This window comes from Sturnira hondurensis, unplaced genomic scaffold (genome assembly GCF_014824575.4).
Source record: "Sturnira hondurensis isolate 20B ecotype Veracruz unplaced genomic scaffold, ASM1482457v3 Scaffold0022179, whole genome shotgun sequence".
NCBI classification, from domain to species: domain Eukaryota; kingdom Metazoa; phylum Chordata; class Mammalia; order Chiroptera; family Phyllostomidae; genus Sturnira; species Sturnira hondurensis.
Window position 1 is genome coordinate 1,934,251 of NW_028094810.1, and position 64,000 is coordinate 1,998,250.

Sequence of the window (64,000 nt, forward strand, 5' to 3'; positions counted from 1 at the left end):
TCCCATTATAGACCAGTCTCAGTCCCCCACCCCCAAGACTTACACTCCTCCCCCCAGGGAAGCTCCAAACCTCCAGGGCAGGTGAGCCTTCCCTCTCACCTAGACTCACCCACCCTAAAGTGCCAGGGTGGGCAGCCTGGGATGTGCGCTGAGAGGATCCAGCCCCAGAACAGGCTGGCAGTGGGGGCCTGTCCTGCCAGGCTGCCCACCCTGGCTACAATGGGCCCCCACCCTGACAGTGCTGTGCCTCTCACCCCAGACCAAGCACCAGGAAGGCCAGTGGCCTGGACTTGCCACCCATGGGGCTTCGCCCACCCTCCCCACGCCAAAGACCCCTACACTGTAATTACCCCAGGTCACACTTTCATTAAGTGGCTGAAGGTATCCCCTAAATTAGGCCATTAACAACTCACAGTGTCCCAACAAAGGACAGCTGCTCTTTCTCTCACTCCCTCCCCTGAATAGCCTCCCCACCCCCCTACTCCCACCCCACCCCTTTGATTAGTGCCCTCCTAATTCTCACTGACCTGGGCCCAGTTCAAATGCTAAAAGCCTCTGGCACAGCCCAGCACAGCCCAGCACAGCCCAGCATATCCCAGCATATCCCAGCATATCCCAGCATGTTGGGGAACTGTGAGTGTGGTGGCCTGAGGACCCGCCCCAAGATCTCTGCAGCTGGGCCTCTCAGACCTGGCTCACACCACCGGGTGCTAGGCTGTGACTGCAACATTTCTGATGGTTCTTCTCCTTCTGACCAGGGGAGGGGGCACTGACCCCACACCATGGTTCTTGAAGAGTTGTCTAATGACAGCCTCCTGAGTGCCCCAAACTTAGGGATGCCCCTCCTGAACACCCCACTGGGCAGGCCAGGTACCCTGAGCAGTTTCCCGAAGTCGAGCCTCACCTGCCAGCCAGGTGGTGCAGGGAGAGGCGGGGCAGGGCACTGCAGGGCCAGCTGAGCAAACAGCTCTGAAGGAAGACACGAGAGCAGGCTGGAAACTAGGTCAGTGGAGGCAGAGGCTGTGGGACCTGCGCCTTCGGAGGGGGCGGTCTCTCCCCAAGGCCAGCCCTGCCTCCAGGCCCTGCTTGGCTTGGAGGGAGCTTGGGGTGTGAGTTCCAGGTGTACCAGTGGCTCCCCAGAGACCACCCCACAGACTCAGGGGAGATGGGTGAGTGGCATGATCTTCTGGCTGTGGGAGTTTCACCCACCCCCTCAACACAAGGCCCTGGACAGAGCTGATCTACAGAAGTCAAGGGGAAATGGAGGTGACATTGTTTACCCATTATGGTGACAAAGTGAGCTGGAAATCTCTCTCCAGCTCCCTCACTGTCCTGTTTGACGGGCGGGCACACTGAGGCTAAGAGGGGGAGTGAGACGTTTGTGGGTAGAGGTGGACACTGACCCCCAGCACTCCCACCGCTGGGCTGCAGCTGCTGGAAGGCAGGGGGTCCGCTGGGCTCCTGCTTTCAGAGCCCCTGCACGCATGCCCTGCCTTGTGACCTGGGGAGACAGGTGGGAACAGCACCCAGCCCCCCTAGGATAATTTCCAGGAAACCTTAGGTGGTTACAAGGACTGAGGCCAGGACTGCAGCCTGCGGTGGCCAGCTCAGGCAATCCCCCTTTCCACAAGAGGAAGTCAAAAGAAGAGGAGTCTCCCGCGCTGGATCTCACTGCCGAGACCCCCTAAGAAAAGCCTGTGCTGGGCCCTGGCTGGTGTGGCTCAGTGGTTGAGTGCCAGGCATGCGAGAAGCAACCATATATTAATGTTTCCCTCCCTCTCTTTCTCCCTTCCTTCACCTCTCTAAAAAATAAAATTTAAAAAACCTTTAGCCCTGGCTGGTGTAGCTCAGTGGATTGAGCGCGGGCCTGCGAACCACACAATCGCGGTTCCATTCCCAGTCAGGGCACATGCCTGGGTTGCAGGCCAGTTCCTGGCAGGGGGCGCACCAGAGGCAACCATACATTGATATTTCTCTCTCTCTCCTTCCTTTCCCCTCTAAAAAATAAATAAATAAAATCTTTAAAAAAAAACTTTAAAAAGCAAAAAACAAAAAAAGAGCCTATGCTGGGACAGACAGACTGCCAAGTGGCTCGGCAGTCATTGTCCCTCCCTGTGTTGCGCTCCTCAGGAAAGGAACCAGCCCCCATTACTCCAGGACCCGCCCCTCCTATCTTTGACACCCCCTCCCTGTCCCCTTTTTTCCCCAGGCACCAAGTGACCCCAGAAGCACCCCATCTTCTCCCTCCCAGACCGGGCACTTTGGGTTTTGAACATCCCCCCACCCAACACTCTTGGCAGGGTGGAGAGAGCTGCAAGGAAGCCCACCACAGAGGAGCCGAGAGGGGTATGGGGAGGGGCTGCAGACTTTCTAGATCCGCTCTCACTACACACCAGATTTGAGATCTGAGAACTTCGGGATCAGTTACTTGTCCTCATCTGCCCTCAGAAGCCTGTCCTGGCCAGGGCATGGAGGAGGATGGGGACGGGAGTTTGGGGTGTGGGAGAGACTGGGGAGGGGATGAGAGGGACAACACTGACTCCCGCAGCACACATCTCACAGGATGTTCCCCAGACCCCCCCCCTTCTTCATCTGGTCTACATTTCCCTGCAGCTTCCACCCAGCCTCAGGCCACTTCCCCACCTAGGTCTCATCTTCCCTCATGTCTCACACCTCCTCTGTGCCTCATTCAGCCTGGGACCCAGCAGAAACCATTCAGGGTTCCTGTATGGGTCAATAGGAGGCTGGAAGTGGGGCGTTGGTCCCCAGTCACAGGAGCCTCTCCTCAGGTTAACAGCAGGAGAAAAGTCCCACAGAAACCTGGCTTCCTCCCCCAATATACTCGGGCCCCTGCTCCCTGTATTAGTACCAGGAGCCAAAGGGGTTCCCCCACCTGCACCCCTCTTTTCTCCTCTCATTTGTCCCAAACACTAAGGTCAAAGTACAGCCCCAGCTGCCCCCAGACAGGATAACCCTCCTGATGAGACCTGGGGTGCCGCTGGATAGATGCTCAGTGAGTGAATGAACAGATGAGCAAATGCTGACTGAGTTTGGGTCCACCTGGAAGTCACAGTCCCCAAGACAGAGCTTCTGAGAGGTAGGCTAACTGAAGCCCAGGGAGAGGAAAAGATTTGGCCAAGGTCAACCTGGGGCACCTTCAGGACCCACCTGCCAAGGCCCATGGGAAGGGCTAGGGTCACTGCCTGGAATGAGATCAGCCACAGCCCAGTGGGAATGGGTGTCCCAGAAACTCAGCTGGGGACACTGGCTGCTCCTCCTGTACTTACCGCCCTAACCCTCCACCCAAAACAGGGCTCTGCCCTCCCAAAGGCTCAGCCCAGGGTCCTGAGAGCAAACAAGACCACCAGACCGTGGCCAAGGGCACCCCCTCTGCAGCTGGTGGAGCAGTAGGCATTTTCAGAGGCTCACTGCACGCTCAGAGCAGGTTGAAAGAAAAAAAGGGCCAGAGGCACAGGACACCTGTGAGCACAAAAAGTTCACAGCTGTGCCCCGGCTGGTGTAGCTTAGTAGACTAAACGTGGGGCCTGTGAACCAAAGGGTCGCTGGTTCGATTTCCACACAGGGCACATGCCCAGGTTGTGGGCCAGGTCCCCAGTAGGGGGCATGTGAGAGGCAACCACACATTGATGTTTCTCTCCCTCTTTCTCCTTCCCTTCCCCTTTCTCTAAAAATAAACAAATAAAATATTTTAAAAAACAGAAAGTTCACAGTTGTACACATCAGCACACGGCCACATGTGCCAGGCACTCTGCTCCCAGAGCCTCTGCACCCACACCCTACCTCATGCCCTGAGAATTCAGGTGGGAACAGCACCCAGCCATCCTGGGATAAGCTCAGTGAGACAGACCCCTTTGTGGGCATCCCAGAAGCCCGGCAAGCCCAGCTCCTGCTTACTGTGCACCAGCCAATGAGGGGCAGCAAGGGCCACACCAGAAGGACAGCTCTGGATTAATGGGGCAAGGCCACCATGACCTGACCCTCTGCATGCTCTGCACCCTACCCCTTCCCCCAGTGGAGGTGGCTCTAAAAACAAGAAAGGAGAAGGTCCCTTCTCTACCACAGCCCAACTCACTCCTGAATCCCCTGGCTCTGACCGTGGGCACCCCGGTGTCCCAAGAAACCCTCCCCAGAGCTGAGGCTCCGACCTGCAGTCTGGGTGTAGCGCCTGCAGCCTCTGGACCCTCACTCACCCCAGACCTGTCGCTCAGAGCTAGAGCATGCACCCAGGGAAGCCTGCAAAGGGTCTCTGGATCCCTGGCTCTTTTTGAAGGCTAAACCCATACTAGCCTCCCCTGTAGCCCCCCATTACCCAGCTCACGGTCTCCCTTCAGCTCCCTGTAGTCAAAGTTCTTAGGATCAGTGTGGTCTCTGCAGTTTTCACTACCATTAACAACAGTGTGTCCTCCACCCTCATTCACCCTTCTCCCCACTTTACCCACCCCCCACCTCTTGTTCTCTCTCCTCTCCACAGCAGTGAGGGAACAGAGATGCTTTGGGGTGCCAGTGGCACTGTGAGAGTGGGTAGCAGTCTCTCTGAGCTCTGAGGGTACAGCCAGTGGATTCAGGGATGGACTCACCCCCCTCCCATCACCACTCTACTTCCCTAGGATCCCCTGATAGCAGCAACCTTCAGAGCTCAGGAGCCAGAACTCCCTGTTTTCACTGGGGCTCCTCCAAATCTGTGAGTGGTTTTAAAGCAATGGGGGTGGTGTGGGGGCCGGGTGAGGAATCTGGAAACAGAGAAACTGGTGCACCTGGAGGTGAAGGGTCTGGGTCCTGCCACCCCCGACCCCCCACTAGTTCACCAGGTAACCTCAGTCAGGGCTCTCTCTGCCCCACAGGGGCTGGTCCCAAGCCAGGAGCTGAGGTGAGAGCTTTCAGGGAGTGAAGTGACTCACTGTCCACCTGTAAGCCTTCATTTCCCCCACAAGAAGAGAACAATTCAGTGGCAGGCTTGCATGCAACTGACTGAAGCAGCAGGTAGGGTCTCATACTCTGGCCTTCAGTGCCAACCCCAGCAGGGAGGGGCTGGAGATCCCCCCGCCCCTAGGACGGGCTGTTTCGTGTGGGGATAGGCGCTCCCTCCCCCAAATTCCACAGCACTCCCCAAGGCCATCCCAGGTAGGGGCAGGGCAGCTGTAGAGCCCCAGGACAAGACACTAGAGTCCCAATCCTCACCCTTAGGAGGCAGACACTTTCTAGGAGACTGCCGATCCTGGAGGCCCCTTCCTAAGGAAACTTGCCAGCATGGGGAGCATGATTGAGCCTAATGGATTTCTAAAGATCCTCAAACCCTACTAGCTTGAAATTATTGTACTTCTCAGCTGGGATCGCACCCCACCCCCAGTCTTGCTGAGACCCCCCTCAGCAGCCCCGAACCAGGATTTTCCCTGGAATATTCAAAGTTTTTCGAAGTCCCCCGGCCAGTGACCAAGCTTCAGGCCCCCACCCACCCAGGCTAGTCTGAGCCCGAGACGCCCGAGACCTCTCCCCGCCGAGTACCCACTCTGTCGCCGGGAAGGCACCGCCCAGGGAGTGCACAGAAGCCCACGGGACGGGAGGGCCCGGGGCACTCACCGGTACCAGGCGAGGCCCCGCTCGTACCACCTGTCGAAGAAGTGGGGCTCGGAGCCCAGCGCACGGACGTCGGGGTGCAGACGCAGGAACTCCAGAAGGGCGCGCGTGCCGCCCTTCTTCACACCCACGATGAGTGCCTGAGGGAATCGCTGGCGTCCGGGGCCACTGGCCACCGGCAGAACAGGCGCCCCCGGGCTGCATGCGGCGCTGGGCGGCACCGCGGGTGCGGGGGCCGGGACCGGGACGCGGGCGGCTGGCGGGCAGCAGCCCGGAAGGGTGCAGAGGCAGTACGCTCCCAGCACCAGTGCTGCGAGCAGCAGAGGTGCACGGGGCGCACGCACCGCTGCCCCGGGACCTGCCCCGGCGCCCTGGCTACACCCGGCCCCGCTGCCCAGGCCACCGCTACCTGCCATCCGGCCGCACCGCGCCCAGGTCCGGGAGCGTAGACTGCAAGAGGGTGCTCATCCCGGTCCACGATGCGTTCACCCCGCTGAGCCGGGATTGTGCTCTGCGTCCAGCTTCCCCACAGCCCGGAGCCGGCGCGGCGCGGGGCGGAGTCCGGGGCGGTGTGCCCCGCCCCTACCGGCCGCCGCTCCGCCAGGTTACGCCCGCACCCACAGACGCCGCGGAGCAACTCCGAGCCTCAGACAACACCTGGGCGCGCCCCCTGGGAGACCGGGGGCTCCGGACCTCTGGGCTCCGGGTCTTCACCCTTGAGCTCCGGGATGCGGCCACAGAGTCAGGACGCAGAGCAGTGACAGGGCTGCCACGCGGGACCCAGCACTAGCTCTTAGGAGGCCGATCCCGCCCCTCGAGGACCAGGTGCGCTGACCGAGCGAGTGAACCGAGGACGCGCGTAGGCCTGGGCCTTACGTAGTGTACAGAGGGGTTCCCCGGAAAGTATGAAGCAGGAATGGGGCGAGCCTCGCTGGCCTTGGGCTTGTCATACATCAAATTCACAACGCTGGTGGTTGGAGAGGGCTGGCCTAGTGCGATTACCGTTATAGAGTCAGGGAGACAGGCTCAGAGAGGACAGTCGTCTCGCCCAAGGGCCCGGAGAGATTCGGACTTCAGTTTCCCGATCCTTCTACAGCGTCACACTGTCGGTTTGTACAGCCTAGCCCGCCTGGCGTTCCCGTGGCGTGTCAGTGACCCACTTCTGACGCTGGCAGAGTGGCCTTCCATTGGAGATCTGAAAGATTCGGGAGACCTGCACTGGGGGAACTAGAACGAGGAGCCCAGGTGCTGTCCTAGGAGATTGCTTCCTCTAAGGAGCAGTGAGGTTCAGAGGTTACTCACAATTATGGGACCTACTGGGTGCTGGACACTCTGCAGAAGTTTTATACACCCCAAAGTTCACTGCGCCCCCAGGACAGCACAGAGAAAGAAGGCAGAGAGGACAGACAGAGCAAACCCAGGTAGAGATGAACTTGGACCATGTCCTCTCTCCACCTCTGCGCCAGCCCAGCCTTCCTGGCATCATGACTGGCCAGTCTCTCCAGCTAATACCCAGAGGCCTCTGTCCTGGGTTTTTCTCATTAATGGCACCTGAGCCTAATGGCATCCGGGCAAGTCCCAGCAGCCTGCGGTGCCCCTGAGGAGCAGGGATTCTCCTCCATGACCCACAGACATTTCCAGCACTCTCACAGAGGCAGCCCTGTCCGGAGGGGGCTATGCAGAGCCAATGGGGTAAAGATCATCGACTGGGGCCCCAGCACAGGTTCCACCTGCCAGGCTTGCACCTGCTTGTCAGAGCAAGACTCAGCCAGGAGCCCTGTAGGAGGGTTGTTGGCACAGCAGTGTCTGGGATGCATGCTGGCACATGCAGGGTCAAAGGACAGTCTTCTTCAGGTCTAGCTTAAACCGGGGTTTGTTCTAGACAGGCTGGTTCTTCTTAGAGCTATCCCGGCAGCCTCCCGCCCCACCTGCAGCACCACCTGCAGTCCCAACAGCCACCACTGGGGGCTCTGAATTCCAGCCTTAAACCCTGGCGGCTCCTCCATCACCCTGCTCCAACACAAGCATTGTCACTTTCCCCTTCCAACCTTTGCTCATACTGTTCTCCTTGTCGAGAATGTCTTTTCCTTAGGCTCCCACACATGCTTGAAACCATTCCAGAAGGAATTTACCGAAAAAAAAAAAAAACAGACACCAAAAGCACTGGGGACAAAGGAGTGACATACAGGGACAAGGAGTATTGGCTTGGACAGTTTGGCAACTAATCGCCTCCCTTCAGGTGAGGGAGAGGTGGGTGAAAATATGGTGACACCCAGGAGGACGGCCTTGGGGCATTTGTTCACCCATGTTGTCCCAGCAACTGACAGAGCCTGGCACCTGATAGGCACTCCAATCATGGAAGCTGGTGGAAGGATGTGAATGGAGAGATCAAGAAAGGCCTCCTTGAGGAGGTGGTGGTCATGAGGGGAGCAGGAGGACAGCATTCCAGGTGTCGTGGGAAAAGCTCAGCAGTGCGGGGAGATGGGTAGCATGGGGGTAGAGTCAAAGGCCCATCCTGGTGCAAGAGGGAACAGCCCCCAAAGCCCAGGAGGCTGGTCCCAGCCCCACCTTCATCTAGCACTTGGCCTCAGGCTCGTACCACCCCGGAGCCTCCAGTTCCTTCTTTGTAAGGTGGGGAGGCCCTCAGTCCTGACTCAGAAGTAACCAGCTTCATTGAAATGTAATTCCCACACCGTGCAATTCAGCCACTTAATGGGTAGAAAGCAGAGTTTTTTAGTACACTCACAATGTTGTACAATCATCACCACAATCTGTTTGAAAACATACTCATAACCCTAAAAAAAAAATTTCAGCCCTGGCTGGTGTGCCTCAGCAGATTGAGTGATGGCCTGTGAACCAAACTGTCCGATTCCCAGTCAGGCCACATGCCTGGGTCGCAAGTCAGGTCCCACGTAGAGGGTACATGAGAGGCAACCACACACTGATGTTTCTCTCCCTCTCTTTCTCCCTCCCTTGCCCTCTCTCTAAAAGTAAATAAATAAAACCTTATTTATTTATTTTTTAAAGATTTTATTTATTTATCTTTAGAAGGGAAGGGAAGGAGAGAAGGAGAGAAATATCAATGTATGGTTGCCTCTCATGAGTCCCCTGCTGGGAACTGGCCTGCAACCCAGGCATGTGCCCTGACTGGGAATTGAACCTTGATCGTGTGGTTCGCAGGCCCGCGCTCAATCCACTGAGCTACACCAGCCAGGGCATAAAATCTTTCTTCAAATTTTCAGTTTCATACCCATTAGCAGTCACTTTCCTTTCTCCCCTCCTCCATCCCCCAGCAGCCACTAACCTACTTTCCGTGTCTATGGATTTGCCTGTTTTCCACATTTCACATCCGTAGATTCATTGAGCATGAGGCCTTTTGTGCCTGGCTTCTTTCACTTAACATGGTATCTCTGAGGTTTATCCACATCGAGCATGTGTCAGGGCTTCATTCCTTTTTGCGGCGAACGTTCCACTGTATGAATGAACCACATTCTGTTGATGTATCCATCAGCTGATACGCTGTTGAGTTGTTAACACCTGGTAATTGCGAATAATGCTGCTGTGAACATTCATTTACAAGTATTTGTGTGAACACATATTTCATTTTTCTTGGGTATATATCTAGGAGTGGAAATGATGGGGGACTCAAGAAATGGAAAATTTTAGTTCAGGGAACAGCTAATAAGCTTAGCAGTCAATGTACGTAAAATGCTATTGTTTCAGGACCTGAAGGTAGGACCCACGCCGACTCCAGGAGACCACAAGCAGTTCCACCTTTGTGCCCCAGGAGGACTGAAAGCAATTCAAGATGGTGTCTGAGCCACTGTGCTCCAGGGTGAGGTGACCACTGCCCAGGACACGGATGAAAGAACGCTGCAGATTTTTATCTGACTAACTTTTTCCCTCAATTCCAAACCTTTTACCTACACATTTCTTCTTATAAAAAGGTTTCCTAGATGAGACAAGATTTCTTCTTATAAAAAGGGTCAGTTTAAATGGAATTTAAGACGGTCTGTTAGGGTGCAAACCCACCGTCTTCTCAGATTGCCGGCTATCTGAGTAAAGCGCCATAGAGATCCGATCCCTGTCTCTAGGCACTGGCTCTGGTGGTGACAGGCAGCACAAACAGCGGCTCTTCCGGTTTCAGAACTCCTGGGTCAGATGGAAACCTTCTGTTTAGCCTTCTATGAAAAGTCTTTTAGAAGGTCACACTTGAGGATTTCAGAAACTGCCTCCCCATGCTCCGCACACACAGGGTGGCTGCCTCCCCACCCCCGGATGTCTGAGTGGCCCCTTCACTCTGCCTCTGCCCTGCCTGGCCATCAGGGTCCAGCCTTGGCTCCTCACTGGCTCTCTCCTGTGTGACCTAGACACAGTGGACTCTCCTGAGTCACAGGATGAAAAGTGACTTTCAGCACCCTGAAAGAGACCAGGCCATGGGGCATCCTAAGGAAGTCACCCACATCCTGCCCTAACTGGCCAGGACAGGAAACGGGTTAGCAAATCCCTTCTGCCCTACTGGGTCTCCCCAGGGGCCCTCTGCTTTGAGGGTCTAGGATGGCCAGAGCTCAATCCCCCTTCACCTTATTTGGACCCCCTGACCACACAGGATGGCCAGGGAGGGGTCCATCTGTCCATCCTCTTTGGGCTAGGCATCAGACAGGCAAATAGTCAGGTTTGATGCGGTGGCCTACTGGCCAGGAGGAAGGAAAGTTTGGGAGGGGGGATTCGCTGAGCAGCTTAGTCACCAGGCCGAGTAAATAGCATCCCTGGGGGAGAAGACAAGGAGGGCCAGAGCCAAAGGGGACAGAGCGGGCAAGTCTAGGGAGGAAGTCCTGGGGAGCCAGGTCATGGCAGGAGGACAGTTCAGCCTGGCCTATGAGGTTCACAACCCTGCTGCCCCGCCCACCTGTGTCTTCCCTTCACGGACTGTAATTATTTCTCCGTGGGCAATTCGGACCCCCGTGTGTCTCCTCCATCTACCCATGAGCTCTGCAAGGGCAGGGACAGGGTCAGTCTCAGTCCCCTCTCCATGCCTAACCGTGATGAGTGCCCATGGGTGTTTGCTGACTGAGCAACTGTGTGTGTGTGTGTGTGTGTGTGTGTGTGTCTAAAAGAGTGCATGTGTAAGCTCCTCACCCATGCCCCTCTCTACTTTTTTACTAGCCTGTCCCCAAGATGGCCACTCCAGGCTGGGCTGGATGTGCAAGAAGCTGCTCCGGCTCTGGAAAGTAATTAATAGCCCCCTCCATGGGGGACAGCTGGGGGAAATTTTACACTTGAGGGGCTTCCAGGAACTTCCTCCACTAGAACCACACCCTCCCCTCCCAGACCCACTCCCAGAGCCTGTGGAATTCCAAGGGGAGGGGGCCGCAGCTAAGGGTGGGCCCAGCTGTCCTTGATTTATGTGGGTTTTTTCCACTTTGGATGCCTGATTTGCCCGAGCGCATAGAGGATGTGGTTTCCTCCCAGGGAGGGGCCCCTAAGAGACGTCTGACCCACCTATCCCACTCAGCCCCAGCACCCACTGTTCCTAGTTATGTAGGAAACAAAGTAGGGGGTCAGGAGCCCGTCCCTGGGGATACAATGCTCACTGACTCGAGCAGGTGACCTCGGCGGGTATCCAGTCTCTGACCCTCACCTTCCTACTTTACAACACAGAAGTAATGTGGCCTCCCCCTCTCTGGGTGCCCTGCTCCTACACGCTTCATGAGTAAAAGTCATGGACATGTGACAGGGACCCAGGCAGAAGAAGGGGTGCCGTGAAGCTGCTCGCACCCTGAGTGTTTCATCATTTGCCTTCCTTGGAGACAAGACTGGAAAGGCTCCTCTGGTCTCGAGGTGGCCAGCCAGTGCGGCCTGCCAGAACCGGGGTCTTATTCCTCGTGACTAGCTAGAGCTGGGGACACTGTGGCACAGAAGGGTTTGCCACGGAAGACACCATTCCCGGTGTCAGGAGGTACACATGAAAAGCCTCCCTTGGCCAGCAGTTAGGAGAAGGGAGGCCTTCTCCAGCCCGGTAGCCACCTGGGGCAGCCACACACCGGCAGGAAGCCTGCCTGGGGCTGCAGGATTTGCAGAAAAATCCAGACCTCTATTCTGTGCAGGGATGGGCCCTAGCCTGTACCCTTACTCTTTTCCCTTGGATCTTCCTGGAGGGATCAGCACAGACAAGAGGGCCATTTACCACTGGCCCCTGCTTCTCCCAGAGAGGGCAGGGATCCGGTTTCCCAGGGTGCATAGCTGGGCCCTGCAAATTCCTTCTTGCCCACCAGCCTTGCCCACCAGCCTTGCCCACCAGCCTTGCCCACCAGATTGTCCTCAATCTATTGCAGTGTGAAAATCCTTCTAGGCTGGCAGTCCCCACTCTGCAAGAGGGGAGGGCTGGTGAGAGCCTTTAGCCACAAGGCCAGTCTAAAGGGGCAAGAGAAAAGGGTCTCTCAGAAACAGGACTCTATCAAACCTCACCCCAACTCCCCTCCCCTAGCTTCCCAGCCCCAAGCCAGGCCTCTGAAAGTAGAAGCCCCCGAGCATCCTGGGAAAGGCTGGGTATCATCCAATTGACCCCACATCAGGCCACAAGGGCTCTGTGGCCAGGTCTGTTTGTTTGTGCCCTGGTGAGGGGCCCTGTGGACTAGAAGGGGACAGTGGGCACATTCCTTCAGGAGCAAGGGACCTAACACAGGCTCAGGAACCCCATTCTCCACAGAGGACATAGGACCACATGTATGTTGTACATGTGTGTGTGTGCAGGCAGGAAAAGGGAGGTCCAGAAGTCTGCCACTAGGCCTCAACCACTCTCCCCACAGTGTGCAAAGCCCTAAGTTTGAATCTTCCCGTATACAAGTGACCTACTTCCAGGGACAAGTCCAGCCTGGCCAGCAGATGAGACACGTAGGGAAAGCTACACTCCACCCGCTTCACTTCCAGGGAAGCACCCCACCCCTACCGTTGATCAGACAGACATACAAACAAGTATTGCTCAGTGCTCTGGGAGACCTAGAACCCAGAGCCTGGAGCCCAGCATCTTGGGGCAAGTACCTCAAGCTCCTCACCCCTGCCCAGCTGGGCACTCCCTAAGCTGAAGCTTCCTGCTCTGAAGCAATGGACCTTCAACAATGACTGCTTCTCTCCCCTCAAAAAACAGTGACCCCACCTGTGCCCCATGTACAAGTACAAGTCATTGTTGTCCTCCTTCTGACCGTAGCTTCCCTGCCCTCCCCCACCACATCCAGATACACACCAGGGGCTCTGGGCTCAGAGATGGGGGCCCAGAGGGAAAAGCCACACTTGGAGACTAAGGAAGCAAAAAGACACTGTAGTGACCAGTGGAAGAGGAATCCCAGGGCAACGAGCAGCCTGCGCTTCCGCTTCCGGGGGCAGACCCCACAGGGCCCTAGCTCCTCTCCGCTCTATCTCCCTTCCCTCTGGCAATGTGGCCGCCAAGCTCTTTGAAGCCACATGTAGCTTCTGTCCTGGCTGGTGTAGCTCAGTGGATTGAGCACATGCTTTGAACTAAAGGGTCTCCAGTTCAATTCCCAGTCTTGGCACATGCCTGAGTTGCAGGCCAGTTCCCAGCAGGGGACTCACGAGAGGCAACCATACATTGATATGTCTCTCTTTCCTTCCCTTCCTCTCTTAAGATAAATAAATAAAATCTTTTTTTAAAAAGTAGCTTGTAAACGTACTGGTGGAAGGTAAAACGTGATAAAACAGGAAGCCAAGCGCTGAACTGTGAATAGCCTCTGGGGTTCTACAAGGAACAAAGAAATCATGCCTGGAGACAGGCACTGGGGGCAGGGGGGCAGGGGGTGAGGGGTTGGGGAGGAAAGAGCTTATCTGCAGGTAACAAACTGTCTTCCCTGTGCTTCTTGCCTCCAAGCTCCATCAGGCAGAGTCCCAGTACCCGGGGCCAGGGTAGAGTGATAGGTGGTCCTAGGGTCCCTTCATGCCCCAAACCAGGGACACACTCGTGCAGATGGGAGTGGACAGAAGACAGTACAATTGGATATACTTACATTCATCTGATGCTACTCTGTGCAGCCTCCCAAGGGCTCAGCACCTGGGAAAGAAAATGAGATAAATACACCCTAGTCACTGGTACTGAGGAGTTGTTGACCTGGGGTAGGGTGAAACCTGCAAGGGGATGGCAAGAACCCAGTCTGTGCACCTGTAGGGAGGCCTCCCCAGGACCCCTACAGTGTGGGGGAAGGAGAGAGCCGCTGGGGCAGAGCTCGGGGAAAGACATTCAGGAGGATTCTGGCATATGGGGTAGGGGATGAGAACAAAGAAAAACCAAATCTAGAAGGTGAGTACACAGGGGCCTGTTTCTAGACTGGAATCTGTCTTGTCTAGAAACCCGGCTGCTGAAGGTGCAGGGGGTGTGGGTCATAAAATGCACACGGTTATGATAAATAACGCTGCTGTCATTTATGGACTGAGAAATCAAGCTGGAGAGCTGGGGTCTGGGGACCCCAGCAAGCAGTGTCTGTGGTTACCACTGAGGAAAGTTACCTGATCTGATGATTCTTTTGCAAAGACCACCCTGATTGGAGGAGGCCAGCTAGGAGCAGTCACTGTTGTGGGGAAGGCAAATGGGCAAAGATGCATGGGAGGTGGAACCTCAGAATCTGGTGCCCCGCAGTGGGTCAAGATGGCAGCCAGGGCAACGTGAGGGCATGGGAGGGCGGCCGGGAGAGGAGGCCCTAGCATCAGTGCAGGTTAGCCCCATCCAGCTGCCCTGGAGAATGGGCTGGGGCCAGGAGCATCATGCCTCCACCTGTGTTCCCCCCATCCCATTCCATTCCCATTCCCACAGCCTATTCCTTCCTTCCCCCCACCCCTCACCCATCTCTGTCCCTCTTCAAGTGACTCAGGAAGGGCCGCCCGGTACTTTATTGCAGCTTACCAAATGGAGCCTTGACTCCACCCGCCCTGCACCCTCGGAAGTCAGGAGGCCTCAGCCTGCTTCCCTAGCACCGCACTTTTTGGCTGCAGGGCCGCTGCGCCCCCAGGCGCCTCAGGGAATAGGAGCGGGGTGGGGCGAGCGCTCCCCCTGCCAGTCAGTCCTGCTCACAGTCTCTGAGCCCAATCCCCCGAGGGGACCTTGAGAAGAACTCTAGGATTGAGAAGAAAGTCATCGCGCTGGGCTTCCCCCAGGACCTCCTACAGGGATGGACGCACGGTGGCCCTCATCTGGTTTGGCGACTCCCCCGGGCCCACTCTCCCACTTACCTGCCCTAGTCAGGGGCTTAGTCAGGGGCTTCCCTCTCGACCTGCCTGAGCCACACCCCACCAAGGTCACGGCTCTCCCTGGCACTCGCCATTCAGAAGAAAAGAAAGCTGTGGGTGAGCGAAAGTCCCAAGCATCGTCAATTCACTCACCCATTCTGTAAGTGTTTATTGAGTGATCTCTGAGCCAATGAATGGGGCCCGGGCAGATTTATTCTCTCTTTCACATGTAGCCTTGCCTGGGGTACAATGGCCACGGTGCCCCCACCTGCAGGCTGCTACTGGCTAGTAATAGTAGAACACCAGAAGCTGTCCGCCCCTGAACGCAGCCTTTGGCTTGCAAGGCTGTGCCTGGTGGCCACCCCGGCAAGGAGGGTGCAGTAGGGTGGAAGGGGCTGGGCTCTCAAACAGCCTTTTGTTTCTCAAGGAGGAATGGGGGCTGCAGGCCAAGGTTATGGTGTAACTCACTGGAGGAAGGAGTGGGGAATAATGTATGATTCCACATGAGATATGCATCCCCCACCAGGCCTCCCGGGCAGACAACCCTGCCGGTGGCTATCCATCTCCGGGCTCCCATGTGAGCGGACTTCATAAACCACGCATCTTTGTCGCCCCCTACCCACCCCTGTGCCTCTCCTCTCTCCAACACGGGTTGGGTTCCGAAGACAGGAAGGTTAAGTGCTCTGCCTGAGGTTGCACAGTGAACTGAGGTCACCAGGGCCCAGCAAGTAAGCCAGCAGCCCCTGCACAGGCCGGTGACCTCACTCCAGAGTCGGGATTCCTGGCCTGTGGTTAAGGATTGGGGGAGCGAAGAGTCCCATCACTGAGGAATTACCCAGGCTTAATAGGCCAGTAACACAGGAGCCTCACTGTCCTTCTCCCTCCCCAGCCACTCCTACCTTGACACCTCTGCCCTCACACCCATGGGCCCAGCTCCTCCCTTCCCTACGTGGGGGTGCCTCCAGCTGGAGTGTGTCTATTCCAGTTAGGCATTCAGAACTGGGGGAAAACCACAGGACGGATTTGGGGACCCGCTGTGGAATGGGCCTCCACAGGCGCCTACTCCGACACAGTGAGTTCTGTGCCTCCTGGGTGGTATTGGTTTAGAGCCACTGTTCAGAAGTCCTCGAAATGTCTGCTTACGTTCTTTTTTCCCACACAGGCACTCTGGGAAAAGGCTGTAGGTCCCTTTAAGAAAGGCTGGAAGAAAAACTAATGCTATACATTTTAGCAGCATAGCAGCATTCTTCCTTAAGGGGTCCCGGCCTCCCCTTTATTCAAGGAGTCTGGAGTCTGTAAACTGGCTCATGTCTGGGAACTGGTTGAGGGGTCATGACTCTGTTTTATGATTCAAGTTAGACTTCTGTTCACTTGACTTAGAACGCTTCTGCTTATACAGATCAAGTGAAAGTTCAGCAGGCTCCCATCTATTTCACTTCTAGGGACATCATGATCGACCAGCCAGGGCCATCGCTGCTTTGACTGTGCTGTCTATGAGGGCAACCACGCCCACCATCTCTGGCCATTAGGTGCACCTCCACTTGGACCCTGACCTGTCAGGGCCTGATGACCCCACTGTTTAGGTTTCCCAGTTCCATGGCAGCAGCTCTCATGTCAGTCCTGGCCTACGCTGAGGAGGGGTCACAGAGCTCTTCCGGGATGCTGGGCTCCCCTCACAGTGGTGGCAAAAGGTGTGTCCCCCGGATACTCCCAGGGTGGGTCTTAAATGACAAATCCGCTGTGACATTCCAGCCTCCCTAAGCCTTTGGACACCTTTCTGTAGAGTAGGCTAAGACAGGTCTGGCATTTGAACCCCACTTAGCATGGGCCACCTCGGGCCATGTCTCAGCCAACTAAACAAACTGTTGGAACGCTTGCTAACCTCAACATTAAATCCAGAGTCTCTGCTCAGGGAGCCCCTATCAATAATTCAGCCTGATCCAACTTCATGTTCTATCCACCATGATCCCATTTCTTACTATTTATTCCCACACACATTCCCCAGGTTTGTCAGTATAAACCCCAAAAACTGTGTAGTTCTTTTGGAGTACAGCACACCTCCTCATAGGCCACATTTCGCACCCCCCCTACAGGGCCTGGGGCGTGCCAAGCTTGCTTTTGCATGTGCTGCGCCTCTGACTGGGAAGCTCTTCTTGCTTCTCTAACCTGTCACCGCTGAGTTGTGATGACTCCGCCCCAGCACCGCCCCCCCCCCCACCGCCCCTGCCACTACCAGAGGCAAAGCACCAGCTCTCTAATCCTCCCCTCCTCAAATCTGAGCACCATTACTCCGCTACAGTCGCTCACAGCCCTTCTCATCATCTGACATGAATTTACTGTCAACTATGCCCTAAGACCTTGATGGCCCCATCCAGCTTGCATATGGCTGCATCCCCAGCACTAAGGCTAGAACGTGGCATGAAGCAGATGCTCAATAAATGGGCATCAGAGATGCTCACCTTATGCCTGGCTGGTGTAGCTCAGTGGATTGAGCACGGGACGGCGAACCAGGGATGCTCACCTTGTATCCTGGCATCTCTGATGTTGTAAATAAACAGAGCAGGACTGGGTTTCATTGGTTTATTTGTCTCCTAATTATTCCAGAGGCTTCAAGATGGGAAGGAGGGCTTCAGCATCACCCACCCTCCCAGACTGCAAGAGCTTCGGCACATGTGCAGGAAAGCGTGGTCACTGTGCCCTGGGACAGTGTGGGCTGTGGGATGTGGGCCATGGGCTGTGAGCTCCACAGCCCCCCACCTTGTACAGTCAAGGTTATGGAGCAATAGATGCTTTCCTAAGCCCGTGTGAGGCAAGCAGCAGCCACACAGATTGTGAAACAGAGTTCAGGGCTTCTCTTCTCGTAACTAAGAGACCGGAGATCTGTCCCCTCAGCCCGCTTCCGCCACAGGTCACAGATCATCAACACTCTGGATGCCTAGAAGGGTTTAACCAGAATGAATCATGCAGTGGCTGAGGCTGGAGCAGCCGGCTGGGAGCTCCCCCATTTGTATTCTGTCTCCTAGCACAGCTTGATGGTGATAGGTACCAGCTTTAGTGGGGGCCAGAGTTCGTCTTAGAATTGGGCCCCACAGGGGTGAGTCCTAACAGGCAAGGAGTGGGCACTGGACTAAGGAGGGTAAAGGTGGGATGCACCATCACTCCCAGATGAGCCAGGCTTAGAGCCCACCTCTCCGAAGCTAAGATGAGCTAACAGCTGGGCCCTGCAGGCCCATCCCAGCAGTAGGAGATGGGCCATGAGTAGCCCACTTGTACTTTTCCCACAGAGAACCAGTGCAGAGCCAAGGCCTTGGGAGCCTTCCTGATGTTTCAGCTGGCCCCCCCTTCCCTGTCTGAATGTCTGCGGTTCCAATTCCAAGTTAGGGTGGCCAGCGTTTGGCCACTATGCAGGACGCATCTGAGGTGGCTGAGGGCTGCCCACCTACTTCCCCTGGGAGGTAGAAGTTTCTTTGTCTGAAAGAAAAAGAGGAGAGAGAAAATCAACCCTTGCTCAATTGTGTTGCAGACACCATTCCCTGGGCTAACCCCCTCCACTGCAGCCTGTAAGCCAGGGAGCTAGGAAGACCCAGACACCCAGCTCAGGGCCGCCTGTGTGCCCATCACAACCCACAGCCTCTTCTTCCTGCACAGGACAGAGGATGAATAACCACCACAGGACAAAAGCACCATGGCACCTTATCGTGCGTGAGCCCCAACGGACACCCTGGTTTAACCCCCAGTGACCGCAGTACGCAGGCACTGTCAGCAGCCCCATTTAATGGAGGATGAAACAAACTAGGAACCGGCCACAGTCTTGCAGGTGGAAAGTGAGGTGCTGGGATTTGAGCTACAAAGATCTGGGAGGAGCCCTGAGTGTGGCTGGGTGTGCAAACAGACATGCTGTGATTTGTGACCATTTGTGTGTGCAGGAGAACAAAGGCCAGAGAGGAGGCTGAGCTCAGATAAAATGCAGGAAAATGAAGTACAGCTCCCCAAAACAAGCTATGAATAATAATACTTCCAATAGGAGTGCGTATTTGAGCTATTACTACGTGCCAGGCTGCAGGTGCATAGCCCTGGCTCTCAGCCTCCATCCAGCCCAGCCTCCCACTCCAGTGGGAGGAAGAGCCAGGCTTCTGGAGAAAACCCTTTGCCACATCCACCCTCAGATGTCCTTTCTGGGAACACGTGTAATCAACTAGGCACAGGAGGCCAGACATCTCCTCCACCATCCCTGTCCTGCAGCTGTCTCTTGGGGTGGTTCTGGGCAGTCCTGGGCAGCATGCTTTGGTGCCACCATGCTTTGTCACTGTAAATGGATGAAAAGAGCGTGCCCCCTGTCCGGGCGGGGCCTCTAAAATGTGTGACAGATCTGTGTCTAGGTGCCTGATAGCAAGCTTACCTTTAGGGACAAACTTCAGGGAGCTGCTAAATATTCAGAAGCGTGACTGCCCCTGCTTGGGGCCATCATTCAGGAACTCATGGCCCAATCCATTGCCACACCTGCCACAGGAGACCTTGGAAGAGCACAAGACAGCCCTGTGAGCTTCTAGTCAAAAAAAAAAAAAAAATAGCCATAGCAATGGCCCCTCCTGCCACCTGAAGCCCATTTCCCAAGGTAACTGCTGGCAGAAGAGGCTGACCTCCTCTCCTGGAGCCTGCCCAGGAAAGTCATCCTATTTCCCTGTTCCCACCAGGACCCCAAGCTCTCCCACCAATTTGGGGTGGCAGCTTCCCTGGCTGAGGCCAGATGCCCAGGAAAGACAGACTCTAAGCCCCTAGAGCTGTGGGGGAAGCAGAGGAAGGAAAGGGCAGCCAACATCCCTTCCCAGCCCCTGCTGCTACCACCCACCTTTAAAGCTTCAGGCCGATTGTGCTCTGGACGCTTGGCCACACTGTCGGGATGGATAGTCTTGGTGAAGGCTGGCCATGGGGACGAGTGGGCATACTTTGCACGGCTAGAGAAAAGCTCATAGCCACACTTAGCACACACATAGACACCTGGAGGTAGAACAAGAGGCAGAAGCAGAGATGTGAATCCTTGGATCCAGTATAACGCACCACTCACAGAATAGACTGCACACCCTCCCACACCCCCACCTGGGTATTGGTTTTGTGGGGAGACACATCACTGAGCTCACATTTGAGGGTTCTTGGTGTGTGCCAGAGACCAGGAGAGTCACTTTTCACAATTATCTCATTGACTCTTCTCCACAACCTGTGATGAAGACCTACCCACTGAACAGATGAGGAAGTTGAAGCTCTGCGATACAAACCACTCAACTAGGAGATGTGCAACTGGAAAGGAACCCAGAGAGGCTGACGAGGACACAGTACCCCCACCCCTCACAGGCCCCACACAGAGGGGGCTCTGACAAGGCCAGCACCACCACCTAGCCCCACTCCCTTCTAAAGTCGCTTTCCTGCTGCCCGGCGAAGCCCTGAGCTGGATTCCCATCCACTGGCCTGCTCTCCCTGCCTGAAGAGAACGGTTTTAGGGAAAAGCCCTCCAGGTCAGACAGGGGGCACAGGAAGACAGAGGACCAGGGAGAACAGGTTTTAACCTGCCCTGAAAATATCACTTTGAGAGCTGATTGTGCAGCTCTCAGAAAAGGTTGTGCAGAACTGGACGAAGGTACGCCCTATCCACACCGCCTGGCCTGGGGAGAGCCTCCCACGGGCTTTGTGAACTATTCAGCCTTTACCAGTAACTGGAGGAGGAAGCAAAGAGGAACTGGGAGCTACTGTGGGAGTGGAATTACCACTCCCGTCTTGGCAGAGCAGCCTTAATTCCCACAGCCAGAGGGTCTAAGTGGAGGGCTTTGCCCAGAGTGTCCTATGTCACAGCTGATATTCATAGATGCTCAGTGTCAGAGCCTCACCCCCTAGAAAGCTGGTACCCAACAGATCCCACCCTAAGTAAGTCACTGCCCTAGACTTGTCTGTGGCATGTTTTTACCAAATTGGTCCATTGCCAGGCAGCACAGACAGAAGGAGACTCACCAGGACTTCTTAAAGCCTAGGGCCAGGACTGAGGGCTGCCTAGCCACAAACCACCCCCAACCCTACTCCTCCCACATCGCCCAGGCTGTCAAACTTCACTACACTGGCCAATGGTGGCCTGCGGCATTCCTGTTTTCCAACCCCAGGGGGTCTGGGCAGGGTGGGAAAATCACCTAGTCTAACCGGAACAGGACGTTCAGCGCTTGCCAGCTTACTCTGGGGGTCCCAGAAAGAGGAGAGCAGAAAGGGCAGGGGTCACCAGAGAGAGGGAGCAGCCACAAGGAGGAGTAGCCCTATCACAGGAGTTGCCCCTGGTCAAGACGACCTTCCACTGCAGCCCTCTGAAGGCCAGATCCCAATCCGGGTCTCCCACCACCCGCAATGTACTCTGACCCCACAGACTCCTCCCGGAAACGGCCATGCTCACACTCAAAGTCTTTCCTCCTTGAGGAGAGTCAATTCCTCTCTCTGTCCTCTTCTCGGGTACCCCTACTCTCCAAGGCCCCAGACTCCTCCCTCCTCCATGATACCCTTTATATGCGCTCCTCCCCCCGTCACACTTGCCCCCGCTACTCCCGAGGCTCTGGGGCCCCAAGGGTAGTGACGCCCCGTGTAATGTGTGCACCCTCCCCGCTGCTCTCCCGGGAGGTCACAGGTTGTACCCGGATCAAAGTGGTTCTGGAAAACTTCGCCCCCGAAGAAGCTGCAGAACGACATGGCGCCAACGGGACCGCTGCACTATCGTAGTTGCTTCAGACAGACCTGAAGCCACGGACCGGCTACCTCCCGGCCTGAGCCGGGGCTCCCCGTGCCCCAAGGCACCGCCCCCTCCAGGGGACCAATAGCGTCTAGGAACGCCAGGACACCACCACCTCCCCACGACCCGCCTCCAGAGGGCCCGCCCCTTCCCGCGTACCAAGCGGGACCGGAGTTCCGGTTTCCTCTGACAGAGGCCCTGCACCCTCCCTGAGGACTCGCGGGTTCACTTCTTCCCATAGGTCCTGCCTACTGACAACGCCAGTCCTGCGCTGCGTCTCTGAGGCCCAGCGCCAGGGGGCGCCGCTGAGCTGCACTAGGTTTGGGGGTGGCGGTCGAACCGCTTGCGCTCTCCCTGCTGCGGCGCTAAGCCCAGTGCCACAGGCCTGTCGCCGGCCTTTCCAGGCCTTCAACTCAGACACCGCGGGAAAAGTTGCCTCCAGCCTTTATTAGACAAAGGGGACCGGCGGGGGGTCGCACGTGCTTCTTTTAGGCTCTTTCCATCCCAAACCGCCTACAAGTCTCCCGAGGTCTCCGGCTTTTCTTTCTCAAGATGCTTTTTCTGGGGACCCTGTGGTGGGGGGAGCGGGAGGAGCGTTAGTCACAGGGATCTGGTTCAGAATACTGTCTCTTGGCCCGCTGCCTGAGTCACCCAGAGTCATCCCTGCCGCCCCTCTCCCGGAACGTCCCTCCCCTACCTTCTTTTCCAGCAAGAATCAGTGCCCAGGGCTGGACTCCTAAAAGCCCCCTCCTATGGATGAAGGCAGAAGCATCCCGCCACCCCAGTTTGAGCTTCCCTGCTCTAGAGCAGGTGGGATGTGAGGTCTGTGCTCCAGAGACAGAGGAGGGACTCACCATGAAGGCCCTCTTCTCTTGGGCAGTCTGGAAGCGGCCATGTCCAAACTTGGAGGTGGTGTCGATGAACTTGAGTTCAATATTCTCCAGGTCCCGGCGACTGTGGTGCACCAGGAGGGACTGGGGATCCATAGAAGAGGAGAGCCTTACGGTGGAAGTCCCCACCCCCTCCAGTAACCCCCAGTTCACCTATCTGTCTTGTCAGAACCCCTCCATTTTTGCTCTCCCCATTCCCGACGCTCTTCAGAGCAGACTGAAGGACAAGGCAGGACAGCTACCCACTCTTCCCAAAGCCTGTGAGGCTCCTGATCCCCAGCTCCCCAACCCACTGCCTGCCCTGACCTTCCTCAGTGTGATGACCCGCTTCTTGGTTCCCGCGATGCAACCCTTCAGCATGACAAAGTCGTTGTTGACTTCTCCATAGTGAGGGAAGCCACCCTGTGGGGAGGTGGGTCAGGATCCAGACTGAGTTAGAGGGCAGCTGGGAGCCCTGCGAGAACTCCTATACTGGGCTGTGACTGGCAGGAGCCAGTGCTGGCTCCTGGCCATGGGGTGACACCCTCTATCACTGATCAAAGCAGCAACTGAGCCCACCCAGAGACTTCTGCAGTATCTCATTTAACAATATGAGTTTTACACAGGGGAAACTGAGGCTCAGGGGGGTGGAGTCACCTGCTCCAGCACATACTGCAGCTGGAGTTCAAACCCAGGTAGCTTGCCTCCAAGGCCACAATCAGAGAAGCCGCATTCTGTACATCATGACAGCCGCTGGAGTGTAAGCTGTCTGCAGAGGAGGCTCAGAGTACAGGAAGAAAGGGGTTTGTTCCACCAGGGGGCTGCTTGGTGGGGCCTGCGCTCTTGTGGCATTGCAGCACCCTACACACCTGTCCCACAACCACTCATCAGGGCCCCTCAGCCAAACTGGCTGCTGCCCCCCTTACCAGAGGTGTGATGGACTTGTCAGTCATGTCGTAGCTGGTGGACGCATTATTCTTAACCAGCTTCCCATCCTCCGTGTGCAGCCCCCGGCCAATGCGGTAGATCTGCCAGGAGAACAGGGCACGTTGAGGGTAGCAGGCGGCCTCTGGGGCCAGCAATATGTCCATACCCAACAGCTGCGGGCTTAGACCCAGGAACTGGTGGGTGCATTTCAGAACCTTTGCAAAGCCAGGCAGTGTCTGGGTCATTTACTCCACCAACTGGGGCCTTGTCATGACACCCCTCACCAGGCCTTCAGACACACCTTCTTATTGAGCTCCGTGCGGTGATGGTAGCCTTTCTGCCCAGCCCGGGCGATGGAGCACCCCACTCGTGCAGGGTGCCAGGCACCGATGCAGGCCACCTTTCGAAGCCCCTTGTGGGTCTTCCGAGGCAGCTTCTTGGTGTGCCAGCGGCTTGTGACCCCTGCAGGTGGGAAGGACTGGTGGCTGAGAAGGCAGTCTGGCTTCCACCCCCTCCGAGCAGACTTCCAGAAGCTGCCATCTCCACCTGGCCCTACCTTTGATGCCACGGCCCTTGGTGACAGCAATAACATCAATAACCTCACTCTGACTGAACACGCTGTGCACTGGCACCTGCTTCTCCAGCCGGGCCTGGGCCCAGGCCACCTTCTCAGCCACTGTGCCACCATTCAGCTGGATCTCCATGATGTGGGCCTTCTTCTGCCGGAAGGGCAGCAACTTCATCTGCAGGACATAGCGTGTCCAGTCAATTCCCAGAGGGTCAAACCTCCATCCAAAGACATTACATGACCAGCTAGTGACCCTTAGCAGGCTTACATGCCTTCTTTCATTCAGCAGACATTCCCGTGCCTGGTCTGGCTATGTGCCATGTCCTGTGTTAGGCACTGAGGTACAGCATAGAATGAGGCAGACAGGGTCTCAGTCCTTATGGAGCCGCCATCTAGTTGGGGGCACAGAAGCCAAGTAAACTCTTGGAGAGGGCTAAGTGTTCTGATGGGATGCTGAGGGTGGAGGGGACAGTAACTGCACATAGGATGGTGAGGAACAGCCTCTCTGATGAGTGACACCGGTAACAAAAAGGAGCCACTAGGTTAAGGTCTGAGAGCTTTGGGGGCAGAGGAAACCACATGTGCAATGGCCCTGAGACAGGGAAGATCCTGGGGAGCTAGGGAGACAGGAAGAAGCCCAGTGTGCCTAGGCCATGGGGAGCAGGGAGGAGGGAGTGCAGGATGGAGTCAGACCTGGGCAGTGGCCTGGTCAGGCAGCCTTGCAGGGAGGAACTCGGGTTTTATTCCAAATGTGGGGTCTAATGTGATTTGATTCATATTTTTATTTATTTATTTTTAGAGAGAAGGGAAGGGAAGGAGAGAGGGAGAGAAACACCAGTGTGTGGTTGCCTCCCACATACCCCCCACTGGGGACCTGGGCCTGTAACCCAGGCATGTACCCTGACCGGGAATCCAACTGGCAACCCTTTGGTTCCCAGCCCATGCTCAATCCACTGAGCTACACCAGCCAGGGCTTGATTCATGTTTTTAAATGCCTCTATCTGCTGTTCGGTGAGTCACAGGCTGGAAGCAGGTGGGGATGCATAGGCGGATGCAGGAATGCCTCTCGGTCACAGCACAGTGCTCAACAATGAGTACTTATGGAGCACCTACTGCATACAAGGTGAGTTCTAGGGACACAGCACTGGTCAGTCAGCCATGGCCCCTGCCTCAATGGAGCTCAAGGGAGATGGACATTAACCAATGGCACAGGCAACCAGGAACTGCCAGTGTGAGAGTAACTGGGCAGGGGGTGGGCGGTGGGGAGTGTGTCCCTGCTCAGGGCCTATGAAAGATTTCCCTGAGAACTAGAAGCCAAGACATGTTCCAGAATAAGCCAGAGATAACCTGTCAGCCCACATCAAACCAGACACTATGTACAAATGTGGATTCATACACACACACACTTGTGCCGGGACCCACAGGGAGGCAGCAGGCCGGCCTTCCACACTGGACATTCGGTAGGAACACCAAGCCCTTTTGGGCATTTCAGGGCCTCGGTTGACCACGGGGCCTGGATGATGCCCTACAGCCCTCAGAGCACACTGACCCCATCCCATCCCTGGATCTGTGGCCGCTAGCCCTCTGGTGCCGTGCCCAGGTCTCATGGTATTTTTAGGCTGACATTTGCCAGGGCTCCTGGAAGCTGGGGTGAAGAAGGGTGAGCCCGGCAGTAAACCAGCTGACTGTGTGTGACCTGGGGCTAGGGGGCTGACCTGGGTGTGGACGATGACCCGAATGACCTTGCAGTACTTCTTCATGGCGGCAAAGTCTTTCTGAAGCTGCTTTTTGCCATCAGAATCACGCCACCTCTTACAGGCCTTGGTAAAGGCTTTCTTCTTGCTCTTGTGCCTGAGCCACATACAGAAGGTGCTCAGAGAGGCCAGCTGGGGTGGTTCCCCAGGGCCCTGCCCACCTGCCACCCACCACCAAGCTCGTATCTTAAACAGTAAATGCCCTCTTCCTCCCTCCTTTCCTTCCCAGGGGAGGCCACTGCCAGGCCCTCCCTAGAGTCCCTGGGCTGGCTGCAGTCACCATCTTTAAGCACAGACTGTCCCTCTCTCTGTGCCTCAGTTTCCTGCTCTGTAAACTGGGCATTCTCCTGCTGCCTGCGGCCTGAGGTGAGTGGCAGATGTACAAGAGCTCGGGGAAGGGCCATGTTGGCCACCTGCACACACCGACATGCCTGCTGACCTCACTTCTGGAGCAAACAGCTGGTTCTGTGCCTTGTTCCTAACACTCACTGGGACTCTGGGGGGTGGGCAATAGTGTCCACATTCTACAGCTGAAGAAGCCAAGGCTCACAAAGGTCAAAGTCCCTGGATGTGGGGCAAGTTGGTGACAATAAAAATAGAGAAAGCAAGGTCGGCTGGCCCCTGTTGAGCACTTCCTCTGTACTGAGCCCTAGATCCGCTCCGCCCGTCTAACCCTCACAGCAGCCCCAAGGTGTGGGGGCCACTCCCATCTCCATTTGATAGTGTCTGTGGCAGGCCTAACGGTGACAGGCGACACACGGTTGTACGAGGGCAGCCAGCTTGCCCGCGGTCACACAGCCTGCTGTGACTTTAGGGCCCACAGTGGGCCAGGGCCGAGCTATGCCTCTGCCTACACAGGAAGGGTGTGTCTGTCTGTGCGGTGCTCAGGTTGGGGAGGAGGGTCCCTTGCCTTTCAGGACTTGAGGCAGGGAGGGTTTGAAGCCCGAGAATGCCTTTCTTTCTGATGAGACCAGCTCTTCAGTTGGCTGTTTCTCTTTTCACCCTGGATGCTAGGAAGCTCGGATCCTACTGACATTTTCATCATACTAGTTCCTTAATGAACCCTGAGGATTAGAATACCTGCTCTCTCTTTTTCTTCTATCCCAATTTCCTCTCCAACCTGCGAATACTCATCTTTTACTGTACGAAAGGCAACTCTTCACACACGCTCGCACACACTTTCCTGCCTTCCACACACTCTTGACGCTTCTCTCCCTACCCGCCCCCCTCAGCCCAGCACAGGGATGGGGAGCGAAGGGCCCGCCCATCCCCAGGGGCTCCACCAGGCCACACGGGGTCCACCGCTGAGGGTCCTCACCAGTCCTTGTAGAAGCGCCGACGGCACTCATCACTGAGGTGCTCTGCAAAGATGGTCTTGAAGGTCCGCAGGCCTCGAGGGGTGGCCACATAGCCCACGACACCCACCACCACCAGAGGTGGAGTCTCCACAATCGTCACTGCCTCCACCTCCTCCCGCTTGGAAATTTCTGAATGAGACCCAGACATGGGCATGGAGGAGAGCCTCCAGGGCCCGCGGGTAAGGAGGACAAAGTGAAAGAGCCAACTGCAGCCCCCCCACCCCAGCCTGAAGGAGGAAGATGTACCACAGCCCCAGAACTGCTGGGGACAAAGGGCCTCTCCCTCAGACTGCCTGCTCCCTGGTAGTTCTCTCCTTGCTCAGTGGAGGCGGGCGGAGCTGCTGGTCAGAGCCCCACAGGTGGTCCCTGCTGGTTCTGACACTGAGATCTCAGGCAAGGCCTGACCTTTCCCCTGCCTCCGTGTCCCCACCAGACCACCGGGGAATGGACTAGGAGAGCAACAGCCAGGGCAGCATTCCGCAAACGATGGGGTTGGGCTTCCTTTAGCCAGGCACAAATGATCATTTTTTAATTTTAATACTTAAAAATCTACATTGATGAGATCTAGGGGAAAAAACTGTAACTTGTCCAAAACACACAATTTTACTGACGTTATTACAAAGGCTGATACAAAGTAAAAGAAGTATATGCTTTAAAAATATATTAAGAGGAATAAAAACAGGTGAGTGGCTGCCAAAAGGTTGGGGGCAGGGTGACTGTGGCTGTGAAAGGGGGCCGGGGAGCTCGTGGGGGTGGAACGCTCCTCGGTGGTGGTGCACCCGTGCCACACGGCAGAGCCACGTACAGCTAGATGCACCTGTGCACACACAAACGCAGCTGAGGAAACTCCGGCCAATGAACAGGTTTCCACCGGGAGAAACTGGGTGAGGGGTACATGGAACCTCTCTCTGCCATTTCTCTCTGCCATTCACCACATGCGAATTACAATGATCTCAAAACGAGAGCACAATTGGATGGCTCCTAGCTCCTCCACTTACTAACTAGGCCACGGGTAAGTTTTATAACTGCTCCATTTCCTCATCTGGAAACCAGGGACAATGACAGACCCCACCTCAGGGGCGGCTGGGGGCCAGCGGTCAGATGGTCATCATTCTGACTGCCATTCTCACAGGCAGCGCCTCCCCCTCTCTGGGGCCATTTCCCCTCTTGAAGTCGAGTTCTGATATCTAGCACTCGAAAGTTTCCCTAAATCTTCTCCCAGTGAGGGGAGTTGTGTCCGAATTTCACACACACACACCCCCCCACGTGTCCCCTGTGGCCACTCACTGAGCCCCGGCCGATGCACCTCTCGCAGAGTGTGTGTCATGCCTGCCTTGTAACCCAGGAAAGCTGTGAGGTGCACAGGCCGGCTGGGGTCATCCCGAGGCCATGTCTTCACCTTGCCCCGGTGCCGGCGGCTCCTCTTGTGGGGCAGGAAACCTAGATGTCCATGCCGAGGGGCAGAGAACTTTCGGTGGGACTGAGGACAGGAGAAGATGGAGGTCAGTGCCAGGGTTGCCCTGGTGAAAATGGCTGGATGGTCCCAAGGCCTGAACTGGAGAAAGTAGCTAAAGGCCCTAGACTGAGGCTCAGTGGTCTTCAGTGCCTCCATTTGTCTTTAGGAAAGGAGGTTTGCCTAGGGGCAGTGTCTTATGAATGGAGCCAGCACCAAGCCCTCCTCATCCACAGGCATCCTGCCTTAGTGGGCTCAGCCTGGCTGGGCCCAGAAGAGGTAGGCCCACACTGTGGCTAGAGCTACGGAGATGGAGGGCCGAGCTCTGGCCCCTGCAGTTCCCTCCAATCCCCTAATCCCTCACAGGCCTAAGGACTATCCCTGCTAGGTGAGACTCCAGGAGCCCACCTGCCCCTCCCCAGGAAGCTGGCTTGCTCCACCTCCAGCCCCCCAGCCCACTGACCATAGCAGCCGGTCCCTGCAGGTCAGGAAAGAAAGGGGCCTTCCTGCCAGGTGCTGGAGGTCGAGTGGCAGGGCCAGCACGCACACAACAGCCAGATCCCAGATTTAGCCCCTGGCAGGGAAGTTTGGTCATCTCCCTTGGCAGGCATGGGCTCTGGTGCCAGGAGAAGGCTTGGCCTGGGCGGGGCCGTGGGGGGACATCAAATGAACAGCCTGGGGTGGGAACACTTGGAGTCAGGGCTGGCACTCCTTTCCTCAAGGGCCCTGGAACTGGGTCACACACACTTTGTTTTCTTTCTTGTGAAACCCACCCCCAGAACAGCAACAACCTGACCTGGTGGGAGGCAAGGAACCCTGGCTGGTGGGCTTCTTTCACAGAGCTGCCCAAGATGAGGGTTTGAGTCCAGTCTGCTGGCCCCGGGGCAGAGGAGATTCCTGCCCTGTCTTGTCCTGAGTGCTGTGAGCCTGGGTTGGCTCTGCGCCCAGAGGGTCACTAGGGCCCTGACTCAATATCAGGGTCCCTTGACAGTAATAGCTGTGATCCAAGAACATTCAGATACTGAAGTTTTAATGAAAAGGGGATTGAAATCTCTTATTTTTTGATTCACAGTAGCTCAGCCCTGCCTCCATGGGGTCCCCTCTTTCAGTCCCATGTTGTAGGCCAATCTGAGGATTCTTCAGGTCTGACTTGTGTGCTTCTAGGAGTTCAAGATTTAAAGAGTTCATATTTCTGTGACTCCAAATTCTGTGTGTCCAAAGAGTTGATGGCTGTATCTCTGATCTGAGCCTTTGGGCAGAAAGTGACCAACACTTTCCCTGGCACCTGCCAGGGGCTATGCCAGGTGTGGAGATCGCAGAGGGCAGCCAGCAGGGCTCTAGGCAGTGGACGTGCCTCAAGGGCACAACAGTGCTCAGGACCAGGATGAAACCATCAGAACCGGACCAGAGCACCCTGCACCCAGGATAGTAGCCACTTCTCCCTATAAGTGGGGGCTCCGAGGGGCAAGCTCTGCCTCCTGCTCCACTCCAGGCAGGCCCCCCAAGCCCACTGACAGGCACAGTGGAGTCCAGAAAGGGGTTGTAGGGAACAAGCAATCCAAGAAGGCATCCTGGAAGAGTAGTTGGTGTTATTTATTTGCTCTACCGTCCTGAGTTCTCCAGAAGAGCACATTTATTTTATTTCTTGTGTTCGTTCTATTTCTTGCTGCACTTGGCAAGGGCTACACTCTGTCAGAACTTAATACTTACTCCTCCTCTATCAGTCTCCTTTTGAACGTAAGCAAGGAAGAACTCTCCAGAGACCTAGGCGGCATTTGCAATGGCGCTTCAGTCCCAGAGGGGGCGCCCACGCTGTGAGACGGTGCAAGAGCCCACACCTGGGCGTGTCGGGAGGACAAGTCCCGTGGTGCCTCGCGGGCGCCTACCTCCGTGCGCAGGCGCAGCTGCCCTAGGGCGTCCTCTGCTGAGGGCGAAGTAGACCACGGACAGAGGTGGAGGCTGGGACTAGGCATTCCAGAGGGTTCCCGCCGTGAGCCGCGCCATGCCAGATAGCTGGGACAAGGACGTATATCCCGAGCCCCCGCGCCGCACGCCGGCGCCCTCCCCACAGACCTCGCTGCCCAACCCCATCACCTACTTGACGAAGGCCTTCGACCTCCTCGTGGACCGGCCTGTGACCCTAGTGAGAGGTACGGGCTCCACCCGGTCCTCGCCGCTGCCCGGTACCCCGAACCCCGTAGCCCAGCCTGTACACCCCGCCGCACCCCGGGCTTCGCCCTCATGACTTTCCCCGGCCGGAACCCGGAGCTCCCCTTCTGAGATCTATGGGCCTTGTCCTGTACTTAGACCCCTAACTGCACCCCAGGCCTTGCCTCCCGGACGCACCCGGACCCCTCTGCTCTCTGGCCCCCTCTGGGACTCTCCGCGCACTCCTGGTCTCCAACCTCGCCCGAGAATTAAGGGTTATTAGACGATCATAGTTATGTGTCCTGGGGCTTGTTAGACCCCAATCTGCCAGCACGCTTTGCATCCTGCCTAGTGCACAGTAGGCGTCGGAAGAAGGGTGTTGAAATGAAGGAGTCCTCCACTAACCCACTACATGCCTGCAATATGACCGGGGTGGTCAGGTGAAGGCTGAGGTCTCCCCTCAACCCCGAAGTGCAGTGTCGACCTTCGTATGTGCCCAGATTCCTCCTCTCTGATTTGAACCAGATGAATATTTAGAACTGTTCTTTGTTGCCCAGTTTGTGGTTCAGGCAGCCCCATGGGGCAGCAGCAAGAGTATGCTCTGCCCTCAGTTACTAGTATGCCCTGTGACCCATCCATGCGTTTAACTTCATTTATTCAACAAAACCTTTGGGGTGCTTAGTGTGCTCTGGTGGCTCTTTTGTTAGGGAGGATAAAGTAAGCAAACCAGACTCCGAAGGTCTAGAAGAGGCACTGCAAAGGGCCCACTCCCTTTTTTGTTCAATTTCTTAGAAAGTGTTTCACACGTCTGGGTTTCACTAGGTCCAACTTAGTTCTCCTGTGGGGAAGTTTAGGCCAGGTGAGTCAGTGGCAGCAGAACTGGGACTAGAATCTCGGCTGATGGCCTTTGCCTACTCAGTGGGTCTCTGTGACGGTAGTTGGCTGGCAGGTAGGGTGTAGCAGCCTGGGCTTGCAGAGCCTGGGTTCAGAATCCTGCTTTCCCTCTGTATCTCTGTAAATAAGGACGTGCCCCATAGGGTTGTCATGGGGACACAGTAAACCTAGACATTGCCATTTGTAGCCCAGTCTTTCCCAGGACTGTATGTGCCAGCCCACCCATGAGTCCACTTGCCTGTCTTTGTACAAATTTGGAACATACGGGAAATCTGCCCCGCCTGTGGCTTATGAAAAAAAGCTAAGAGCCCATCTAAACTGTGACCTATCCAAACCAATGGGGCCTTTGAGTCTGGGGTTTTCTCTCTACAGAGTTTATAGAGCAGCAGCATGCGAAGAACCGGTATTACTACTACCACCGGGAGTTCCGCCGGGTGCCGGACATCACAGAGTGCAAGGAAAAGGATATCCTGTGCATGTTTGAGGCAGAAATGCAATGGAGAAGAGACTAGTATGTTCTGCCCTCGACTGGGGAATACTGAGCCCTGCACAGTGACCATTATCATGCTGGGCCATCATTCCCTGGGGATGCCCTAGGATGGTCAGCCAAGATCTTGGGAGTGGAGGGACCAGACTACAGAGCTCCAACTCCTGCTTTCTTTCTACTCTCCCTGGGTACAAGGGAAGGATTCCTTGTAGACCACCCTTGTTCTTTCCTTTCAGCAAAGTTGATCAAGAAATCGTCAACATTATCCAGGAAAGGCTGAAGGCCTGTCAGCAGAGGGAAGGTGAGAGCTACAGGCAGAACTGTGCCAAGGAGGTGGAGCAGTTTGCCCAAGTGGCCAAGGCTTATCAGGACCGTTGTAAGTGAGCCTCACCCCAGCCCTAACCCCTTCTGCTTTCTTGCCAGCCAAATCCCCAACCCTGTATACTCTGGTCTCCATAGCTGTGGGATGAAAGTTGCTGAGAGGTGGTCTTCAAACCTATGTACTTGCAATGGTTCCTATCGCCCAAAGCTTTAATTAGGTCAGCCTTGCAGGGTGTCTGGAATTACCACTGTGCCTCAGGTTCCCCCTTCTGCTCAATACCTGTCTTGCTGCTTGACGTTCCTTGCTGTATTGAAGACCCCTTTTCCCATCATGGGAGAAGTGGCCTCTGACTCCACTCCATCTCTTTTCCCAGATCATGACTTAGGGGCCCACTATTCTGCCAGGAAGTGCCTGGCGAAACAGAAGCAAAGGATGCTTGCCGAGAGAAAAGCTGCTAAAGAGGCTGCTGCTACATCCTGAGCCCCCTCATGACAGTCACTACTGTTAAATAAAGAGTACTGAAACCTGTTTCTGGTGTCACCTTCAACACTCAACCTTGACACATTGACAAGCCAACAGAAAACAACTACTATTAACAGGCTTAATTCACTTTATTTTCCTTGTACAAAAATTATGTGGTGGCCACAGCTGGAGCCTGGGTCCTCTGCACAGAAACTCTGGTGTGGGTCTTTGACAGGTGGTCGGTGAATTCCTGGAAAAACAAACAAGGCTTTAGCTGTAGTCAGACACACACTGCACTTGCACAGGTTAACAAGGTGGCAGGCGGGCTGTACCTGGTAGGGAGACTTGGTGAACACAGTGTCTTTCCAGAGGTCAGGTGTGAGATAGCTGTAGGTCTTAGAGATGGCATCAAAGGTGGCCTTGGCTAGAAAAGGGAAGAGGGATTTGCCCAAAATAAGACCCCACGTGTAGACAAAATCTGTCCAGTTCCTAGGAAGAGACCCCTTTGCCCTGGTCTCCTGTGCATTAATGGCTTTCATTTGACATGCCACTGCCTACCCAGAATTAGGCAGTGCTGCGAGGCCACAGCCATGTGTAGGCCACCTGCCACCTACCAAAGTTGCCCAGGGTAGCAGTGCAGCCCCTGGCTGAGGTGTAGCAGTCGTCAATACCAGCCATCATCAGCAGCTTTTTGGGCACAGGGGCCGAGACGATGCCAGTGCCCCTGGGTGCAGGGATTAGGCGTACCAGCACAGAGCCACAGCGCCCGGTCACCTGGAAGGGTAGAGGAGTCAAGACTGGGGCAGAAGGAAGTCTACCACTTAAGACCCCATCAGTTTCCACCACCCAGCCTACCTTACAAGGGACAGTGTGGGGTTTGCCGATCTTGTTCCCCCAGTAGCCTCGACGCACAGGGACAATGGAGAGCTTGGCCAAGATTATGGCTCCACGGATGGCAGTGGCTACTTCCTTTGAGCACTTAACACCCAGACCAACATGTCCATTGTAGTCCCCAATGGCGACAAATGCCTATAAAGATACTTAAGTGGCTAGTGGTCCACTGCACTGTACAGCATCACTGACCACCACTTAGGACCTGTTGCGCCCCTCCAGGAAAGAATGGCCACTGTGAGGCCAATCTGAGGTCCTGAGGAGATCCTTTCTCTCTCTCCCCATTACGAAAGTCACACATGTGCAAAAAATGTGTAACTACGCAGAGCTGAGAGAGTTTCACAAAGCCCCTTAACAGACACAGCCAGGAAGAAACAAAATGGCTGGCATACCTTGAATCGGGTCCTCTGGCCTGCACGTGTCTGCTTTTGCACGGGCATAATCTTCAAAACCTCGTCCTTGAGGGATGCCCCCAAGAAAAAGTCAATTATCTCAGATTCCTACAAGAAATGAGATTTGTGACAAATGCGTTTAAACTGAATCTCTCAAAGAAAGCGCAGAGCCCCTCAATAGGGCTCATTTCTCCACCCCATCCCAAATGGAACTCCCCAGGGCTGCACCTGCCCAAAGCCCCGGATAAAAGTGAACCCAACGCGTTACCTTGATGGGCAGAGAAAAGAGATAGATTTCCTCCAGGGACTTGATTTTCATGTCTTTGACCAGGCGGCCCAACTTGGTGACGGGGATCCACTGGAGGATGAAAAAGCGCCGATGACAAGGGCAAACTGCCCGGTGCTGTCCTCGGGCCCATCTCACGCGCATGCCCCAGACCTACCTCCTTATCCTCGGCCTTGCCTCCACGAGCTCCACGGCCTCGGCCCCGGCCCCGACCCCGGCCGCGACCTCGGCCACGGATGCCACTGCCAAATCCTCCTCGGAAGCCGCCGCGGCCTCCCATTCCAGGGGCCCCAGGGCCTCCCGGCCCTCCCGCAGCACCGGCGTCATCCGCCATTTGCTGAAAAGAACAACACCACCAAAAATCAGCGAGGTTCAACCGTTCGCTTTGAGCTGACTACGGGTCCCACCCGCTACTGAAATTACACCAGCCGGATATCCACGGACTCCCGTCCCTGGGGCTATCAGGCCACACAAAACACAAAGAGCACTCACGTGTTCCTTGGGGGAAAAAAGAGCAAGCGCGCCCTCGGAAGAACTTTTTATATGGCGCCAAGTGCCGCGAGATCTAGAGCGCACCGCCCTGATCGCGAGTGGTCCGAGGACCTATAAGACAGCTTGTGATTGGCTACGTGGGGCCCCGCCCCCTCCGAGTTCTTCGAGCGCCTGCGCTTCCGCGGTCCGCGGCCCCGGAATCTGTGTGACCACGGCGGAGTCTTATAAATGTTGGCGGAGTCACGACCACATTTTTTGGTATTGCAGGTAGGTCCGCTCGTTTGATGTTTAGTGTATATGTTGGGTGGTGCTCGGGAGATCGGCGTTGGTTGAAAATCACCCTCGGCTCTGTCCGTGACCGTGGGTGAGATTCGGCGCCCAGAGTCACCGGGGGCCTCAGCTCACCGCCCATTTGGTGTGGAGAGGTGAAACCCAGGCCCCGACACGTGTCGCTGGTCCGGGTCACGGTGCTGCCGCTCTCGTGCTCTGGTGTCAGATCCCTGACCCTGTTTTCTCTCCGTAGGAGGCCCGGATGCCCCAAATCTGAGGCTGACGCCGCCAGGAACGTCGCGGGTGGGGGCCTCGGCTGTCCTCATCTTTCAATAAAGCTGTTGGTCTAACTTGTGCATGTGTGAGTTTTTGGTCTCTTGCTCTTCACTTCAGCTGGGAAAAAAGCATCTGTTGACGCTGGGACCGATGTGTGCTGTGAAGGGTACACCAGTGTGAGACACATTTTTTTCCAGGGTAGCCCTTTTTTTTTTTTTTAGATTTTATTTACTTATTTTTAAAGGGGAAGGGAAGGAGAGAAATATCAATGTATGGTTGCCTCTCATGAGTCCCCTCCTGGGAACTGGCCTGCAACCCAGGCATGTGCCCTGACTGGGAATCCAACCACGATCCTATAGTTCGCAGGCCAGCGCTCAATCCGCAGAGCTACACCAGCCAGGGCCAGGATAGCCCTATTTTGCTTTGGATGCCACACAAGGCATCTCCAAGGCTGACGGTTGACTTTTAAGGCCCCACACCCTGTACTTTCGTCATCAGCATATAGAGTAACTTGAGCTTGATGGGAGTCAGGTTGGGCCTCCTAACCACTAGCAAGATAGGAATGGAAGATTTACAGTTAAAACAGTGGCTCCCTGTTGCACTCAGAGCCGGGTTAGGGTCTTTAAAATTTGAAGGGCTCACCATTCAATGGTGTGGAAATGCACTTCTCTGTGCCTTACATGTGGGGACGTGGTTTCTCAGGTTGGAATTTATTTCCCCATTCCCTTATCATAGGTCTGCCCAGATGGTTGCAGCCTATCTACTCTGGTAAGCTTTCCCACAGGCTAGCTCTTCCTGCTATAGTACTGCAGGTTGCATGGGCATCTGGTTCTCATTTCCCTGGTCTGTACTCTGGAGAATCATGGATCTTAGATCCTAAAGTCCCTGAGCTCAGAAGTCTAGCTACCTGGGCAGCACTATTTAAGAACAGAAAGGGGAACAATCCCTGCATTCTTACTGAAGCTTCAGTCCTGGGGAAACTGACCCCAGAATCTTGATTCCAGGCTCAGTGCTGCTTGGGGATCAGCTGTCAGCCACCATCAAGGTAGGGGCTTCAGGGATCTGTCCTAGGTCTGGACTATACTCTATCCCTCATCAGTGTGCCTTTAGAGAAGGGAGCAAGAGCCAGTTGATGCAGGGTCACAGTGGGCCCTTGACAAGGTTGTGATAGGCCTGAGTTGGACAATGCCACTGTGATGTCAGCCCACACACCCTGTCAAATAGAGGTTCCTTGGACCCCAAGGGTCAGGAGCTGCTGTCCACAAACAGATCATGGTAAGCCCCAAATCCTCTTGCCTCTGGCCCTTAGATTGATACCTGACTCCAGAGATGGATCCTAATTCTCATACTAAGGGTGGACAGTGGGTTACAAGCTCCCAAATAGGACAATGAAACCTTTCAGAGGATTCTGGCCAAAAGTAACTCCAGGCTCAGGCAAGCTTCTCCCGCTGGGAATTAATATTCCCACACTCAACAGCTGACACTCAACAGCTGTCCCCTCAAAACGGGTGCTGACCCAACCCCCCTCTTGGGGTGTTCATGTGGCCCACCTCCTCAAATCTTGCCAGGGTCTCCTTGGTGTGTGGAGTGGGCCGGTGACCAGATTCTGGTCCTAACCAAGCCCTGACACTGGCTTGGCCTTTGCAGAGCGGTGGGTATGATCTCAACCTCTTCACCAGCCCTCCCAACAGCAACTTTCTGTGTTCTGTCTGCCACGGGGTTCTCAAGAGGCCAGTGAGGTTGCCATGCAGCCACGTCTTCTGCAAGAAGTGCATCGTCCGGTGGCTAGCCAGGTGCTCTTAGGTTCCCAAGAGGCTGGGAAGGCAGGGGTGGGAACGAGGGCCATTTCTGTAACCCAAGAAAAAGGAAGGTCTGCAAAGCACTAAGTCATCATGGCCATAAGATTCAGGTGCTAAATCTCTTGGGACACTGAAATATGTGGGCCCCCTGACCCTGTGGTATATGCAGCCCCTGGCCCAGACCTCAGAGCTGAGAGCTCCCTATAAAGCCCTCTTGTGCTTCTTCCAACTAAAGAGAAAGGACAAACATGTTACCTACCTCCCTTCCCAACCCTAACACCCCAACTTGTGCCTCCTAGAGAAAAGACCTGTCCATGCTGCAGAAAAGAGGTGAAACGTAAAAAGATGGTCCATATGAATAAACTCCGAAAGACCATTGGTCGCCTGGAAGTTAAGGTAGCTCAAAGTACCACTGCCACTAAACTCCTTACCTGCCTTGGGGGGGGGGGTGAGCAGAGCCAGGAGAGGGTGCAAGGAGAATTCCATTTGCAGAGAGAACTGAAGGTTTCTGAAGCAACACAGACTGCTGACTTGGGGTCATCACACCTGGCTAAATTGTCTCATCTCTACCATTTAATTGTGGTGTGACTTTGGGCAAGTTACATAATCTCTCTAACACCTACGCCCCGCCCCTCACCCCCCATCTGGGTCTCAAATGTAAAATGGGACTCATAGAATAGAAAATTTTTAGAGAATGATATGTCTGCTGTGCCAGCCATTAATTCTCCAGCCCCCTAATTGTATAGATGGGAAAACTGAGGTTTAAAAAAAAAAAAGCCTGGCATACATACAACCCACTACACCAACCCAGCCATTCACCTCCCTGTTTTCCAAACCTCAGGCCCTGAGCCCTACTCTCAGAGATCTAGGCTTCCCATTTCCAAGCATTTGTCCAACTCTTCCCCTCTCTCCACGTCATTGGTGCCAGTGGAATGCTATGGATGGGGGATTTGGGGGGAGTGGGCAGCTCATGGGCTGCCAATGCCCAACCTGATTTGGACTCACAGGATGCCCTCCCCCACCCCCAGTGCAAGAACGCTGAAGCTGGCTGCTTGGTGACATGCCCCCTGGCACATCGTAAGGGGCACCAGAACTCATGCCCTTTCAAGCTAATGGCTTGCCCCAATGAGGGCTGCATGGCGCGGATACCACATGAGGCCTTGGATGAGCACCGGCAGCACTGCCAGCATGGTACCCAACAGCGTCGCCCCCTAGGCTGTGGGGCCACCCTGGACCCAGCAGAATGTGTAAGCCACAACTGCCACCTGGAGCGTGAGGCCTGGAGCCAGCACCAGGAGCGCAGCCGGAATCTGGTGCTGTGCCTGCTACGGCGCGTGCGCAAGGTGCACCGCACCACCAACCTCCTGCGCCGTGGGTTAGCCCAGCTAGAAGACTTCCTGGAAGATGACGCGCTGCTTGTAGGCACCCGGCAGGAGGATGCGGAGGCAACCCCAGAAGGCAGTATTGGGGCTAAGGTGTGGGAAGTCCAGGGCCAAAGTACCTTGTAAATTGAGGTGAATAAATGCAGGCCCCGATCTGGCACTCGCCCTGCTCCTCTCCAGTCACTACTCCCGTCTCCCCGCAGGGACACTTTGGCCTCTCTCCCTTGACCTCTCCCAACTTGGACACTGGCTGTTCTCCCTGCTCAAAAGCTTCTTCCCTTGCTCTCATTGGTCTGACTTCCTTCCACTCAAATGAATGTCTCCTTGCAAAGGTTCTCTGCCCCAGGCTGCTTCTTAGTTACTTTCTACCAATCTGTTTACCAGCTTCATAGCCAGGAGCACAAATGGCTCAAAATCCAGAACTGGAGTAAAAGCCAACTCAACAGGACTCACAAGGAACTCCCTTACCTCTGACCTCCTCCCCTTATATTCTCCTTACTCCCTCCCTGCAGCTATAGGGGCTTTTGTTGCTGCTCCTAGCTCCAGACCTATGCACTGACTGTTCTCATCTCGAAGCACTGTTCCCCCAGATAACCACAGGGCTCCCTGTGTCACCTACTTCAGGTTTTTGCTCGTGTCCCCTTCTCCATGAAGGGTTTTCCACCACCCCATTCATAATCGCAGCCCCTAAGCTCCACTCCAACCCTGGCCAATCCTTCCCCAGCACTAATCATTTAAAATGTCACTATTAGGCCTATCAACAGGGGGAGAGAGGGGGGAAAGGTACAGAGAATAAGTAGGGTAGGTGGTAGGCAGAAAATAGATGGGGGGGAGGGGGTAAAAATAGTATGGGAAATGTAGAAGCCAAAGAACTTATATGTGTGACCCATGGACATGAACTAAAGGGGAGAAATGTGCAGGTGGGAGGGGAGTGAAGGGGGGAAATGGGACAACTGTAATAACATAATAAAATATATTTTAAAATAAATAAAATGACACTATTATTCCTTGCCCTGCCACTCAGTCCCCACCCCACTAGCACATGAACTACCCGAAAACAGGGTTTTTGGTTTTCTTCTCTAGTGTTTCCTACGTGCCAAGAACAGTACTTTGCACACACAATATGCTCAAATACTTAAACGACTCTGAAATTACCCGATCTATTCATTTACCTGTGTTCTCATACCAGGCCATGAGCCCAAGGCAGGGTTTTCAAGTCTCTATATACTCTCAGAAGCGCTCACCCTGAATCCCAAAATGCTTAGGGGACAGGATCCTTGGGATTACTTTAGTAAACATTTCCTACGAATGCCTTTCTAAATTTCTATTAAAAAGCCAGATATACAGATGATGTACTCTAAAATGGTACACCTGAAACCTACATAATTTTATTAACCAATGTCACTCCAATAAATTCAATAAAAAATGTAAAAAATTAAAAGGCCAAGTCCTGGCTGGTATAGCTCAGTGGATTGAGAGAGGGCCTGGGAAGCAAAGGGTTGTAGGTTTGATTCCCAGTCAGGGTACATGCCTGGGTGGTGGGCCGGGTCCCCAGTAGGGGGTGTGCAAGAGGCAACCACACACTGATGTTTCTGGCCCTTTCTCCTTCCCTTCCCCTCTCTCTAAAAACAAAATAAATAAAAAGGCCAGGTCAGATAGCTGAGAACCCAGTCCCTCGCAAGTCTAAAGCACCGGCCCAAGCAGTGGTATACCCCAAACTTCAGGTCGCAGATGCCTCCGCAAATTCCTCTTCCTGACGCAGCTACCACTGCCCACAGCAACAATGGCGCCGCTGGCACGGTGTTAATGACGTCACAGCATAACGTCATCAAAGGGCGCCGGCAGCACAGAGTGATGCACAGGTCTCCCTCACGCGGCGGCGGCGGCGGCGGCAACAGCGGCAGTAACATGGAGGAGGTAGTGGCCGGAGTAAGCCGCTTCAAGGCCAAGTGAGCCGGGGTACTGGGGCTGTGAGCGGGAAACGGGTTCGCTGCCGGAGTATCTGAGGCACCCGCCGTGGACCGGGTGTCCTTTCGGGTTTGGGGAGGGGGCAGGGACTGTGCACGGACTGGTCTGCGGGGTCGTGGTGGCTACAGTATTATAAGGTGGGAGGGAGAGGCAGCAATGACTGCTCTCGAGGAGGGGTTCACTGGAGCCCGGCTGGGAGTAGCCAGCCTAAGTTACTTATACTAGGACCCGATTTGGGAGTGGGGACGAGAAATCCCAGAGAAGGAAGAAGGGACGGATTGAGTACAAGTGGAGGCTGGCCCTGGGTGGAGCGGGAGGTAACGGAGAAGAATTGATCTGGGGCAGGCGGCGGGGAGTTTTCACTTGCTGTCCTCCAGGGAGCGGGAAGAGAGGTTAGGAGATGGGCGGGGAAGCCCTAAATGCTGTGCTCAGTCTCCAAGCCTCTGCTGAACATCTAAGTGCTTAGTGTGTCCGGAGAGGAACAAACTCAGCACAGCTGTGTGGAGTGCAGTCTGATGGGATAATTGTATTAAACAAATCCTTTCCATCAGTGGCTGTGACAAGCACTAGCAAAAGAAGCCCTGGGGGGGTAGTTGACTGAGTTCAGGGGGTTGGAGGCTTTGTTTCATCTTGGCAGTAACCTCCAGTGGGACTAGTCAGTCAGGCACCATTGAAAACTGGAAAGAGAGATCTAGGCTACTTATGGGGAACAGCCTGTTTGAAACAGGAGAGGTCAGCAGTGGCCCCTTATACCAGTGTCTTGGAAACATGAAGAGAGGAGAGGGTTGTAAGGCAGGGTGATGACATAAAAAACAGAGTTGTTCTAACAGGCCTTTTTGCATCAGGGTTGGAGAGAGTGGGTAGGGGCCTGGTGAAGAGGCTGGAGCAGCTCTCCAGAAGGGACGGTGCAATAACCTGGACCAACATGAGAGCAGCAGAAAAGAGAATAGGGTTGCTTGGAGATCGAGATGCAGTCCAGGCTGGGGATGGTGAAGGATTCAGGTGGGAATGAAGATGCTGAGCATGTTTCTATGGGCTGGTACCTGGACCTGGCCTCCTGTGGCCAGCAGGGGGCCCCCAAGGCTTGGCCTGATCTGCACTAAGGAATCTCTGGAAAGACTTGACTGCTGGACTGCTTGTGCTGTCCTTGTTCTCTCTGTGGGATCACCCACCAGCCCCCGGTCTCAAGTATTCTGTAACAAGGGGATACCAACATCCACTCACAACGGTGAAGAGAACTCATAACCAGCACCATCCCATCCCTGCTACTGTCCAGGGACTCAAAAGCACCTGGCACAGGGCTTGGCACTAGGGACCAAGGAGCGGATGATTCACTCTCTCCCTCTGTCCTACCTCTAGCTATGCTGTGGAGCGCAAGATCGAGCCTTTCTACAAGGGCGGGAAAGTGCAGGTACTAGCCCAGGGATGGGCAGAGTGGTGGGGCAGGCGGGGACTACAGAGTGTTACCTTGGCTGAGACCCCCCCATCACCAGCTGGACCAGACTGGGCAGCACCTCTTCTGTGTCTGTGGTACCAAAGTCAACATCCTGGATGTGGCCTCAGGGGCCATTCTGCAGAGCCTGGAGCAGGTGAGGGCAGGGAGAGCCAGGGTTAGGGACTAGTGTGGAGAGGCAGCCTATTCTTATGGTATTCTGTGTGCCCACTCTCACCCCTAGGAAGACCACGAGGACATTACTGCCTTTGATCTCAGCCCTGATGATGAGGTATGTGGGGCTGGGACAGGAGATAAGCTCCAGTACCTCCCAGAGAAACTTTGAGTCTGTGAAGATGGGTGGCCATGTCTCTACCCGCCCCCACCCGAGCTGAACTGCATTCTCTCCCAGGTGCTAGTAACAGCCAGCCGGGCACTGCTGCTGGCTCACTGGGCCTGGAGAGAAGGCAGAGTCATCCGTCTGTGGAAAGCAATACACACAGCCCCTGTGGCTACCATGGCCTTTGACCCCACCTCCACACTACTAGCCACAGGTAGGGCCCCAGCTGGGTGAGTGGGCCAGCTGGCGGGCACACGAACAGGGAGCTTTGGGCACACCAGCCCCTCACCTCTAACACATTTCCAAAGGTGGCTGTGATGGGGCTGTGCGTATTTGGGACATCGTGCGGCACTACGGGACGCACCACTTTCGAGGTTCACCAGGTGTCGTGCAGTAAGTAGGGACAGCAGAGACTGCGTGAATGGGGCATCACACTGAGGTCGCACAGCTCACTTGCCCCACCTACTCACTTGCAGCTTGGTGGCCTTTCACCCGGACCCGGCACGCCTGCTGCTCTTCTCCTCAGCCACGGATGCCGCCATCCGAATATGGTCGCTGCAGGGTCAGTCATGTCTGGCTGTACTGACTGCCCACTACAGTGCTGTCACCTCACTGACCTTTAGTGCTGATGGACACACCATGCTCAGGTCAGCGGCCAGCTACCCAGGCCTTTGCAGGCCGGGGGGGGGGTGCGGCCATGGCTAAGACTTGGGAACTGAGGTGGCTCTTTCNCTTTCACCCGGACCCGGCACGCCTGCTGCTCTTCTCCTCAGCCACGGATGCCGCCATCCGAATATGGTCGCTGCAGGGTCAGTCATGTCTGGCTGTACTGACTGCCCACTACAGTGCTGTCACCTCACTGACCTTTAGTGCTGATGGACACACCATGCTCAGGTCAGCGGCCAGCTACCCAGGCCTTTGCAGGCCGGGGGGGGGGGGTGGCCATGGCTAAGACTTGGGAACTGAGGTGGCTCTTTCCCCCAGCTCGGGCCGGGACAAGATCTGCATTGTCTGGGACCTGCAGAGCCACCAGGCCCTGAGGACTATCCCGGTGTTTGAGGTAGGGGCACATGGGGGATCAAGGCCAGTGAGTGGGTCAGGGTTTGGGGTTGGGCTGCCACCTCTGACCTGTTCCTCCTCAGAGTGTGGAGGCTGCAGTACTGTTGCCAGAGGAGCTGGCACCCAAGCTGGGTGTGAAGTCCACGGGCTTGTACTTCCTGACAGCTGGCAACCAAGGTGTGTGAGGCCCGGGCAGGCAGCAGGGGCTGGGGGCCCACGGATCTATGAGTCCCAGCAGCTTCTGTCCCTGCACAGGTGTCCTGCGTGTGTGGGAGGCAGCCTCTGGGCAGTGTGTACATGCACAGCAGCAGCTGCTGGGCCCTGGGCGGGAGCTGACCTTCTGCACGTTGGTACGAGCTGCTGGTCTGCTCCTCAGTGTCACTGCTGACCACAACCTTCTGCTCTACGAAGCACACTCCCTGCAGCTGAAGAAACAGGTGAGCACTGTCCCTGGTCAACCCACTACCTGGGAACACTGGCCCTCTTCACACAGGCCCTGGCTTGTGTCTCTCTACCCTGCAGTTTGCTGGCTACAGTGAGGAGGTGTTAGATGTCCGGTTCCTGGGGCCCAAGGACTCCCACATCGTCGTGGCCTCCAACAGCCCCTGCCTGAAAGTGTTTGAGCTGCAGACATCAGCGTGCCAGATCCTCCACGGCCACACAGGTGAGGGTACCCAGCTGATGCCCCCGGGACCCTTTCCCTTCATTGATCTCTGACCATGTTCCCTCCCCTTTCTCCCAGACATTGTCCTGGCCTTAGATGTGTTTCGGAAAGGGTGGCTCTTTGCCAGCTGTGCCAAGGTGAGGTACCCCAAGAAGCGTGGAGATATGGGTCCCCGGTGGGAAAGCTGGGCCCAGCTGGGCCCAGCCTCTATCTTCACGCCTCTTGTCCCCAGGACCAGAGCATTCGTGTGTGGAGGATGAATAAGGCTGGCAAGGTGACCTGCGTGGCTCAGGGCTCTGGGCACACACACAGCGTGGGCACCATCTGCTGCTCTAGGTAACGGGCCAGGGCTGAGGTCCAGGGTGTCACAGACATGGAGGAGTTCCAGCTTAGGAAGACAGAGAGGAGAAGATGGTGGCTTTGGCCTTGCGCTTTGAAGCTTCAGCGTAGGGATCTGGAATAAGGAACAGGCCAGGGGCACTCAAGTACCAGTGTGGAGGAGGGTTCCTCAGTCATGGCCTTGGGGTAGAGCAGATGAAAGGAGCAGGGTGTCGAGCAGAGAGAATGACACTGAACAAAGTCCAGGCGGAGGAGCTGCTCCCTGCACTTAGGGCTAGGAGTCCCATTATTGGGACAAAGTCACCTGTTGTGGTACTAAGGGTAGGCAGTGTGGGCTTAAGTACAGGCATGTGATCTCAGAGGTGTATGTGGGGGACTCGAGGCCATTTCCCTTCTGGGCCAGCCCCTCTGGTCTAGACCGTGGTCCCGCAGGCCTGAGCTGTGGTGCATTGGCAGACCAGGCTGGTCAGGGCTCAACAGGTGTCTCCCTCTTCCCACCCAATTGGGCTTCAGGCTGAAGGAGACCTTCCTGGTGACGGGTAGTCAGGACTGCACTGTGAAGCTGTGGCCCCTCCCCAAAGCCCTGCTGTCCAAGAGTACTGCTCCAGACAGTGGCCCTGTCCTCCTACAGGCCCAGACCACACAGCGATGCCACGACAAGGTGACCACACATACAGTACACTGGGGGGTTAGTGCTGTAGGGCCCCTACTGGGGTAGGGGTTGCTCAGCTGCCTCCTGTTCCATCACCAGGACATCAATAGTGTAGCTGTTGCCCCCAATGACAAGCTGCTGGCCACTGGCTCCCAGGACCGCATGGCCAAGCTCTGGGCTCTGCCACAGTGCCAACTGCTGGGTGTCTTCTCAGGCCACCGGCGTGGCCTCTGGTGTGTCCAGTTCTCACCCATGGACCAGGTGCTGGCTACTGCCTCAGCCGATGGTACCATCAAGCTCTGGGCACTGCAGGACTTCAGCTGCCTTAAGGTAAGCTGCCCCCACCCCAGGCGTGGCCCACATCTGACACCTTCTCACGCCTTCCCTGTTCTAACCCTTTAGACGTTCGAGGGGCATGATGCTTCTGTGTTGAAGGTGGCCTTTGTGAGCCGTGGTACACAGCTGCTGTCCAGGTGAGTGGGCTGGGGACAGGGCAGTGGTTGGGGTGAGTTGGGGGACAGGGGTGAGTTGGGGAGGACAGGCCCCAGGGCTGAGCCCCCTCCCAATTCCAAACCCAGTGGCTCTGATGGGCTCATGAAGCTCTGGACCATCAAGAACAATGAATGTGTGAGGACGCTAGATGCCCACCAGGATAAGGTCTGGGGGCTGCACTGCAGCCAACTGGATGACCGTGCTCTTACTGGTGCCAGCGACTCCTGTGTCATCCTCTGGAAGGTGTGTGGGTTTGGGTGGAGTGGGCACGGAACGGATTGGGCAGGGCAGCACAGGGTTTCTGTTCTGACTCTAGTCTGACCCCAGGATGTTACCGAGGAGGAGCAGGCAGAGGAGCAGGCCAAGCAGGAGGAGCAGATGATTAAGTAAGTCTGGAGGGTCCCCATCTAGCTTCTTTGCGAGTGCCACCAATGTGTCTGGCACTTCCCATGTGTCGGCATCCCCTCTCACCGGGGCAGGGTATGGTAGCATTACCCCTGCTGTATGGAGCACAGCTCTCACCATCCCTGTCCTCCTCCCTTCTTCCCCTGCCAGGCAGCAAGAACTGGACAACTTGCTCCAGGAGAAGCGGTACCTTCGGGCGCTNGAGCAGATGATTAAGTAAGTCTGGAGGGTCCCCATCTAGCTTCTTTGCGAGTGCCACCAATGTGTCTGGCACTTCCCATGTGTCGGCATCCCCTCTCACCGGGGCAGGGTATGGTAGCATTACCCCTGCTGTACGGAGCACAGCTCTCACCATCAGTGGGTGTTCACGTCCAGTTTGCTGACTCCTGAGCTAACCCCCTGATGGCCCTGCCTTCAGACCCAGCCCCGTGGCCCTGTCCTCCTCCCTTCTTCCCCTGCCAGGCAGCAAGAACTGGACAACTTGCTCCAGGAGAAGCGGTACCTTCGGGCGCTAGGCCTGGCCATCTCCCTAGACCGGCCCCACACCGTGCTGAATGTTATCCAGGGTCAGTGCCTCGGACCTGACAGGTGGCAGTGGCAGGTGGGTGGGGGGTCCTCTCAGGTCTGACCTGACTCTTTCCTGGGTCTTATCTTCCCTCCTCCTGCAGCCATCCGGAGGGATCCTGAGGCCAGTGAAAACCTGGAAGCCACAGTGCTCCGACTGCGGCAAGACCAGAAAGGTTCGGGGCAGCTGGGTGGAGGCTGACATGGGTGGCATGGCCAGCAGGCAGATCTGACCATCCCCGTCACTTGCAGAGGCCTTGCTGCGCTTCTGTGTCACATGGAACACCAACTCACGGCATTGCCATGAAGCCCAGGCTGTGCTGAGTGTCCTTCTGAAACACGTAGCCCCAGAAGAGCTGCTGGCCTACGAGGGTGTGCGAGCCTCACTTGAGGCGCTGCTGCCCTACACTGGTACAGGGACATGGGCCTGGGTGGGGAGGGAGGGAGTAGCCCAGCCAGACTTCATGGGCCCCCTGACAACCTCTGTCCTCCATCCCCAGAGCGGCATTTTCAGCGGCTCAGCCGGACCCTGCAGGCAGCCACCTTTCTGGACTTCCTGTGGCACAACATGAAGCTACCCACCCTCCCTGCAGCCTCCTCTGCCCTCTGAAACATAGTTTTCTATCCCAGCTTCCTGTGTCTGTCTGGGCTTTTTCTCATCCCAAGTCCCAGGCCACAACCTCAGCTAAGCGCCATCTCTGTGCCTTGGCCAAGCTGCAGTCCCACAGGCCCTGCCCTTCCACATGCACACTGAGTGTGGGTTCATCAGAACTTTACTCAAAGGAAATGGGGAAATATAGCCCCCTGGCCCTGCCAGCCAGGGATTCCCAACCTCAAACGCGCCTCCCCTGCTCTGAGGGTGGTATGGCTGCCGTCAGTTACTCTGGGGTCTGGAACCTCCATCAAGGAGGTCCCTGACCCTGTGGGGCCCATCCCAGTGCACTACAGGTAATGGTGCAGCAGCACCTCTGAATGGCACTCGGCTGGGGGCGGGTGGGCACAGTAGGGGGAAGGGTCACGGCCTGGGGGGACTGAGGGGAGCTTTGGGCCTCCCCTACCCCGTCTTCACTACCCTCTGCCCCAGAGTAGAATTCTGGTCTGCTCAGGAGCATGCCTAGCCCATCTGGCTGCAGTAGCACAGAGGGCAGAAGACCGGTGCGTCCACTGAACCTGCAAGGAGAGCACGGTTTGGTCAGCACTTGGCCCTGCCCATCCGCTGAGACCCCCCTTCCCCCACTAGAGCCCCACACCTGCACAGCCACCAGCCTCGGTCTGACATTCCCAGCACTTGCACTCTTGCCCCCGCAGGCACTGACAGCTCGTCGACTTGGCTGCCCTCATAGGCTTGGGAAACACAAAACTGGGAGCCTGGAAGTGGGTACTTGGGGTTAACCCCTGGGGCTCCCATCTCAGTCCCTTCATCGTGCTCTCACTGAGTCCCCACCGCTGGGCTTGCTCTCTGGATCTCTGCTGATACCAGGGACCACTAAAACCTGCCAGGGCTCCCACCTGCTACGGGCACCAAGCACGCTTGGGGGCTGCCCCCACCTAGTACTTCCACAGCATCCCTCCCCCGGGTTGGGTTCTTTTGTACCCCAGCCACACACTGTTCAGTGGTGATGGGCGTAGGGAGGAGGGTTAGTCTCATACCACTACTCTCTAGGGGCTGTCCCCCATCTTGTCCCTGGCCCAGGGCCACCTCCTCCAAGTAGGGAGCAGGAAACCATGCCATCTGCTGGTTCTCGTTAGCTACCAGCCACCAGCCTGTATACAAGAGGTATGTGGGGATTCAGGTCCCCAGGCATGCTGGGGTCCTGGGGACAGCAGGTTAAGGTTAGTCCCCAGACACCTGCCCAGCCCCACCTGAGGGGTGTCGCAGCAGCACTTCTAGTGCCTCCTGGGCTTGGACAAGAAAGGGTTGGCCCCTTGTGTCCTGGGTGCTGAAGGGCTGCAGGGAGTGCAGTCTCAGAGCCACCATGCTGCCAATGGCAAGGCTTCCCGAAGGGCAGGGCAGGGGTTCTTCCCAGACAGTCAAGATCACCAGGCTGGAAGGGTGGTGGTAGCAGAAGAGATGTGTGAGGATGGGCTGCCACCCCTCACAAGTCCACCCAGCCTTGTACCTCCTAGTCCCTTTCACCACCATGCTGTCCCCATCCTCCAAATGCTTCCCACAGGAAGTTAGGGGTTAGGCAAGCACCTGCCAGGTGGCAGTGAAGGCTCCAGGTCCTGAGGCTGTGGCTCAAAAAAGCTGGTGAGTACCGGCCCCCTGGACACACACTCTACCACCAGCAGCATCTGCAAATAGGTCTCCAGCAACCGCAGGCGTGCCAGGCTGCGGCCTGTGCGACCCCCACGTGCCAACAGCAATGCAGATATGTCTGTGGGCACCACACAGGCAGACTGTGGGGCCCCGTCCCAAGGCTCCCACCACTAGGCTACTGCCCCTGCCCCTCCCAGGATCCCTGTGGCCTGACCAGGAAGCTTGGGGAGAACTCGGTCAGATCTCCGCAGTAGGCCTGCCTCCACCGGGTAGGTCTCCTTGAGGGTCTTCTACGGGCAAGAACCAGCATAGGGGTCTTTGAGAGCCCACTGAGTTACCTTGGGAGGGCGGGGATCTTAGGGGCTAGAAGCCAGCATGGGCATTGGGGCAGGCACTGGGGAGGGGGGGAAGTCATTCAGTTGTAGGACGTCAGGGTCACCCCAGATTCACTCACATGGAGCCTCCTGAACTCCTCACAGCTCCTTCGCACGAAGGTATTGCTGTTGTCTGACCAGCGCACAGAGAAGGCGAATGTCTGCTGGAGGAAAGGGTTCGGGCACCTGGGAAGGACTGGCCCGTGAATTCCCTCCCTCCCTCTTTCCTTCTGAGGTTGGTAGTGACTAGATCCTACCTGGAGCCTCTCTGTCTGCACCACTGCTGCTGCGTGTACTGACACCGGCTGCCGCAGGTCCGCCATAGCTGCGGCCTGATGATGGGTCAAGCTCCCTCCCAGAAGACTGATAGGAGTTCCCCTGTCTGCCTTAGACAGGCCAGATCCTTGCAGCACTGCCTTACCCCTGTGTCCTCATTCTCCTCACCGGGCCCCAAACTGAAGATCTAGGTGGAGAAACAGGTTTGAGGTAGGAGGGAGAACACAGAGGCAGTGGTGGGAAGCGGGGCGGGGCTGGGACTGCTGCCTGAGGCCCTCCTGCCTCAATCCGGTGTGGTGGGGGGAGGAGAAGGGAGAGCCATCAAAGTGCCCTGCCGGGCCTGGCCCACCCTCCAGGCTGTCCCATAGTGCTGTGCAATCCTGGGATTGCTGAGTGCCTCAGGAATTTGCCTGGGGTGCTGACACCAGTTGTCTTCAGTATTGGCTTCATCCTTACAGTGAAGCAAAGATCTTTCAATGTCCCAAGGAGGAAATTTGTGTTAAGTGGATAATCTCAATTTTTCTCTGGGAGAGCTGAACCTCAGGCTCACCCCGGAGGTCCCCCTGTCTGTGGTGATCTAACAGTCGCCAGCACTTGGTGGTGGGGGTGACTATGACCGTTTTGAGAGCTGCCTCTGAATTTACAATTTATTAAAAGTTACTGCAAATATAGCCTCTAAGATCAGGAATGACCATTCCCCCATTGGGGTGGTAAGAAGACCCCGGGATCTCCAGAGAGTGTGACCTGGTGCCCCACAATTCTGGGCTGCTTCCTTACAGGGGAGATTTCTGGGGCCCCATCTAACCTTGGCCCAAAGTAGTTCTACCTGTTGATAGGGCTGCCAGCTCTGTGTTGGGACCCCCACCCCACCCCAAGCCCTTCAGGGAGGGGTCAGCCTCCAGAGCATTCCTCCAGGGAACCACCCTGATGGCCTGGACAAAGGGCTTTTGTTGGTCCCTCCAGCCGCTCTCTCTGAAGCTTTCAAGCCTTTCCTAGTCTTGGCCTAGACAGTGAATACCTACTGGCATAGGCCTGACATGCAGAGTGCCTTTAAGTCCTCGACCTCGGTGGGGGCCATGCTGAGGGTGCTCGGCCTGGCAGGGTCCAGGTTGGAACAGGAAGACAAAGGACAGAAGCTAGGAAAGGGCCAACTTACAAACAGCTGCCGAGCCCCCCTCAACTTCCCCAATTGACAACCTCATTCCACATTCCCTTCAATTTGGATCCTTCCCACTCTCCCTCTCTGTAGCCCCCACTCTTATTTGGACAACAACCCAATGCCCATGCTCTTCACTTGCTCCCATGAAGTTCACTTTTTTTTTGAAAATTTTTTTAGATTTTATTTATTTTTAGAGAGGGAAAAAGGAGGGAGAGAAACATGAATGTGTGCTTGTCTTTCGCACATGCCCCCTACTGGGCACCCGGCCTGCAACCCAGGCATGTGCCCTGACTGGGAATCAAACCAATGACCTTCTGGTTCACAGGCCCGTGCTCAATCCACTGAGTTACACCAGCCAGGACCTTGAAGTTCTTTCTAGAGGAATCTTTGTAAAACAGAAATGGGATCAGATAGAAGTAGCCCTGCTCCAAACTGTCTAGTAACTTCTAAATACCCTTGGAATAAATTCCCAGTTCCCATGGCAGCTAATAAGGTCCTTGATGGGCCCTTGCCCACCCCAGGTCCTGTCTCACTGTCCTTTCTGCCCGTGCAAGAGGCCAAGACCCTCCCACCTCCAGCCTTGTCCTTGACTGTCCTCAGCTGATTCCTCATCCTTCAGGTCTCTGCCTAAGGGTCACTGTCTCAGAGAGGCCATCTGAATTCTGAATTTACCACATCATTATGGTTATGACCCCCGCCATAGTTTGAAAGTGAACATTTATTAGTGTAAATCCTTTTTTTGTTTTGTCTTGACCACTGGATTATGAGCTGAGGAAGTCCAGTTGTATCTTGTTCTCCACCTCGCCCAGCGCCTGCAATAGTGCTTGGATCAAACTAGGCACCACATATATTTGCGGATTGAATGAATGTACCCATGGAAACGGAGGTATCCCTGAGGCCACTCTTGACGTGAGTTTAACTCCTTCATGCAAGCAAGCAAGAGGATCCAGGGCCATTCGGTTCACGGAGAAGCCCGGAGACACACCCCTCCTCCCTTGTCCCACCCTATTTTCCCTTGTGCTCGTTGCCATGGTGCGGGCGGGGGGCGGGGGCTGGGGGGGAGGTTGGTCCCCCCCGACCGCGGCCCTAGAGCTCACCGCCTCTCTGTGCGCTCAGTGCCCTTCCCTACGCCATAGCGCCGCGCAGCCGGCTGGGGGGTGTGCCCCCAGCTGAAGCCAGAGTCGGGCCACTGGCACAGAACGGTCTGAGCAGAGGGATGGGGGCCTCGAAGGCCGCAAAACGGAGTTCTCCTCGGCCGCAGCCCGAGTCCACGGCGCGGCTGCGGCGCACCTTCCACAACACTCTGCTCTTCTACTGGAGGAAGCGGGAACCTCGCCATGAAGGACAAAAGCCGGGCTCCGGCAGCAGAACTAGGCCCAGGGGTGTGGCCAGGACCCGGGCTCCCCGCACGTCCTTGGCCAGAACCCGTACTTCCGGCTCTGCCTCCTCCCGGGTGCGGGTGCGGGCCCCAGCTCCCAACTCCATCTCCACACCGGACCCAGCCTCCACGCGGGACTCTGACCCCAGTCCTAACCCCAGCCCGGCCTCCGCCCCCGAGTCTGGGGCGTGCGCGCCGGGCTCCTGTGGCCGCGTCCTGGCGGCCGCGCGCGCGTTGGCCTGGAGGTCGACTTGGAGGCCCTTCTGGAGGCCGAGCTGGCCCGTCAGGCACTGCGCGGGCAACATGGCGGCACCCAGCGAGCGGTGGCGCTTTGGCAGCGGGAGCTTTTTCTCCTTTCTCCCCGGCGGCGCGCGCTCCGAAGCAGTGGAGGACCTGGTGACAGACGCGCGTGGCCGTGGCGCAGGACGGAAAGATGCCGCCGTCTCCTCGGCCCCGACTCCAACCCTGACGCCGACCCCCGACTCTCAGATCCCAGAGGACACCACCCGGAGACGGCCCTGCCGTGCCTGCGTGGACTTCAAGTCATGGATGCGGACGCAGCAGAAGGTGCAAATGCCCAGGGGCGCCACCTCTTCTCAGAAGCTCGCGAGCCCTGCCCACCTTTAGCCCTGGCCCGCACACGACTTCCCTGCCCGCCCCCGGCCCTTGGCCCCCACACTTTGTTCTCAGACGTCCCAGGCAATCTTCCCAACACAATCCCGGGGATCCGCCCTGGCCCTGGCGGAGGGGTCTCACAGGTCCTGTGCCTGAGAGACTGATGCCCCGCAGGGTTAGCTGTTCCTGAACCTTGTTCCCAAGGTAGCCCTGGCCTTTCATACTTACGTGGACCGAATCTGGCGCAGGGCTAATGTCGAGTCAGTGGGCCTTCAGCTGGGGAGGGAAAAAGGGGAGCTTTGTAGGCTTCTGGTCAGGGAAGACTGAACTCACCCTTGATCGGCCTCCTTCCGCAGCGGGACAGCAAGCTTAGGGAAGATTGTCCTCAGGATCGTGAGGAACTGGGTCGACAGAGCTGGTCTGTCCTCCACACCCTGGCTGCCTACTACCCCGACCTGCCCACCCCAGAACAGCAGCAAGACATGGCCCAGTTCATACATTTATTTTCCAAGTTTTACCCCTGTGAGGAGTGTGCAGAAGACATAAGGAAGAGGTAAGTTACTCTGTACCGTCTGCAGGCAACAGAGCATCTTATCTGGAGCCTGGACCTGGGGCCCCTGACTGAAATCATAAAGGAGATCCTAGAGAAATAGGTGCAGAAATGGCAGAGACTGGCAGAGGGTTGCCAAGAGCAGGGACCATTCAACAATTGGGATTGGATCATCTGAGCCATTAAAGGCCAAGCAGCCTGGGGCTGCTCTTGGGCACCACTGCTTTCTGCAGCCAGGGGCCCAGAGGGAGGGCTTTCCTCAAGAGGTCTCTTGCTTAGTACTAATGGAGAATCCAGCAGTTTAAGGAGGACTCCTCTTTGACTTCTGTAGCAGAACCGCTGGTTTCAAGTCCATGAAAAAGCACTGCTTTTGTTTACAAGAGTCCGTGGCTCATTAGATTGCTCAGGAGCTATTGTTTAGCACCCATAGGTGTTTCTGGGCTAGATGGGGGGAGGGGCAGGGCAGCCCTTGCTGTTCTAACTAGCCCTGGGCAGTTAGAACCAGAGCTCTTGGTGAGCTGAGTCTCCAGGGCCCCATGTGCTAAGAAACCGGTTTGGTTTTTAGTTACGCTTTTGTGCAGGCACCACCCTTTCCACACACTGCCTGGGGCCAGGCAAGCTGAGGTAAAGCTTCCTGATTGTTATGAGGTTGTAAAGCTATGTGGTCTATGTTAATGTTTTACCCTGGGCTCTTGTCAGTGTTTACCAAGCTCCCCAAGTGGGAAATAGGTACAGTGGTGCCCAGGAAGGTACCTGCTGCAGGCACCCAGGAGGGGCACCACTTCTGGACACTGCAGGGCCAGCCTCTTTGGGGAATTACTCTCTCAGAACATGAGGGTACACCTAGAGTAGCTCACAGCCACATCCCATCTCTTCCCTGGATTGTGCAGGCAAAGACCTAGCTGGTGGGGCAGGGGCAGTGGGATCTCTGCCTGCCCTCATTCCACATGTGCTTCTGACCCTGCAGGATACTTAGGAACCAGCCAGACACGCGCACACGGGCATGTTTAACCCAATGGCTATGCCGCCTGCACAACGAGGTGAACCGCAAGCTAGGCAAGCCAGACTTCGACTGCTCTAAAGTGGATGAGCGTTGGCGTGACGGCTGGAAGGACGGCTCCTGCGACTAGAGGGTGGCTAGCTGGAGCCCATGGGGCTGCCTGGCTAGAGAGGGGCAGGGCACTTATTAAAGTGCAGCAGAGCCAGAGGCTGTTGTGTTTTTGTTCGGTGGTCCCCAAACACTGCCCATGGGGGCACTTTCCTTCTTAGGTTTCAAAGGTACCTGCTGCAAGCACCCTATGGCCTCCTCAACCGAGGCCCTGTGGGGCTGCAGGTCAAGGAGTAAGAACAGCCTAGGCTGTTCCTTTTGTCCTGGATGCAGCCTCCTGCCCACCTCACACCCTGGTGCCCACTCTTCCACACAGGAAGGAGATAGGTTTTCTTGGGTTCCTCTGTCCACAAAACACTCAAGATCGGGTCATTGTCTTCCCAGTGTGTAGCTAGCGACAACTGCAGTTGAGGACTATAGCCCCAGAGGCTGTGTGCTGTGTGCACTTCAGGAAAGAGACCTGGGGACTAAGCTTTCCACCTTGCTTAGTCTTTACAGACAGGGAAAGTCCAGGCAGGGTTCTTTTCTGAGGGTCCACTGACCCTGCAGCTCATTTTCTGTCCAGTATATGGCCTTCCAGTCTTGTCTGAGGTGTCCTGGGGCCAGCTGCCTTGGAGCATGAGACCAAAATAAAGTGCTGAAGAAGTGACTGAGAACCTGGCTTCAGTGTGTTTTGTGCTGGGACTTGTGCTGATGGGCAGGGCCTGCCCTCACCCCGCTGTGGTCAGCTCCTCCTTCCTGTCCATGTTCTGGCTTCTAAGGAGGAAGGAGACGTTTCAAGGCAAGAGTGGGCCAAGATATTCCAGGAGCAGCAGGGAGGCTGGGTTCCTGGAGCTGAGGGAGGGTTGTCAGAGAGATGAGGGAGAGTTGGGTAGAATGGAGTTTTCAGGGCCTCGGCATGGATGTGGGAGTTTTTATTTTTGCTTTTTTTTTTTTTTTTTTACAGAAAGGAAGGGGGGGAACATCAATATGTTTCACTTATTTACAATATGTGGTTTCACTTAGTTATGCATTCATCGGTTGATTCTTTTTGTTTATTATTTATTTATTTATTTATTTATCTTTAGAGGGGAAGGAGAGGGAGAGAAACATCAATGTATGGTTGCCTTTCGTGCATCCCCTGCTGGAAGTTGGCCTGCAGGGAACCGGCCTGCAACCCAGGCATGTGCCCTGACTGGGAATCGAACCGTGATCCTCTGGTTCGCAGGCCCGTGCTCAATCCACTGAGCTACACTAGCCAGGGCCCATCGGTTGATTCTTGTGTATGCCCTGACCGGGGATCAGACCCACCTTGGTGTATCAGGATGACACTTTTAACTGAGCTACTTGGTCAGAGCTTTTTTTTAATAACTAGGAACTTCACTGGGTTCTTTTTCCCTTTTTCTTCTTTTTTTTTTAGAGGAAGGAAGAGAGAAACATTGATTTGTTGTTCCACTTATTTATGAGTTCATTGTGTGTGCTTATTCATTTATTTACTTCTTGTGTGTGCCCTGACTGGGGATTGAACCCACAATTTTGGCATATCAGACTTAGTGAGCTGACCCAGCCAGGGCTGACCTGTGACTTGAGAGGTTTTTCTGAGCCAGGATGAGGCAGACATGGGTGGAAGCAGGGAGGGCAGGCATGCATGTGGCAGCTGAGGGGGAAGCTAGCCCCAGGGTGGATGGGAGAGGATGCTGATAGACTCTTGAAGGTACAGCCAAGAGAGCCAAAGGTTACCAGGGTTCTGGCCCAAGAAGCTGTAAGGATTGGAGTTGCTTGGAGTTGCTGTGTGTATCAGTGAATTGGAGATGGCTGTGAATGGAGCAAGTTTGGAAGTGACCTGGACCCAGCTTTTAAGCCCTTCTGATATGCTCAGCCACACCTGCTCCAAGGCCTTGGCTTCCAGCTGGAACAGCTCAGCAACAGTGTGCCCCATCTGTGGTCAAAGCTCCGTCACCTCATCCCCACAGAGTTTCAGCCTCTCCCCAGGCAAAGGGCAAGCTTTTGCCATGGCATTCTCAGCACTTTCATCTGACTGTTCTCACAGTATTGCTGGCTTGCACAAGGTGGTACTCTGAGGGGCCAGGTGACACAAAGAAATAGGGGACTTCTGGCCAAGATGGAGGCATAAGTAGACACACTGCCTCCTCACACAATCAAAAGGACAACAAATTGAAAAACAAAAACAACCAGAACTGACAAAATTGAACTGTATGGAAGTCTGACAACCAAGGAGTTGAAGAAGAAGCATTCATCCAGACAGATAGGAGGGGCGGAGACTGGCAGAATAGGCGGTCCCACATTCGTGTACAGATAAACCAGGAGGAACAACTAGGGAGCGAGACAGACTGCATCACCCAGGTTCCAGCGTGGGGAAATTAAGCCTCAAAGCCTCTGACTGAAAACCGGGAGAAGGAGAAACTCCCAGCCTCACAGGAGAGTTTGCTAGAGAGAACCACAGGGCCCTAGAACATACACAAACCCACCCGAAGGGGAATCAGCACCAGAAGGGCCCAATTTGCTTGTGGGTAGTGGGGGGAGTGACTGAAAACCTGCAGAGAGCAGAGCAAGTGGCACTGTTCCCTCTCAGACCCCCTCCCCCACATACAACCCAGCGACCTGGGTTGCCCCGCCCTGGTGAACACCTGCGGCTCCACCCCTTCACGTAACAGGTGGAACGAGACAAAAAAAAAAAAAGCCCAAATGAAATAACAGATCAAAGCTCCAGGAAAAAAAATCAGATACACAGTTCAAAACACTGGTTATCAGGATGCTCACAGACTTGGTTGAATATGGTCACGAATTAGAGGAAAAAATGAAGGCTATGTATGCTAAGTGAAATGAAGGAAAATGTACAGGGAACCAACAGTGAAGGGGAGGAGACCAGGACTCAAATCAATGGTGTGGACCAGAAAGAAGAAACATTCATCCAGAAAAGGATGAAGAAACAAGAATTCAAAAAAATGAGAGGGTTAGGAATCTGCAGGACATCTTTAAACATTCCAACATCCACATCATAGGGATGCCAGAAGGAGAAGAGGAAGAGCGAGAAATTAAAAACTTTAATAAATAATGAAGGAGAAATTCCTTATTCTGGCAAAGGAAATAGACTTCCAGGAAGTTCAGGAGGCTCAGAGAGTCCCAAAGAAGCTGGACCCAAGGAGGAACACCCCAAAGCACATCATAATTACTTTACCCAAGATGAAAGAGAAGGAGAGAATCTTAGAAGCAGCAAAAGAAAAGGAGACAGTTACCTACAAAAGAGTTCCTGTAAGACTGTCAGCTGATTTCTCAAAAGAAACCTTGCAGGCAAGAAGGGGCTGGAATAAAGAATTCAAAGTCATGAAAGGCGGGGACCTACATCCAAGATTACTCTATCCAGCAAAGCTTTAATTTAGAATGGAAGGGCAGATAAAGTGCTTCCCAGACAAGGTCAAGTTACAGAATTTCATCATCACCAAGCCCTTATTATATGAAATGTTAAAGGTACTCATCGAAGAAAAAGAATATAAAAAAATATGAACAATAAAATGACAACTGACAGTTATTAACAACAGAACCTAAAACAAACTAAGCAACTAGAACAGGAACAGAATCACAAAAATGCAGATCACATGGAGGGTTATCAGTGGGGGAGTGGGAGGGGGAGAGAGGGGGAACAGATACAGAGAATAAGTAGCATAAATGGTAGGTACAAAATAGATAGGGGGAGATTAAGAATTGTATAGGAAATGTAGAAGCCAAAGAACTTATATGTACAACCCATGGACATGAACTAAGGTGGGGGTATGTGGGTGGGAGGGGGTGTGCACGGTGGAGGGGAATAAAGGGGGGGAAATAGGACAACTGTAATAGCATAATCAATAAAATACATTTAATTAAAAAAACAGGCAGGGAGAAGCCAGCAGGTAAGTTGCTCTTCCTTCCCCAGCACCGTTCTCTCTGACCTTTCCTGAGTAGCCTGTGAGTCCGTGTGGTCAGATCAGCAGCAGACCACCTGTATTTCTCCTCTTCCCTCATCACTTCCCTTGTTACCTAACTCTAGCTTCCCCGAGTTTTCAGCCCCTCTCCCCGCCAATAAAACTCTTAAACTTTGCTGTGTTCCCCTTTCCTGAGGGCTTGGGGGAAGACGCTGGAGCCCACAGGCCTCAGTTACACATTCTTGAAAGACCCCTGCTCAGAGGAGCGAGGTCAGGTCCCCTCTGTCCATCCCCCGGGCTACCGCAAAGGCAGAGCCCAGTGTCCGCCTTGTACTGCTTGACTCCTCCTTGTGAGGAGCAGTGGGGGCCCCAGCCCCCTGCCCCTGCCCCATAATTGTGATGGGCGAGTCAGGCTGTAAGGAGGGCGGGGCAGAGGGCTCTAGGACCAGTGCTGGGGACCAGTGCAAGGACCAGTGCTGGGGGGGGGGGGGGGGTGCCCGCTCGGCCCCGCCCTGCGCGCCCCCGCTGCAGCCAGCGCGCGCTCCCAGGAGGCGGTAGAGGTAGAAGCAGCACCAGCATCTTCTGCAGCAGCATCCGCTACGGGCGGTCTCGGGCAGGGTCGGCCTGACTGACCCAGGGACTGAAGGCACCAGGGGCGCGCCGCCCGCTGGGGCCGGCCATGGAAGGAGGTTCCTTCGGAGCAGGCCGTGCGGGGTCTGCCTTGGACCCTGTGAGCTTCGCGAAGCGGCCCCAGACTCTGCTGCGGGTCGTGTCCTGGGTGAGTGGACCCTGCCCCGGTACCCCATCCCACCTCGCCTGGCATTCCTTTTCCTAACCCCTTACCCCTCACCCCCATCTTTTCTCCTGCCGGCCCCCTCCCCCTCCAGCCGTAGGTTGGGGTGACGTCACCAGGCGGGCGCGCCCACCCGTGGGCGGGGGAGGGGTCGGCGACGACAACCTGGGACTTTGGGAGGTCGCCATCCGCCGACCCTACCCCCAATTCCTCCTTAGGTCTCACTGTCCCCCTTTTCATTCCTCGCTCCGTTTTTCCTATTCTTGTGACCTGGAAGCAGGCACAGGGGTGGGGACGGCATTCGCGGAGGGGATCTGGCTGTCGTTCTCAGCCCCAGGAGGGGGCTATGGGAGCCGAGAGGATCAGGCAGACCCTCTCCCCTGCTTCTCCTGCACACATATATCCTCCAGGCTCCTTCGAAGGGACCTATCCCTTCCCAGGCCCCCCAAGTTTCATCTGTGAGTTGGGGGGTGCTCGGGTATCCTGGGTGGGGCAGCCAGATGGGGCTCTGCTTCGGGAGGGCTGACTGGAGGTGGTGTGGAAGGGGCAGATTTGGGGGGCAGCCTAGCTACTGAGACATCCCTAGACCAGGTGACCTGCTCCTCCTTCCCACTTCTCCAAGTAGGAGAGATGGGAGGTAGGGTGCTGAGTTCTGGAGGTAGCAGCTGGTGGTAGCTGCACCTACTGGCTGGTTTCAGAGTAGGGCGGTGCCCAGGCTGTTGCAGGGGCCTCTGCCTTTTCAGGGGGTAGTTGCTCTGTCTGACTAGGATGCAGGAACCCTACCTTCCTGTCCCAGCTCTGATTCAATTTGTGGACCACACCTGGGGTCCAAGTCCACATCCCCCATCTTGGTTCCCCTCTTGACTAAGTCTCTAGGCGCAGGGGTGGGGAAGGAGAGAAATGAAATTAAACTGGAGATTAAAAAAACACACAACAACATAGGCCTGCCCAAAGCTAAAAGGGCAGCGTCTGCTTTAAAATGACCATGGTTCACCTCTTACCTGCCTTCCAGCCCTTGTGGCACGGCAGGGTGGTGTTCAAAATGCAGAGGTCCTGCCTTTTGAGCCCAAACACCGATGTGTGGCATTAATAATTAATCACAGTAATGTGGGGTCATCACCCCTTGAGTGCCACAAGTATAGGATGCTGGGTGGGCATTCTTTCTCTCCCCAACATCCCATGAACCGAATCTGTCTCTACATATGACACGATAGGAAACTGGGCTGAACTGCTCCTACATGCTGTGGGCGGGTCCCACACAGGGCCTGGCCCACTGCCATGTGTGGCTGCCCCTCTGTTGCACCCCCTACACTCTGGCCTCTCTCTCCCGGCTCCATACCTACCTCCCCAGCACCACCGGCTCAAGCCTGGAATCACCGGTCCAGGTGAAGGCTCCTGTTCCCATACTCTTGAGTGGGCCGTGAGGAGACACCACCAGCCCCATGCAGTGTGGAAGACCCAGCTCGAATGTCAGCCCCGGCTCTTATCAGCAGTGGGACCTCAGACAAATCACTTCACCTGTTGGAGCCCCAATTTCCTCATCTGTAAAGGGAATAAGAACAATGAATGGCACCTTCGTGATTTTCTGGGAGCATTCTATGAGTGAACGCATGTAAAGTAGCAGTTTTAAGCATGGTGCCTGGACATAGGAGTTGCTCACCAAATGGTACATGTTGTCCATAATGACTAAATAACTGAGGGGGGTATTAAGGGAAGGGTGCCCGAAGACCCTTACCCAGAGACAGGGGCCCTGTGCCGCAAGGGAACGCAGGGACAGTCCCGAAGGCGTGGCCGCACGCGGTGGGCCTTGGATACCTCAGTCCTCGGCAGGGGGGCGCCACTGCGAGGGCTTGAGCACCACCCGCCGCCCGCAGGTGTTCTCCATCGCCGTCTTCGGGCCCATTGTCAATGAGGGTTACGTGAACTCCGAAAGCGGTCCGGAGCTGCGATGCGTCTTTAACGGGAACGCAGGTGCCTGTCGCTTCGGCGTCACGCTCGGCCTCGGGGCCTTCCTCGCCTGCGCCGCCTTCCTGCTGCTGGACTTGCGTTTCCAGCAGATCAGCAGCGTCCGCGACCGCCGTCGAGCGGTGCTGCTGGACCTGGGCTTCTCAGGTGGGTGAGGCCGGGCGGGGAGAGGCAAGCCCGGGACGAGTGCCTGGGGCTCCTAGGGGGCTGGGCCGTGGGAGGGCTTCTGGATTCTCAGGTGGGTGGGATAGAAACCGGTCTGGGCCCAGCCTCCAGGCCGGCTGTAGTTAAGGGGTGTGTTCCTGTGGAGCGCACCTAACCCATACCCTTGCCCGCAGGGCTCTGGTCCTTCTTGTGGTTTGTGGGCTTCTGCTTCCTCACCAACCAGTGGCAGCGCACGGCGCCCGGGCCAGGCACCACGCAGGCTGGAGACGCAGCACGGGCAGCCATCACCTTCAGCTTCTTCTCCATCCTCAGTTGGGTGAGTGCGGCCTGCGGGTGGTGAGGGCCGAGCCAGGCTGGGGTCCGCTCTGGCTGACCCCGGGCTTCTCTTCAGGTGGCGCTCACCATGAAGGCCCTGCAGCGGTTCCGCCTAGGCACGGACATGTCGCTCTTTGCCACCGAACAGCTGGGCACCGGGGCGGGGCAGGCCTACCCTGGCTACCCAGTAGGCAGCGGTGTGGAGGATTCCGAGACCTACCAGAGCCCACCCTTCACCGAGACCCTGGATACCAGCACCAAAGGGTACCAGGTGCCCGCCTACTAGTTAGTGGCTGGCGGGCTCAGACTAGGGCCAGAAGGCTGCCCCACCAATGCAGGGCCCAAAGCCCCCTGAGACCTCCCTTAGGCCCTGGTCCAGCTCTAGGGATGGAGGAGTGGCCACTGTGCGCTGTCTGGGACCAAGAGAGGATATCCTCCAGGGTGCCAGGGCTGTACTCCCAAGTTTCCCCAGTACCTTTACTCTCCAGCCCCAGGCCTGAGGTCTTGAGGAGGGGACAGCACAGCCCTGGACATGTGTGCTCCAGCCTCCAGTGGATCAGCCTGGGCAGGGGGGCCATTCCCCTCATGAGGCAGCCATCCCAAGGCTCACTTGTCCACTCTGGAGTCTGGGATCCAGCTGCCCTCCATAGCCAGGTGCAGGGCCTGCCCCAGACTGGGGGCAGCACTGCCTCCACCCCCATGCCATGACCAGGGAGCATGGCTGATGGCCAGTGTTCCCCATCTCATGTCACCGTGGGTAGTGGCAGTTCTTGCTCCTGTGGTGGTGGTTGACCACACAGGGCCACGTGCTCTCTATAGCCTCCCTCCCGTTCCTCTCACCTGCTCACTAGAGTAGCCTGGCCTTGTTGATGTTGTGATTGTGGTCTTCAAGTTTCACCTGGTAGTTTCCATGCCCTGCCCCAGGCCTCTGCCTGAGTGGGCGGTTCTGGCGGGGAAGGCACAGCATGGCTGTAGGTCTGGCCACCAGCCTTCTCTCAGCCCTTCAGTAAGACCTTACCCAAGGGGGGCTCGGACACCTGTGTGCTTGGCAAGACAAGCCCTGGAGAGGAGAGAGGCTGCATTTGCCCATGGTGCCCTGGAGACACCATTCTGTGCAAACCCCTTTTCCTTGGTTTCCTAGACCCGTCCTTCAACTCCCCACCCTGCACCCCATTTTAAGGCCCAGTTCAAGGTTGGGGTTCCTCTGTATAGCTGACTACTCATGCATTGCTCAAAGCTGGCTTTTCACATTATACCAGATACGGTTGCCACATTCAGTTCTTACAGGCAGACACCTCCTTCTGGAGTTGCAATTGAGTGACAACCCTGTTCATTGTAGCATAGATCGATTATGTGTGGATATTTAAGTGAACATGTTTACAACTTTTGTATATATGGATTTCTCCTGTCCTCTGAAAGAACAATCCATGATTGTGTATTTTCAGTGTCCCATGTTCCAACTGCAAGTTCTTTACAATAAAGATTGTAGCCCTGGCTGGTGTGTGGCTCAGTAGATTGAGTGCCAGCCTGTGAACCAAAGGGTTACCAGTTCGATTCCCAGTCAGGGCACATGCCTGGGTTGTGGGCCAGGTTCCCAGTAGGGGACGTGTGAGAGGCAACCACACATTGATTGTTTCTCTCCCTTTCTCTCTCCCTTCCCCTCTCTCTCAAAGTAAATAAATTAATTAATTAAAAATAAAGACTGTAAATGAGTTTACTGTGGCCCAGATGCTCTTGGACTCATTTCTCCCCCTACCCCTTTCAGTGGCCGATGCTGGGATCTGAAGGGCACCAGGCTCCAGAATCTAGGAAGGGACAGGAAGGTGGAGGCCAGGCTGACCTCCATGTTCTGGGGGCTCCAGGTCCACCAGCCCTCACAACACATCACACTGGGTTGGAACTGATTTGCCCAGAGTTGGCGCTCTGAAATGCTGGGGAGATCCCCATCTTTTATATCCCTCTTATACTAGCAGGATAACTAAATATTTCTTGTGGGAGTATTATCTTTAGATGTTCTTCATCAGTCCATGGAGTTTACATGATTTCCATTTTCTTGAAGGATAGTTCTACTAGTTATATAAATGATAAGTCATTTTCTTTAGAACTTTTGGATCTTACACTGCTAACGAGAACAGTGGTAACAGTGCAGTCTGAACTCCTTTTCAGGTTATCTGTCATTTTGGTAGTAATTTTTTCTAAGTTCTGTGTCTAGATGTGGTTTGAAAATATTATCCTTAGTGTTTTTTTTTAAATCACTCTTCAGTGCTTGGAAATGGCACTCATGATTTCTCCAGATGTCCCCTACTCACCCACCACCTTCTGCTCCCGGGACCACCATGAGGTGTACCGTGCAGCGTCCGCAGCTACATTCTAGGACCAGCTGCCCTTCAGAGATTTTCCCAGCTTGGTCTTGTTTACTTTTGAACGCAACTATGTTTATGACCGTTTTTTATTTCTAAGATTTCTAGTTGGTTAATGTCCTCCAGGTTAAGTGAAGCAGGGAAGGATCATCTTGCAGCTGGAATGTTGGCTTTGCCACATTGCAGCTTGGTCATCTCAGGCGATCCCTCGTTGACCTCAGGTTCCTTTTTTAAAAATTTTATTGTTTTTCA

The 64,000-nt window shown here is 55.6% G+C and overlaps 10 protein-coding genes, 1 long non-coding RNA gene and 2 other non-coding genes across 19 annotated transcripts in view; 7 read left to right on the top strand and 6 right to left on the bottom strand.

Moving 5' to 3' along the window:
• The window catches only part of HS3ST6 (heparan sulfate-glucosamine 3-sulfotransferase 6), a 6,963-nt gene extending 813 nt beyond the window's left edge, over nt 1–6,150 (bottom strand). The window contains exon 1 of the mRNA XM_037034663.1: nt 5,599–6,150. Within this exon, the coding sequence (XP_036890558.1) occupies nt 5,599–6,011 (413 nt within the window). The 5' untranslated portion in view covers nt 6,012–6,150. The remainder of the gene's footprint in view (nt 1–5,598) is intronic.
• Nucleotides 6,151–17,532: 11,382 nt separating this feature from the next.
• MSRB1 (methionine sulfoxide reductase B1) lies at nt 17,533–21,641 on the bottom strand. The gene is made up of 4 exons (XM_037034658.1): nt 21,489–21,641; nt 19,676–19,824; nt 19,226–19,340; nt 17,533–18,297 (listed from the first exon to the last, which is right to left on the bottom strand). The coding sequence occupies exons 1-4, from the start codon at nt 21,541–21,543 to the stop codon at nt 18,266–18,268; spliced, it is 351 nt and encodes a 116-aa protein (XP_036890553.1). The 5' UTR covers nt 21,544–21,641; the 3' UTR covers nt 17,533–18,265.
• A 369-nt stretch (nt 21,642–22,010) lies between these two features.
• RPL3L (ribosomal protein L3 like) lies at nt 22,011–29,074 on the bottom strand. Of its 2 annotated transcripts, none has more exons than XM_037034455.1 (10): nt 28,976–29,074; nt 28,347–28,499; nt 27,020–27,188; nt 25,663–25,798; nt 23,936–24,122; nt 23,681–23,841; nt 23,379–23,480; nt 22,780–22,875; nt 22,438–22,557; nt 22,011–22,153 (listed from the first exon to the last, which is right to left on the bottom strand). In XM_037034455.1, exons 2-10 carry the CDS (start codon nt 28,384–28,386, stop codon nt 22,097–22,099), a joined length of 1,068 nt encoding a protein of 355 aa, XP_036890350.1. In that variant the 5' UTR covers nt 28,387–28,499; nt 28,976–29,074; the 3' UTR covers nt 22,011–22,096. The 2 variants fall into 2 exon arrangements, with proteins under 2 accessions (XP_036890350.1, XP_036890349.1); XM_037034454.1 differs by having other exon boundaries at nt 28,347–28,539.
• A 1,332-nt stretch (nt 29,075–30,406) lies between these two features.
• On the top strand, nt 30,407–32,891 carry NDUFB10 (NADH:ubiquinone oxidoreductase subunit B10). Its single transcript, XM_037034457.1, has 4 exons — nt 30,407–30,662; nt 31,927–32,065; nt 32,278–32,417; nt 32,737–32,891. The coding sequence occupies exons 1-4, from the start codon at nt 30,515–30,517 to the stop codon at nt 32,841–32,843; spliced, it is 534 nt and encodes a 177-aa protein (XP_036890352.1). The 5' UTR covers nt 30,407–30,514; the 3' UTR covers nt 32,844–32,891.
• Nucleotides 32,892–32,955: 64 nt separating this feature from the next.
• Nucleotides 32,956–34,761, bottom strand: RPS2 (ribosomal protein S2). Its single transcript, XM_037034456.1, has 7 exons — nt 34,552–34,761; nt 34,377–34,466; nt 34,109–34,216; nt 33,681–33,854; nt 33,440–33,599; nt 33,158–33,249; nt 32,956–33,075 (listed from the first exon to the last, which is right to left on the bottom strand). Exons 1-7 carry the CDS (start codon nt 34,726–34,728, stop codon nt 32,995–32,997), a joined length of 882 nt encoding a protein of 293 aa, XP_036890351.1. The 5' UTR covers nt 34,729–34,761; the 3' UTR covers nt 32,956–32,994.
• Nucleotides 33,920–34,054, bottom strand: LOC118978911 (small nucleolar RNA SNORA64/SNORA10 family). Its single transcript, XR_005064805.1, has one exon. It is a non-coding gene; the product is annotated as a small nucleolar RNA SNORA64/SNORA10 family (small nucleolar RNA).
• Nucleotides 34,762–35,044: 283 nt separating the features above from the next.
• On the top strand, nt 35,045–35,510 carry LOC118978797 (uncharacterized). The gene is made up of 2 exons (XR_005064793.1): nt 35,045–35,153; nt 35,410–35,510. It is a non-coding gene; the product is annotated as an uncharacterized LOC118978797 (long non-coding RNA).
• Nucleotides 35,211–35,334, top strand: LOC118978913 (small nucleolar RNA ACA64). The gene has a single exon (XR_005064807.1). It is a non-coding gene; the product is annotated as a small nucleolar RNA ACA64 (small nucleolar RNA).
• A 1,310-nt stretch (nt 35,511–36,820) lies between the features above and the next one.
• RNF151 (ring finger protein 151) lies at nt 36,821–39,367 on the top strand. The gene is given in 5 exon segments (XM_037034490.1): nt 36,821–36,850; nt 37,080–37,225; nt 37,531–37,627; nt 38,260–38,708; nt 38,710–39,367. Coding segments are annotated over 5 exon segments (762 nt in total). The 3' UTR covers nt 38,750–39,367.
• A 1,091-nt stretch (nt 39,368–40,458) lies between these two features.
• Nucleotides 40,459–47,158, top strand: TBL3 (transducin beta like 3). The gene is made up of 22 exons (XM_037034475.1): nt 40,459–40,562; nt 41,941–41,992; nt 42,075–42,170; nt 42,258–42,305; nt 42,426–42,567; nt 42,662–42,746; nt 42,830–43,000; nt 43,338–43,413; nt 43,496–43,589; nt 43,668–43,849; nt 43,935–44,076; nt 44,155–44,213; nt 44,309–44,412; nt 44,929–45,076; nt 45,167–45,397; nt 45,470–45,540; nt 45,646–45,802; nt 45,887–45,945; nt 46,427–46,530; nt 46,633–46,704; nt 46,781–46,939; nt 47,029–47,158. The coding sequence occupies exons 1-22, from the start codon at nt 40,468–40,470 to the stop codon at nt 47,136–47,138; spliced, it is 2,457 nt and encodes an 818-aa protein (XP_036890370.1). The 5' UTR covers nt 40,459–40,467; the 3' UTR covers nt 47,139–47,158.
• A 136-nt stretch (nt 47,159–47,294) lies between these two features.
• Nucleotides 47,295–50,792, bottom strand: NOXO1 (NADPH oxidase organizer 1). 3 transcript variants are annotated; one of them, XM_037034478.1, is made up of 8 exons: nt 49,420–50,792; nt 49,243–49,323; nt 49,003–49,078; nt 48,726–48,906; nt 48,392–48,573; nt 48,179–48,292; nt 47,779–47,896; nt 47,295–47,698 (listed from the first exon to the last, which is right to left on the bottom strand). In XM_037034478.1, exons 1-8 carry the CDS (start codon nt 49,483–49,485, stop codon nt 47,431–47,433), a joined length of 1,086 nt encoding a protein of 361 aa, XP_036890373.1. In that variant the 5' UTR covers nt 49,486–50,792; the 3' UTR covers nt 47,295–47,430. The 3 variants fall into 3 exon arrangements, with proteins under 3 accessions (XP_036890373.1, XP_036890372.1, XP_036890371.1); XM_037034477.1 differs by having other exon boundaries at nt 49,243–49,326; XM_037034476.1 differs by having other exon boundaries at nt 49,243–50,792.
• Nucleotides 50,793–51,707: 915 nt separating this feature from the next.
• On the top strand, nt 51,708–54,904 carry GFER (growth factor, augmenter of liver regeneration). Its single transcript, XM_037034646.1, has 3 exons — nt 51,708–52,542; nt 52,947–53,143; nt 54,108–54,904. The coding sequence occupies exons 1-3, from the start codon at nt 51,814–51,816 to the stop codon at nt 54,268–54,270; spliced, it is 1,089 nt and encodes a 362-aa protein (XP_036890541.1). The 5' UTR covers nt 51,708–51,813; the 3' UTR covers nt 54,271–54,904.
• A 3,761-nt stretch (nt 54,905–58,665) lies between these two features.
• On the top strand, nt 58,666–62,942 carry SYNGR3 (synaptogyrin 3). Of its 4 annotated transcripts, none has more exons than XM_037034655.1 (5): nt 58,861–58,928; nt 60,329–60,609; nt 60,818–61,055; nt 61,247–61,389; nt 61,465–62,942. In XM_037034655.1, exons 2-5 carry the CDS (start codon nt 60,607–60,609, stop codon nt 61,672–61,674), a joined length of 594 nt encoding a protein of 197 aa, XP_036890550.1. In that variant the 5' UTR covers nt 58,861–58,928; nt 60,329–60,606; the 3' UTR covers nt 61,675–62,942. The 4 variants fall into 4 exon arrangements, with proteins under 4 accessions (XP_036890547.1, XP_036890550.1, XP_036890549.1 ...); XM_037034654.1 differs by lacking the exon at nt 58,861–58,928 and adding an exon at nt 58,948–59,401 and having other exon boundaries at nt 60,295–60,609; XM_037034652.1 differs by lacking the exon at nt 60,329–60,609 and having other exon boundaries at nt 58,666–58,928.
• The last annotated feature ends 1,058 nt before the right edge of the window (nt 62,943–64,000 follow it).

Coding starts and splice junctions, on each gene's coding strand:
- RPL3L (XM_037034454.1), bottom strand. Junction 25,799..27,019: donor CGGCGCTTCTACAAGGACTG/GTGAGGACCCTC, acceptor TATGTGGCTCAG/GCACAAGAGCAAGAAGAAAG. Junction 23,481..23,680: donor GCACGGAGCTCAATAAGAAG/GTGTGTCTGAAG, acceptor TTCTCCTGGCAG/ATCTACCGCATTGGCCGGGG.
- NDUFB10 (XM_037034457.1), top strand. CDS start 30,515: ATGCCAGATAGCTGGGACAAGGACGTATATCCCGAGCCCCCGCGCCGC. Junction 30,663..31,926: donor GCCTGTGACCCTAGTGAGAG/GTACGGGCTCCA, acceptor TTCTCTCTACAG/AGTTTATAGAGCAGCAGCAT. Junction 32,418..32,736: donor CAAGGCTTATCAGGACCGTT/GTAAGTGAGCCT, acceptor CTCTTTTCCCAG/ATCATGACTTAGGGGCCCAC.
- RPS2 (XM_037034456.1), bottom strand. CDS start 34,728: ATGGCGGATGACGCCGGTGCTGCGGGAGGGCCGGGAGGCCCTGGGGCC. Junction 34,467..34,551: donor GCAAGGCCGAGGATAAGGAG/GTAGGTCTGGGG, acceptor TTCATCCTCCAG/TGGATCCCCGTCACCAAGTT. Junction 34,217..34,376: donor TCTTTTCTCTGCCCATCAAG/GTAACGCGTTGG, acceptor CATTTCTTGTAG/GAATCTGAGATAATTGACTT.
- TBL3 (XM_037034475.1), top strand. CDS start 40,468: ATGCACAGGTCTCCCTCACGCGGCGGCGGCGGCGGCGGCAACAGCGGC. Junction 45,946..46,426: donor CAGGAGGAGCAGATGATTAA/GTAAGTCTGGAG, acceptor TTCCCCTGCCAG/GCAGCAAGAACTGGACAACT. Junction 46,705..46,780: donor ACTGCGGCAAGACCAGAAAG/GTTCGGGGCAGC, acceptor CGTCACTTGCAG/AGGCCTTGCTGCGCTTCTGT.
- NOXO1 (XM_037034476.1), bottom strand. CDS start 49,485: ATGGCGGACCTGCGGCAGCCGGTGTCAGTACACGCAGCAGCAGTGGTG. Junction 48,907..49,002: donor AGTTCTCCCCAAGCTTCCTG/GTCAGGCCACAG, acceptor TGGTGCCCACAG/ACATATCTGCATTGCTGTTG. Junction 48,293..48,391: donor GCTGCTGCGACACCCCTCAG/GTGGGGCTGGGC, acceptor TCTTGTATACAG/GCTGGTGGCTGGTAGCTAAC.
- GFER (XM_037034646.1), top strand. CDS start 51,814: ATGGGGGCCTCGAAGGCCGCAAAACGGAGTTCTCCTCGGCCGCAGCCC. Junction 52,543..52,946: donor GGATGCGGACGCAGCAGAAG/GTGCAAATGCCC, acceptor CTCCTTCCGCAG/CGGGACAGCAAGCTTAGGGA. Junction 53,144..54,107: donor GCAGAAGACATAAGGAAGAG/GTAAGTTACTCT, acceptor CTGACCCTGCAG/GATACTTAGGAACCAGCCAG.
- SYNGR3 (XM_037034652.1), top strand. CDS start 58,830: ATGGAAGGAGGTTCCTTCGGAGCAGGCCGTGCGGGGTCTGCCTTGGAC. Junction 61,056..61,246: donor GCTGGACCTGGGCTTCTCAG/GTGGGTGAGGCC, acceptor CCTTGCCCGCAG/GGCTCTGGTCCTTCTTGTGG. Junction 61,390..61,464: donor TCTTCTCCATCCTCAGTTGG/GTGAGTGCGGCC, acceptor GCTTCTCTTCAG/GTGGCGCTCACCATGAAGGC.